This window comes from Ptychodera flava (assembly GCF_041260155.1).
Source record: "Ptychodera flava strain L36383 chromosome 3 unlocalized genomic scaffold, AS_Pfla_20210202 Scaffold_26__1_contigs__length_13983176_pilon, whole genome shotgun sequence".
NCBI lineage: Eukaryota > Metazoa > Hemichordata > Enteropneusta > Ptychoderidae > Ptychodera > Ptychodera flava.
The window spans coordinates 1,684,661-1,756,749 of NW_027248280.1; the positions used below are offsets into that span (position 1 = coordinate 1,684,661).

Below are 72,089 nucleotides of genomic sequence, written 5' to 3' on the forward strand. Positions count from 1 at the left end.
CCTAGCAATCATGTTTTATGAGCTCACAGTAGAGATGAAATGGTGACAGCGTTGAGCGTGGCATCAAGCTTCAGGTGAACACATTGATTCTAAAAGTGTTCTAAACAGTACATTTAGGACAGAGCTCATGTATCCATATCAGTGGTTTGATGGCTTTCTCTTATCATGCGTGTACCCTTATCATAGGTGTGTCAAAAGGGGGACTGCCATTTTCTTGTTGATATCTCATGCGGGCATGATTATTATGAGTTTTAATTCTAAACAAAATGATTAACTGGACACAAGTACAAGAAAAAACAAAGGTCGAAAGCATCACGTTGGTAGCGTATGTCAGGGGGGAACTAATATTCTTTACGTTTCATGAAAAATGTATTCAGTTTGGCTGTGTATAGACCCAGCCGCAGTCTTGTGAGTCATGACAATCCCCCATCTATAAATTTAGAGGTGACCCATGCCACCGATCTGGGCCAGGCTGATGCACAGAACACGTCATTCTATAAATATTCTGGACTTTGCTCTCACACTGATAACAAGTGATAAATCTGGGAATTGGCTCTTGCATGCACCTGTTGAACAATCAATTATTAAAGGAGCACTCACGGAACCGAGTTTTAATAATGTCATCTGGTAAATGATTCGCGGAAACTCTAATAGAAACCAAGAGCAGTGGGCCTATCCCCTCTGTTAATTATCCTTCAATCACATCTCAAGGCGCTGTGTTTGTGAAAATTATGATGATCACAACCGTTATTTTACCGGTCACAGTCGTCACTTGTCTCGCTTTGAAGACCTCGTGAACTTCCCTGACGCATTGAAATCATCAAAGTAAAGTATGACGCTAGCGGTAGGGACAGATATGCTGTGGAGCGAAGCAACCAAGGCAGGGTGTGTGATTGATTTACCCTTGCCAGTCTTTGCGTAGAAAGTTTGGAATAGTCTAAATACTTAACTCTTTTGTGCTATGTTTCGAAAGCAGCTAGCAATTTCTTCCATTGCCGCTCACAGTCCACTCGGATAAATTGTAAGTACTATTGTATAAGTTCACATACTGTCGGAATTGTGCAGTTTGAATAATGAAGCTGGAATATTTAAATTTAGAACTCACCACAAAGGCGGGACAATATCTATTGTCGTCTAATTTAGATTGTACCAGGAGTGGGGGTGCCATGCACTCTCACAGGTACAAAATTATGATAATCTATTTAATAGAAAATTCCTCGAAACGATGTGACCAACATCTTTTGTTCTAACATTACACCCTATGTCAGATCTTACACGATATTATCGATTTCATCTGATATTAACCGACAAAAATACATGTTGGGTATAACTCGACATCCCCTTCGAACATTAGATCCCGTCCGTAGACTAGAAGTTGAGAGACAAATATCAAAAAAGAGAGTTGATAGCAGATGCCTTATACACTGCTTTCTCTGATAGCGTCGAAAGATCTCGAATATCCAAGTCAGAGGCTAATATTAGAAGTGGATGTGGTGGTACATAATCCCTTCTAATATCAGTATCTGACCTTGAAATAAGACGATATTATCGATGTTGTCATAATATATAGGCTACAAAAATATAACCTACTAATATTAGACTTTTACCTTTAGACATGACGATATTGTCAATTTTATACGATATTATATTGCAAAACAGTATAAATGTCTTCTATCTGCCACCATATCGCATTGTATCATCGGAAACGTTCAGCTATTGAGCACAACCAGATGTACCCCTGCGACTGATCTGCTTTTCTGTGCCTTCTTTTCCAGAAAATATTTTCATATTGCACTATAGATTCGCAACTGAGAAGTAATTGTCTTATATGAAAAGGGAAACATTTTCAGTCATCCTTTATTGTCTGACAATGTACTTGCATTGGAACGCGCGCGTACCTGCCCTGCAGTGCAGTATCAAAGTTACAATGGCATAACCTTATGTTAATAGTCGCGCCAGCGGCTTACTGACTACGCATGCGCTTATTCATATATACTATGCGAGTAACCGAAGTGTACCCTTCTTTCGTGGGCGCCGCCATGTTTTTTTTTTGAGTACTCGTAAATAAACAAATACGAAACAAATTATTATTATATAACATGCCATTTATAAAATATACCTCTTTATTAGCCAGTAAATGTTATTATGCACCTTGTCGCTGATACAGAATATCGTTAATATAGATAAAGGGAGAAAACTGTCGTGCATATGAACGGTGGCATACGCAAAGAATGCTGGGATTAAATTTTAGAAAAGCGCCCCCCAGTGTCAATAATTAAATTCAAAAATTGCCAGTTTTTAGACGGAACGCTATAGTTTTCAACTGGCAAGTGGAAGTTGGGCAGTGCGGTTACCATTGCAATGATAATGATTGCATGATACGTCCCTTGTTTAACGCAATAGGCTGTTATCAATGTAAAACTTGTCAATTTTTGTCCAAAATTTTTACACGTTACAGAAAATCTATAGGCCTACTTGCACTGCTACAGGGTTTGACGTCGTGTACGTACGTGAACTGCTTTCATCAGAGGGAAACTGGGCATAGTTGTCATATATACGTTTATGAAGTAACAATTAATTACATTTTATCATGAATCAATACAAATAACATTGCCAATCTTAACCCCTGGCGCGACACCAAGGGCTGAGCCCTATATAATATTATGATATTAACCACTTGCAACCAAGAATACTTTCGTTCATGAAAACACTAGGTATCTTATAAGGAAACTGGAAATATTCGTATGAACTACTTTGCAAGAGAAACATCCATTTGGCAAGGATGATTCAAAGACGAAACTTATGACAAAGCTTACTAATTCTGTGTTTAAATATGTACATAAATCAGTCTAGCCATGGTTAACTGCATTTCTCCAGTGTAATGAAACAATCTATCAGCGAAAACTCTCTAAAATGGCTAACTTACTCACCCATCTTGCTTACGATTACATTTTGCAACAAACAGACTGGAGCAGTTCCCCAGTAAAAATCTAGAGTGAATGTTGAGCTTTTTGACACAGGTTGAGAATCCGGGCAATTAGAGACGAACACTTTGTTGCAATTGAGATCAATGGATTTATTTATAGAAGGGGAATTGAGTCCAAGTTACAACTTCATCTCTCCGATAAAAGCGTTCCCTTCATAGGATGAATTCCATTTTTCATTTATTACAGTTCAACTTTGCCTTCTTATGTTCCTACCTTTACTATAAAGGTAAATTAAATACTCATTGTATCATGACAACGTTTTCCCTTACAAATTTCTGTTCATACAAATGATATACAATCATTTGTTAATAGGACTGATTGTCAATATGTAAGCTCTGATTTTAAAATTGACGCCAAAAGTTGGTCCGGTAAGTTGGTCAAACCAAGCACCCATACTATTAACAACTCTCTCAAGAAAATCATCATCGTCGACAACAGATATATGAAAATCGGCTTTGCAACAGACAAGAAACTGAGAGCCAGCGACACTGTACGTTTAGTGCAGCAATACACAGAATGACAAACGAAATCTACGAGAACAGTACATTGACCGTGATACATTAAAGTACCTTGATCTAACAAGTAAGAAAAGAAAACCTTGAATCTTTTACTAAAAGTAAAACAATCTCCCACTTAAGACAACAATTATCGTACGCCCTGTTACGAAAAACTACCAAAGTCTAATAGATAATTTATCTACATTTTTTTCTTACAATCGTAGAGAAACGGGAAGCACACGTGAAACACTACAAACTTTATACAAAAAAGGCGTGTACAAAAGGATGTTATCTTAGTTACCCTAGAGGTGGGGATCACAATGAACAAAAACATTAACGACAACGAAGGTAAAAGCACAGGCAACATAAGTCTTCTGTCGCGATTATTTTTTTTCTATCGGTTGATCTTTTGGGGTTTTGTTATTGTTCAGTTAGTTGACAAGTTCATTTATTTCAGTTTTAATCTCATATGTCACGACTTGAGTTTGAATCGACCGCATTTATGATCAACGTGACTATTGCAAAACGTTAGTGATCATAACTTATGATCAGTTACGTCATCACGCTTAATTTTCTCAAGCGCAGGTGCTTCCTTTTTACTGCGGCATGTCTGAGTCTATATGTAAGTTAACCCTCTCTCCTTTTTATGGGATACAAATAGGGTGTGCATTCATACTTAGAAACTAAGGCAAAATACGGAATAGCAATCAGGGGTCTTTTTCTCGTACATCTTGTCGACTTCAAAACTACTGTAAACTGTGTTTCTTGCTAAATGCACAGCGATGACGACAAAATTAATGCTGTTTTCTCATGCTCACGATCGACTTTACGCTATAACTTAATCTGTACAGTCATGTTTCTTCATCAGCTCTTTCTCCTGTTTTTTGCTTTCTTCCTTCGACTGGGCAATGAGGATCTGCAACTCGTTTGCAAGACCGGGATGACTTTTAAGCAGTTGATTGACCTGGGAGAGGATGGCGGCTATGCTTTCTTCACGATCATTGGCTATCCCCTTCTTTTGTTCGACGATGTCGTCCTTCCAACTCAAATGCTGCATTGAAAGAGAAGTATACCTTGAGAAAGGCGACTTTTTCGATTATAGGTAGATCGAAAAAAAGATGCACTACGGAATGCCACTAAGGACAAGGCTGACAGTTTTGTTCACACACCTTACGAGAAGAGACTTACCATTATTTTCTCTTTCTCTATCTTTAAGCTTCGCATCAGTTCTTCCACATTTTCTTGATCCTGCATGGAAGAGATTGGGGCGCATGTATAAAATGAATACTGGCGAGGAAAAAATAACAACCCACCCTCCTCTGTCTGTCTGTCTGTCTGTCTGTCTGTCTGTCTGTCTGTCTGTCTGTCTGTCTGTCTCTGTCTGTCTGTTTGTCTGTCTGTGTCTGTCTGTCTCTCGCTCTTTGTAAAGAAAGTTGTTTTTTCTTTACCTTTACTTCTTCCTTTGAATTCGCTACATCCCTTTGTGAAATGTTTGATTTTGCACTTGCTTCAGTCGTGTCAGATTTCAATAAGGCATCAGTAAAAATCGTTATTTTCTGAAATAAGAAAATCAATTGTAACGATTTCATAATCGGTGTTATTTAACACAGTGTCAAATGGTATTGGAGAATCTATTGAACATCCCTAAAGAAGTGTTCGTCCACTTCGAATGAAATATGAGCTAAATTTATAGTTCTGTGCACCGGGCAGAATACGCTTATGAATTCGAAATGAGTTTGAAAAGTGCTTGCATTTTTGCAGAATGAAGAATGTCAATAACTCTGTCACATATGGTATCAATGCTCGTTAATCAGGTGAATTTTAATTGTGGATGGTTTACTTTTTCCCGACAAAATATTTAAGTGTCAGTATTGGTAAAATACTGGTGACAATGCTCAGCGAAAAAATACTTCACTATGCTCTTAAATTACCAAAGATTTCAACCCAGGCAATAATGTAACAGCACGTTTATAGTGACAGGCATATCTGTACACAGGGGATTTCGAATTATCCCTGGACTCTGCCTTTCAAGCGATAGAAATAATTTCAGGTTTGTATTTCTGAGGTTGGAAGTTCTAAAAAACACGTACGCAACACGTTAACCAATAATTTGAAAGCTACGATACTTACCTCCGCCAACTCTGTTTTGTAAACGTGCCATATTTGTGGACCTCGCGCACGCTTTTTGTATTCTGTTTCTACATCGTTGATCGCAGATTCAACGTCTATGGATTGTCCAGTATCATCTTCCTCGCAATAATCCATCAAAGGCTTGAGTTTCTCTTTAAAGAGATCATCGACAATCTTTTTGCAAAACACATCTGATTGCTTAACATTAGACGCTAGTGATGTCTTCAAGTGTCCACCGACACACGTAAGTCCGTCGTCACTGTAGACAGCAATCCTTTCCTGAAAAAAAGGTGGAAGGAAGTTTGATCAAAATGTAATGTGGAATTTCAGCTTATATAAAGCTACTAATGTACATTCACAGGTTTTGATTAACGTAGATTTAGGTTTAAGAACAGGTTTACAGGAAACGGTCTTTGTGAGGAATATGCGCCTTTCACTATTTGCTATCTTGGCTTTCAATTATTCATTAGCCAAATGTCGGCTAAGATAACCGAATGTGTAGTCTCCTTATTGACATCAGGGAATAGGATGCAACCATCAGTCGAAGTATTGATACAGTGAAATAATTAAGGGTTATCAATCATGAGTGTATTCGATTACAAATATAAAGGGAGATCTTCCAATAATGTAGGAGTCTACGCAATATTTTACATTGTCAATCAAAAGTGTTAACAATTTATTTCATATTATGGGTTTATGAAATAAAGCGGAGAAAAATATAACTTTTGTATTCTATTTCATTTTCCCTGAATGATACCATACCAACAATTTCTTCCTGTATATACTCAGGCTATCAGAATCCTTTATGTACTTAGACTTGACGTTGAAGTATTGCATTGCTCGGTCAAGACACGTCTTGTGTTTGTAGACGACTTCGTGGTTTGGGCAAGGAAGAACGGACTTGAGAAACTCGTCCATTTTACTGGTGTACTTATCAAACGCCTTCTCATGAACGTCGTTTAGAAGGGTTTCTACAACCCTAGAACCAATGGAGCGAATGTTGAGGACGCCACCAGACGACGAGAACTCTGACACATATTCCTTGAGTAGCTCGGCAAATTCTGTATGTGTGGAATGTAAACATTACACTCGTTCTCATCTATCAACGAACGCTCAACTTTATGTGAATATTGATATACGCAATGAATTCATCAGTGTTTCCTCTGAAACTTCATGACTTGATAAGAAAATTCCTCGGAAGATTTCGCCGCCTCAACGATGTAATTAATAATATTGCTACAGACTTCCAGACAAGTCGGCGCCAACAAATAACACATGCTGGGGCATACAACACGCGTGCGCCACATTTATTTTCGCTGAGAGCATGCACAGTTTTCCCTGGAACACTCCATGCTTTCCGCGGTGTTCGAGTTTTTCCAAACTTTTGTTGGTTTGTCCATGGTGCCGATGAGTTTTGTAAATGAAAATGTCATCAGAATTTGTGTTTAACGTTCGCTTCCAATACTATGGTGCACAAAAGATAACATCCGTGTACATGAAGAGAGGGTGAATTCATGAGAATGAAAGCTAGTATTAGTGATTCAGTGAAAGTTTAAAATGCCGAGGTGGAACTTTAAAGGCGAAGATTTACGTCTAGGATGGGACATCGCCATCAGTTTCGGGCAGAGAAACGTTCTTACACTTTTGTGAAATACGAAAGATTCACATTTCAAGAGAGAAAAAATGTACTCGAAATTTCCTTGAGAATCAACATCGCGCAGGTTCGTTTTGAGAGTCAACATCGCGCTAGTTCATTTCCTCACCCCGGCACAAATGTACGTGCGTGTAGTGACGATACTATGAATGATGACGGTCCCATTTTCAAATGTAACCACATTCTCTCGCAAAGAAACGACAAGCACCGGGAGTAATGTTTGCTATGGCATTAGCAGTCGCTAGTTCAGTGAACCTGTAGGCGAAATCTTGATGAGATCTCAGCTCGCTCTTTACATAGTTGAAACACGCTCGCAAACGTTGAAAACATTATATGGTGGCTGGTAAATCAGTCGAACCCCTCTCGCCTGCAATAGTCGTTGGAGATTTTGCTCAACATATCGGGCGTGGTGGAAACCGCAATTATCCATAATTACACAGTCACCTGCGGCCAAACAAGGTTTCCAAAATTATCCGTAACTCGAACAGCCTCATCGAAAAAGTTCAATAACTCCAACCCGTTTGATGGTCCAACGATCACATCGGAATGATCGACACCCGTAGCACTGACAAGGATGTTGATCGCGTACGTAGCGTTCGATGCATGGCATGGCGTTGTATTTGAACTGCCGGTGTTCTTATTTCTGCGTGTCCAAAACGACGATTGCCTGTAGTTCTGATCACCGAAGACTCGTCAAACCAATGAATTTGATTTATATTGTAATCAGAAACAGTTTCTATGAAATCCAGTGTATATTGTCCTATAGCTGGAGTCATCGATTCGGCAGCAAGACTTGATATTTTCTTTCGACTCATGTTCAGGTATTCGGTTATCGCTCGGTGAATTGTCGCCAGCGATGGTACGTTTTCGGCCGTACACCCGTTATCATCAAGAAGTTACCTTCTATTTTCGTGCAAGTAAATACTTGGTTGCCGCCTTTTATAGAACTCGATATGTTGGAGAATGTTGTCGACAACTCTAGTACGTTCTAACGCTGGTCTATCACTAAGGGAGCCTGTTCTCTCGTATTTGCAGCAGATACTGTGCGCTGTTGATTTAGACACTCCGGTCGTCGATGCAATTTCACCATAAGAAACGCCTTTCAAGTGAAGTTCTCAGATGCGTCTTCGCGTCAGAAATGGTGTCGGAAAACCACGTTGCATTTTGGAAGTGTGTACTATATACTGTGCACGGCAGTTGTACAATGTTGCAGCAACCCTCAACTTTGCCGCCCAAACTATTTTTGTATCCGCGATCTGTTATTCGCATTTTAGTTGTCGTATTAATGAAATGAAATTCGCGCACACATTTTACCGGAATAAAACTTCGCCCATTGTTTTTGAACAATTCATACGAATCGCTAATGTAAAGGTACGTATTCACGTAGCTAGGAATATGACGTTCACGTCAGTCGTTTGCGTACAGTGTATCTTATGTTTACATAAACTTGTAAACTTGTCGCGGCGGCGTCTGAAATCTTCCTAGGAAGTTCCTTATCAACTCATGAAGTTTCAAAGGAAACACACTGATGAATTCATGAGATGTATCAACATTCACATGAAGTTGCGCGTTCGATGATAGATGAGAACGAGTGTAATAACTGTATTTCGTTGTTTTCCCTTATCGAAGACACCGACACTTTGACCATGAACATCTTGTTTTCAGATCGCGGAAGCCATGTATAACTTGCAGATGTATCATATATTGATCTCAAAGCTGAAAACAAAGACTAATTATGACTGTGAAAGACGCCATTCTTTTATGACATGGAGTAAATCAGAAAACGGACCCACGATTTCTAAGTTGAAGCTCAAAATATGAACTAGTTAACTAAAAGGTTCTAATAGATAAATGCATTATTCCAACTCACGTTTACCATGGATGTTACCGACGTAAGGCCAGGCTTTCTTTGGTTTCATTAGAATTGCTAAACGGCCGAGCAAACCGTCGACTTCTGCTAGAAAGTCTTTGTCAAGTTTAGAACGAGTTTCTTCCTTATGCATGTTGGCTAAGACGTTTATATCGATTGATGGTGTGGAGAGTTTGAAGGCGTCAAACACGGGGAATGACTTCAGCAAAGCGTTGCGATAAGTGTTTCCCTCCTTCACTCTATCGTCACCGTCTCCAGTTTCTTCTTCTAGTTTTAACACCTAAAACAAAGTTAAAATGGCTCCTATTATCCAATTTACGCCGATCTCCCTTAAGAGAGAGGTTAGTAATGCTAGTTGTACATCTGACTATTCATAAAAGTAGATCAGTAAACTCTCGATCGGAATCGGACTCACATCGTAGGGCACCTATTCACTTTGTGAAGACATCACAGTCCTAATTGCTCGGTACAATCCATGATCCAAAGAAGAGTTCGAAAACCGAGCTAATTATAACAATTGTTCTAACTTTGATCCCTTCAATGGATGTAAAGTTCATACAGCACTCGTACATACATACTCGCTATCGCATTACGCACCCAAGCAATAAAAACTATTTGCTAAACTGAGTTTCAAATATACTCATGGGTGCTTGTGTCCATCTTCAGAACTAGTCATCCAGGTTAGAAACGTATTATTAAGGAAATGTTGGAGAGATAGACTCAGGAACACGACTCATACGAATATTAAGAGAACCAACGGTCATGACAAGCAGATTGATTATAATCAACAATGCGAGGCCGAAACAGAACAAATTTGGTGTTCATTCGGTCTAATTCACTGGCCCTTACATTAAAAGAAATGTTTAATTGGTACATAGAGGAGCAAGGCAAACAGCTTTATAGGCCATTTGTGTATATATATAATATATATATATATATATATATATATATATATATATATATTATATATATATATATATATATATATATATATACATATATATATAACGTGATCGCAAACTTGATTAGTGAACAGAAAGACAAAGGTCCTTTGTAAAGGGTCGTAGGTCGCAGTGCGCCGGAGCGCCCGCACACGACTGACTCTTTCAGTCTAGGCTGACGCATGATATAAGAATTCCTGGACCTGTTCTAGGTAATTATTGAAAGAAAGGAAAAACACGATTAGAATTAATTTGACATAATTTTATCTTTATATTTTTTAATTTCTCAAAAGTGTTACGTGCCTAAAGCTGAATCTTGCTATTACAGATTACTCATAAAAAACAAGTATGTAACTTAAAAAGAAAATGAAAAGCGGATGAGCTTATATTTGCAGATTAAATAGACATTACTTCACCATCCAATTACCCCCAAATTAGTTCCAATAGTATTGAAGTAATATTATTAATTGCCAAAGTTTTTTTCTCGAAGTCTGTCATAATGGAACTTTTCACATCAACAAAAAAGAAAAGGAGGTGGTCAAAATATAGTAGGTGACATTTCAACTAACTATACCAACACTTGTAGAGGGATTATGTGACGTAAATTAAGTGTACTTTGATGAGTACAATAATATACACAAGTGGTGCAAAGAAACCATTTGTCTCATGGTACTCACCTCTTCAAGAATATAGTCTTTGATGTCTACTTCAATTTCTTCGTCGCCTGGTGAGATAGAAAACGTCATTGAGACATCACAGAGAAGCCACATAACATTTGGAAAGAACTTGATAAAGTCCTTTACTTTAGATTTTGTTCCCTTCCCGACTTCGTCAACATTTATAACATTACCAAGTGTGCCAACCCATCTGGAAAATTGGAGTGAAGAAAAAGATTGGATTTGTTTTATAGTTGTAATGTCAACGAACTTTAGCACCAAATTAAAAATCTTTTGTGCTTTGAATTGTACGGGTAATAAATAACAGAGAAGCGCATAAATGCCAATTTAATATGTTTCCTGATTGACCTTCCCTGTTTTGAATTTCATTGAACGATAACGTCATTATCTTCAATTTACCTTAAGTTCTTTATATCATGCACAGTCATGGACCCTCTACTGTTGTAGACCAAGACAGACGCCAGCAACGAAACCAAAGAAAACATTTGCAAATCATCTTCACTGTACGCGTCATAGGCACCGAGACCCTCTGTGTCCATGACAAACACGGTAACTTCTACCCCTTTTCGAAGTTTCTTCTTGAACATGTCAGTACTCATCCATATACCTGACGTAAATGAATACTGATAAAGTCACATTCTGGAATAACACTATAGTTTTCTAAGTTATGTTGACAGTAGGATTGCTTATGACACGATTGGAACTAATTTGGGATAAATGGATGGTGATGTAATGCCGATTTCATCTACAAATGTAATCTCATCTGCTTTTCTTTTTACATCACACATTTGTTTTTATGAGTAATTTGTAGTATTGCAAAATTCAGCTATACGGCACCTTACACTTTTGAGAAATTTGAAAAATATGAAATCCAATTATCCTAAATTAGTTCCATCGTGTTTTATTATTGCTGTATAGAACGTTCTCTAATACATACTTTAAGTGCAAAATGTGCGAGCTGATTGTCATCGATTTCGTAAATTTTATTTAAATCTACGCTCTCTTCATTTCAGTCGATAATCTTTTCGTTTTCATTGAAAGGACACCGTTATAATTTAATTATCTGTTCGAAATGTGCATCTTTCTCTCAAGTCAGTGTAATCCTGATGAACTGCACGTCTCCAGCACAGCGAGACTTTGTATCAGCAAACAATCTCTAGAGGGGTTAAAGTACACACACATGGTCTGTGGTTTCATCTTGCCTGATGTTTTAAAAACACAATCGTGTGGTCTTGATTCAACCATCTGGCTGGCTATGTATGATTTTCCACACCTAGCTGGACCAGTCACCGCTATCGGACAGATTGGACCATCGATGGAACGTAGGATCTGCAGAGCGTCCTCACACACCACCAACTTTCCTCGAGCCTTGCGTTTTTTGACGAGTGTCCCGCTTCCTCTGTCCCACTCAAAGTTGTCCGGGAAGCAGAGAGGAATACTTGTGTGAACTTTATCTTAAAACAGAAAGTGAAAGAGAAAAGTTGGCTCGCTGTATCGCAGGTCTTTCTGTTAGCTTCTGGAGCTCTAAGGCCTAATTTGCGTTTATCATGAAACCACGATGGCTGAGGAATTATGAGAAAGGTTTTAATTTTTGCAATTATAAATTACGAAGAATGTTCCCTTTGAACGGACGTACTCACCCATAATGTTTAAAGCGTCGCCTTTTCTGTGTTTCTTATTTTCAATTCTGTAGCAAAATAGGAGGAAAAACTTACTTGAATGCTACACGTGTGATTTTAAGTGGTTGAGAAACGCCTTGACATTGTTTCCCTGAAACATAAGTACGTTCGAGAGGTTCTAGGTCGCAGAACATCCTAAGTGACATCAAAACATTTGTCAGGATTGGATACAGTGATGATATCGCCAATGATTATTGTACATTCATTGATGACGAGCAATTTGAGATTACTATACCTCTACTAAGGTTCGACACGCCTTGCTGGAGTATACTCTAACAGAATCATGGATACAACAACTATCAATCACTGTTGTGTGACACAGATAATCTGTGCAATTCATCGAAACTTTGAACCAAGTGACACACACTGTTTGAGTAGGTGACGGATTTAACCTTTTCATGTTAATTACTAGATATAGTACCCAGACAATGGTATTAATCAAAGGGCACGAAGATGGATTCTTGAGTGTAGCGAAGGATATTTTACACAAAGGAACGGAGTTGAAAACGACTAATTTACCCCGTGAATAAATATTTCACTACACGTATCTCCTATGTCAACAAAAGACCATCAAAGTATACTTCTATTGCTTGCATTATAAAAGATTATAGTTGTAGTGTGCTGGCTACGTTATTTGATGAAATGTATCAATAGTATATCATAGAACCGCCGATAACATTTACCTTGCCTTATTATTATCAGATATGGGGCGCTTTGAATGCGAATAAAGTTAGCTCAAAATATGTTTCAGTTGGAAAAGGGTTGAGTTTTATTATGAACATGCAAATTGGTGTATATCTAATAATGTTCAATGGTTTTGATACAATCTTCAGTCACCCATTTTAAAATTTAGAAGATAAAAGACCAGCAAACTCTATTCCTTGTCTCGATATGTATTGTTTTCAACTATTAGAAGGGAATTCGTAATTATCAGTGCCTGTAAATCAAATAATAAAAATGAGTATAGGAAAGCCGACTTACTCTGATATTACAGTTTGGATAATTTTGAATCTTCACAGTAACCACGCTTGCCACAGCACTGTCCTTCGTTCATCTCCCAACAAGCACAAATACCTTAACGGTAAGTGCTTTAATCTATTCTGACTATGGGGGAGTGGCTACAAAGATTTATGGCGTCAGTCCATACCAAAGTGTCTGCCGGGCAAAGTAGTTCAATATGTCTGTGCACATTGAAGAAAATGACCTCTGTATAGCTGTGCATATATAACAACACAAGATACCAGCATTATCCGCTCGTCGTTCAGAGATAGAAAACACTTCATCGCACCTGAAATCCAATTCCAATCCTGGAAAGGTTTAAGAGAGCAAGTTTCACTTTAGATCTGTTACATTTTATTGACATCTGTAACAAAGGTGTATCCTTAACTAGCACATATGTTACTTTCACAGTGACTCTAATTAAAGTCTATGTTACAGGTATGTATATATTCCAACAGACAAATGTACCGATTCGTCGAAAAATGAGTAACCTTGTTTTATACTGGCACGTGACGAGAACCACGGGTTAGTGGAAGGTCAGATGTTGTAGGGTCACATTTACTTGCATAGGCGGGTGGTACGATTTGAAAAGGTGTCAGCAGTATGTACTCGCAGAAGCGGGTGGTACACTTTGGGAAGAGAGCCAGGATTGCCTAGACTTTAAAGACTTGCGTTCGATTACTGTGTGTTCAATTTGTGGTTTATAGTACAATACATTAATGTATACTGCCTGGGTAAGTGTACACATCCATAGTCTGTAGTTGCATCTTGGTAGATGTTTAAAACAGGCAGTCACATGGCCTTGGTTCAACCATCTAACTGGCGACAAAGGATTTCCCCATATCTATAGCTAGCTGAACAAGTGAAGGCGATTCCACAGCTTGGTCTATCAATGAAAGGTAGGATTTGAAAAGCGTCCTCAAACACTTCCTACTTTCCCCGTTTCTTTCGTTTTTTGACGAGCGTAGAGCTTCCTCTGTCCCACTGAAAGTTGTCCGTATAAAAGAGACTGTCTCTCAAAAAAGTGCCAAAAGTGAACGAGAACAATTAGTTCACTTTATCACACTTCTTACTAATAGTTTCCGAAGCTGTTAATCGGTGTTCATCGTATGTTGATTTGTTGAACAACCTATTAAATCGCCACAACAATGGTGGCTAAGTAATTGTGATAAGTTTTGTTTTTTCCCGCTAATAGAAATTGCGAAGGAAGTACTTGTGAACGGACATACCCGCTTCTTATGCGCAAAGCGGCGTCTTTTCCATTTCTGTACCAAGAAAGGAGAATATAACAGTTACCTGATTGACAGAGTAACAGCAAATGTGATTGATTTTGTATTTTAGAAACGCCTTGATATTGTTTCTATTAATCTTATGTAGTTTTGAGAGGTTCTAGGTCAGTTTATATGTAAAGTGGCATCCATTCATTTGAGTGGGTAAAATTATATTCGCCAGTTATGGAATATTCATTGATGACGACCATTATATTTGTTATTTTAACTCTGGTTATCCTCAATTATACTGGCTACACAGTGATTAATTACTATTAATCATCGAAGCATTTCGTTAAACCTTAGAAAACAGTGATGGCACATAGGTGTTGAGTATATGACGGCTTTAACCTTTTGATATTAAGTTAAATATCAGATGTGCCGCTATTATCTATATATCTGTGAGCCAAAGACGATAGTATGTATAAAAAAGGCACAAATATTGATTCTTATGAGTGACGATTGATATTTTACAAAGCAAACGAGTAACCCATTGCGATAATACATTCTGTATCAAACATATCTCCTGCGTCAACAAAGGAACCTCAAAGCATATTTCCATCGATCTCTTTATCAAAGATTGTAGTAGTGTGTCAGGTACGTGGTTTTATGACATGTATTACATGAAATCGCCGATAAAGATGTAATAATTTATCTTTCGGATTATCAGTTATCAGATACGCGGCGTTTTCAATGCCAATAAAATATTGGGTTATTGGCTACAAAAATTTATGGCGGCAGTTCATACCACAGTGTCTGCAGGAAAAAGTTCAAGATATCTGTGAACATCGGAAAGATGACTTGAGAGTACCTTTGCACTCAGTTAACACAAAAATAACAGCAATATCCTCCTGTCGTTCTAAGATAGAAAACATTTTATCATACCTGGAATCAAATTCTAATCCTGTAAAGGTTTAAGAAACAAAGTTTCACTTTAGATCTGTTCCAGTTTAATGATATCCGTACCAGATTGTTATCTGTAACTAACAATCTATCACTCGCCCTGTCAAGTAGTTAGCGTTTATTTCAACGATAAATATATCCCTTCAGTCAAATTGGTAGAAAAAATCGTGGCCTCAGTGTGTACATGTGACACAAGCCATCATTATCCAAAGTTTAATGGAAGTCAATGGAAGGTCAGATGTTGTAGGAATATATTTATCCGCATCAGAGGTTTGACCGATTTGAAAAGAGGGTCAGTACTGTCTAAACTGCGAATGAATGTGGTTGATTAAAGACTGGCGTTCGATTTCTGTGTGTTTAGTTTATGGTTTATGGTACTTAACATTATGGGTAAGTGTATACAGCCATAGCCTGTAGTTGCATCTCGGTAGATATTTGAAACACGCAGTCAAATGGCCTTTGTTCAACCATCTAACTGCCGACGTATGATTTCCCACATCTAGCTCGAAAAGTCAAGGCTATTCGATAGCTTGGTCTATCAATGTAACGTAGGATTTGTAGAGCGTCCTCAAACACTTCCTACTTTCCTCGTTTCTTTTGTTTTTTTACGAGCGTTCCTTTCTCTGTCCCACTGAAAATTGTCCATATAATAGAGAAACATACATGTATGAACTTTATCTCGTAAACAAAAGTGAACGAGAACAAATAGTTCACTTTATCACACTTGTTTCTAATAGGTTCTGAAGGTCTTAATCGGTGTTCATCGTATGTTGATTTGTTGAGCAATCTATTAAATCACTACAACAACGATGGCTAAGTAATTGTGATAAAAGTTTTGTTTTTTTCCTTCTAATAGAAATTGCGAAGTCAGTAGTTGTTAACGGACATACCCGCTCATAAGGCTCAAAGCGGCGTCTTTCCCATTTCTGTAGCAAGAAAGAAGAATATAACAGTCACCTGATTGACAATGTAACAGCAAATGTGATTGATTTTGTGGTTGAGAAACACTTTGACATTGTTTCTATTAAACATCTGTACTTTTGAAACGTCCTAGGTCACTGTGCATGTTCAGAGACATCAATTCACATGTTTGAGTGGGTAAAATTATATTCGCCAGTGATTATGGAATATATATTGATGACGACCAATAATTTGTTATTGTAACTCTGGTAATGCTCCATTCTACTGGTCACACCGAGATTAATCACTATTATATGGCATAGATCATAGATGCATTTCGTTGAAACCTGGAACCAAGTGGCACACAGGTGTTAAGTATATGACGGGTTTAACCTCAGATATTAATTTAAACACCAGATGTGCCCCCATTATCTATATCCCTGTGATCCAAAGACGATCGTATAAATAAAAAAGGCACAAATATTGATTCTTATGAGTGGCGATGGATATTTTACAAAGCAAACGAGTAACCCATGGCGGTAACACATTCTGTACCAAATATATCTCCTGCGCAAAAGACCCTAAAAGCATATTTCCATCGATCGCTTTATCAAAGATTGTAGTAGTGTGTCGGGTACGTGATTTGATGACATGTATTACATGAAATCACCGATAAAGATGTAATAATTTATCTTGCGGATTATCCAGTTATCAGATACGCGGCGTTTTCAATGCCAAAAATGTATTGGGGTATTGGCTACAAAAAATTATGGCGGCAGTCCATACCTGCACAGTGTCTGCAGGAAAAAGTTCAACATATCTGTGAACATCGGAAAGATGACTTAAGAGTACCTTTGCACAGCAATATCCTCCTGTCGTTCTAATATAGAAAACATTTTATCATACCTGGAATCCAATTCTAATCCTGTAAATGTTTAAGAAACCAAGTTTCACTTTAGATCTGTTCCTGTTGACCAGTCTAATGACATCTGTACCAAAGGTTTATGTGTAAACAGCAATCTATCACTCAAAATGTCAAGTAGTTAGAGTTTATGTCAAAGATAAACATGTCCCGTCAGTCAAATTGGTAGAAAAAGTCGTGGCCTCAGTGTGTAGTGGTATGTGACACAAGCCATCATGATCCAAAGTTCAATGGAAGGTCAATGGAAGGTCAGATGTTGTAGGACCATATTTATACGCATAAGAGGTTTGCACGATTTGAAAAGAGGGTCAGTACTGTCTAAACTTTGAATGAGGTTGTTTAAAGACTGGCGTTCGATCCCTGTGTATTCAATTTTTGGTTTAAAATACATTAAAGTGCACCTTTTCATGGAAGGTAAGTACGTCATGGTCCTCTGAGTAATTCTTTTAATCTCGACCTTAAGAAAATTAGCCATGTTTATCGGTGCATTGCTGTTTTAGATCACTGATGACATTCGTTTTGTTTTCTTGCAAATTAAATATTTTTTGTTCTGAGGGTTTTGTGCTCATCATGGTATGGGAAAAAGATTATTTCATATAACAGAGACAAGTCCATTTTCAACAATTTGCTCATCAAACCTTTTAAACTTAATTGGTAGAGGACTTTCTGGAATACTTAGGTCGATATGAGAATCTATATGTACGACTTAAAAACTATCTACTGTTGATTGACCAATCAGAGTGCTCAATTCAGGGTGTTTTATTTACTCGTAAAGCCTTGGTCACCAAATTCCAGAAACGAATGACAGCGCCGTAGTAAAGTACTGTCCAATCAAAAGTGAACATGTCATATTCTGTAGACATCTGGTACGTTTTAATATTCAAATTTGGTAACACAGCGGAAACCAGCTGCAACACAAAATCTACTGTGCCCTAGGGCATTTATAGGATGTTCCATTACATTGGTAGGCTATTTCACAAATAAAAGTTTTAATTCATATCCTAAACATGTTACATTGACAAAGGGGACGGTTGACGTAAACACATTGAAAACGAAAATATATCAGTTAGGGGCGATAGTTTTTAAGTCGGATAAAACCCTTGTACTCGGGCTCTCTTGGTATATAAAGTCCAACCCTACGATAAAATGTCTCGGCCTGCGGCCTCGGCATTTTATCGTTGGGTTAGACTTTATATACCAGAAGAGCCCTCGTACTCGGGCTTTATCCTATACCAGGTGAACGATCTTCGAGTAATACATTTGGGACACTCATTGCCATATATTTACTGTAACTTTAATGCACTCCACGAACCATGTTGAAATACACAACTTTAACATAATTTTATTGAACTACATATTATATCGTTAAATTCATTTGCATAAATTTATTGTGTTTTTGAAATTTAACTCTCCATACAAATATTTTCTCAGAATTCACTTCTTTATGTAGTGGCTGCCCTGTACCTGATCGATTGATGCTTTGCCTTACCTTGTGGAATTTTTAGATGTATCATGATAAATCTTTCTTTCGACAAGAACTGTGAAACACTTCGGTAATTGACCTCAGTATGTAGTCTAGTTGGTGTATCATATCACTGCTTCCCAGCAGGCCTGTGTCTTCATTTGTTTGTACATTTCTCTCATTTGACGGTAGGGGCAGTGTGTTCGCAACGTCGGAAAACGTTATCATGGTAAACGAAGCACCGTCCGTTTTAAATTAGGGCACTACATGTATTAATATTTTACTTACCGATAATTTATGCGGCACTGGGTGACCTAGTTAAACTGTAACCACGCAGACTTTATGACCTTGCTCTATTGTACGAGATGATTAGTTGATCTAAAGTGAAAATGTCAGTTTACAAAAACCTCGAGACCCGGAATAAGTTGATAGCACTAAAATCCGAAAGCAGTGGCCTCCAATTTATTACTGTATGTTTTTCCAATTATTTGTAGCAATGTTAAAACGCATTCCAGGTGCTTCTGTCAAAGAATCAATGCCACGCCTACTGACACATCCAACACTGTTAGGCCCATGTGGACACATAAATCTTCTGCTTGAGTCGTCGGTTTGGAAGTGCGGCGCCGTTGGCAGGAGAAGGTGTATGGTCTGCGATCTACGCTGAAAATTACGTGAGTACACAACTTCAGGCTCGCTTTTTCTTTCTAAACACAAGTTTCATCTTGTACAGCTGATAAAATGTGTGGAATGATATATCTGCAAACACAAAGCTGGCGCAAAGTGGCACTCGTTAATGCATCGACTGTATTCGTAGTTCCAGCCTTCCAGTAATTGCTGCTCGAGAACGAATGCAACACGCATAAAATATACGACTGTCTTTAAACGACACATTCGGTTTTGACTATTCTTGGGAACATTTAGCTTTAAATGTATGGTGTAGTATTATATTCTGATCGAAGTAATTGTACCATACAGAAATCGACAAAGATATTGATGACCAAGGGCAAGATGTGTCATTCATAGAATTTTACATGACGTTTGTACAGTTAAAGGGACAAAGTAGCTCTTTGGTGACCTCTTAGTGACGTCAAGAAAACGTGGAATACTTAAGTAAAGGAAAAAATGCTGACTGTACATAACTGCAATGGTGTCAAAAATAATCTCTTTGTTGAATACAAATAAATGATTTCGTTTTTTACCTTTACGCAAGTTGGGTTATTCCTCTTGAGACGCTCTTTCCCATGACAAGTAACCATTGCCACAAGCAAGAAAAAACTGATATACATATCCATACATTTAATAGAAGTACAGCGATGTTTGATGTGTTGTGGTAGAAGTGTACAATGTCCTGCAGCGGACTCATTTCCAACATTTATGACAACTTGTCTTTCTAGGAATGCTACAAGTCACCGACGCATCGTAGACCATAGAAAAGTTTGACTTTTGAACAACTGTTGTTCAATCACTCGGTATCGAAGTTCCAATAATGAGCAAAAAGAGTGAGTATTTTCATGTATGATTTAATAAATACACAGATACGAGAGGGCGCCTTTCGGTTAGAGTGTAATTCAGTAAATTCTCAATGGATTCAAAATCACAGTGTACGGCACCCAGACCTTGCGAAGACATCAAAGTCAAAACAGCTGGGTTAAATTCCTACCCTTAAGGTAGTATGCACCTCGAAAATGAAAGACTTTTGCTCAAACATTCCCCAAGGAATCTTTCAACCATTCTCTTTCAAAATCACGAATAAAATCGACGGTCATTTTGATACCATAGAAATACATTACCAAAGATTTACGGATATTTGAAATTTTGATTGGCCGTCATCCCGGTACAAATTCTATGGAGCAAAATAAAATTTTGGATTCCTGAAAACGTTGGAAAGTGATTTTTTTTCAAACAAGAAGAGCTGTAAAATGATCCCCCACTACTATAGGTAGATCAGCAAGAGAAGTGTAATTATTTGAGAGTCTGAATATTTGTCCCATAGGCGCATTTTGCCTTGAAAAGACTGATTCAATAAGCGATCTACAGACGTTATAATTAATCTGGCTGTGACCCCCAGCACGCTGTACAGTTCATGAAACACTTACGCGCTGACACGCACTATCATGCATCGCTCAAATCGTTTATCAAAGCAATGGGTCATCGCTTTACTGGGCTAAAGATAGCCTCTCCACCAGCAGAGCTATCAACCCAGGTTAGAAAATCCAGTAAATTCTTGACGGGATTCGAACTCACAATGTATGGCACCTTGTCGCCGAGAGAAGACAACACAGTCAAAACCGCTCAGCTAACCTTAAGCGGTTGTGCCTGGGCAAGCAGCCAGGTACTTCAATGTAACGCCACCTCTGACATTCAAGATAGAACCGACAATTCAGAATATGTTATGTAAACATTAACAGCATATTAAACTAGTGACATTAATCTGCCTTATGTCATCAAGACATACCAATCATGTTGTCTGTTGGCACCTAAACAGTGTTTGGAACTCGTCTGAGATTCCGAGAAACATAATATTCTGTTACGGATTTACTACACCGACTATAGCTGCTAAAAACAGTTCACGAGATGCTTCCGCATATAATGCACTCATCATTCTTAAATTGACTCGTTTAAGAACAAATAGCCATGCATTCAAAATACAGTGATTAAAAATTTATTCAACTTGGTTGACACCAAGGCATTGTTCGGTAGACCGTTGTCGGTCGAGATAAATACACACCTTGTCTATTAATGCACTCAGCCTTTTGTGAATCAGTGTATCGTTCTCTTCTCTGCGTCACCAATGTTGTCTGTGACAGTATTATGGTGGCATCTGCACATCAGTAATGACCGTAGAAGGGGCCGGAGGAAAGAGTAAATTCGTCAGCGGTGGACGTTTGTCTCCTGGTTTGCAAGCGCGTGATTTTGGATCAAAAGTACTATATACTAGTAGAGTCCAGTACTTTGGACAAAACCACACATTTTATCAAATCTTTTTGACCATTCAAAAGTCTACATGAGGTGAAATATGGAAAGGAGAGAGTCAAAACCGAGATGCATATGTTTATTAGATTCCTGTAGCAGTTTCTTGTTTTGAGCTTGTATCTGGCTTTGCATCACTTAGTATAGACTGTATGTCAGGCCTGTTGCATTGCATGGCCACGTTTGAGAATTGCCGAGTAGGCAAGTGAGTAAACTGACATTATCGTGTCCAATATATTACTCGATTGTGACCAGTTTGTTTCATATATGCACTCGCTATCGCTCGTGGATATATCGTGAACTGGTCAAAATCTCGTGGCATACCCTCGCTTGGTGTGCTTTATTGCTAAATATAGTACATAATTCTTACAACAATTGAGATTTTCTTTGACCTACTTTTATGTATCACAACAGCTAAGAGCACAAGATGTTTCGTTGAAATTCAATATTGACCACAATGGGAAAAGATGAGAAGATCAGGGATGCCCTCGGATGACCCCTACCTTCCTGTGTCTCTAGCTGTCCCTAGCAGCCAAGGAATCCAATTGAGGCCTTTGGCTAATGCTGTTTTCATCCTTAATTTCATTATTTTTGTATTATTCTACACATAACATTGCATGTTGACATGTTACTTTGCCAGCCTTATTGTACATTTATTACAAAATCAAAATAAACTGAAAACAAATTATGTTCTCCAGAACTTTTGGGTCATTTCAGCTAAAATTTTGCTCATAATGTCCTCAGTCTGAGAACTGAAAAAAGTGCTGAAGGTGTTTCAATTGGGTGTGCGGTTCTTTGGCCGTATTTGCATTTACAACAAAATCATACTTAATCATGAAATTAAATTAGACCTTTGACCTAATTTCACATATCTCGACAACCACTTGGGCCAGAGGTTTGGTTTTGGTTGGATATCAGCTAGCATGAGACTACAGTTTTACACCATGTTTTTGAATGCCTTCGATGACATTGCTTTGATTCAAGTTTGTGCGCGATGTGTGATAGTGAGTATTTGAGTACGAATGCTGAATGAATTCTATAGCGTTTGGAGGGGTCGCATTCAGAAGAAATATAACAACTTAGCTTGATTATTGAAGCATTCTTTTTTAAAGGAGGGGATTAGGCTGAGCGGTTTTGACTGCAAAGTCTTCGCTAGTCGACTGGTTGCTGGACATTGTGAGTTCGAATCCGATCGAAAATTTACTGCATTTACATATCTCAGTATCCGCAACGGCTGGAAGTATAGTTCTGGTAAGAAATTGACCGGTATGAAACAATAATATTTCCACAATGTTGAAGATGACCTTGATGACCTTTGACCTTATTTCATCTACCTGGCTAGATGTTAGTTGGTTTTGAATATTGATCAGAATGGAACAATATGTGTACAATTTTTTGCTATAACCTTTTCCGACCTTTGACCTACATTGGCAAATGTCAGCATTAACAGCAAGTACAGATTTGGTGTTAAGTGATATGAGGTGAATTTTCTCTTTTATTAATGAGTAACCGCATCGATTATGTGCACAACTAATTAAAGGTTATTTGCCACGGAAAAGTATATAGCCTGAATTGGTTCCACAATTTGATTAACATTAACCTACTGATGGGTAATTCAGCAACTGGTACCCTCACACTTTCAATATTTGCTTTGCCATTTTAAACAAAAACACATTCCGTCAATAATCACGCTGCAAAAACCAATTTAAAGTCTTTTAATATTTGGTTTTAAATTTTTTATCTTTCACCACTCATTTCAGACGAGAAGCCTCAATGTATTCCACTGTGTTACCCTGACAACTACAAGTGGGACAAAGTCAAGGGTAAGCTAGTTGAGAAGAAAAAGAGTCGAGGGCTGCTTGTGGTGTGCGAGGACGCCCTGGAAATAATACGGTCCATCGACGGTCCAATATGTCCGGTTGCTATCACTGGTCCTGCTAGATGTGGCAAATCATACATAGCTAGTCAGCTGATTGAACCAAGAACAGACAAATGCGTATTTGAAACGTCAGCAAAAATGAAGCCTCAAACGATGGGTTTGTATTAATATCTGCTATGTACGTACGCTAATATTTAACAACATTACATCAACAAGGCGGATAATAATGTAACAGACTTTTCTAAATGAGCTTGCCATCTCAATTAAGAATCCAACCACTTACAATTGTAGTCATTGCCGATCCTATCCATGGCAACCAGTCACCCCTACAGATGCCTTATCTTTGTCAAATGTAGAAATAAACTATTATTCATGCTGACAGTTCATAAATCAAAACCCGAACTGTACACGATGTTTCAAGCTAAGCTTGCGTCATGCATAGTCGTGTGACAACAATCAAAATGAAATCAATTCATGAGATCATGAAATATTGATATTTGCTAGCACAGAAACGTTAGGTCAATCATCTTACCGGCATGATTTTTTTCAGCGAATTATGCAAAACCATTTAGTCAATATTCTACTCTATATGACTGCTGATATCATGTACAAAAGTTATATGATAGGTATCATTTAATACTTTTATCTAAAAGGGATATGGATGAGTACAGATGTGTTCAAAAAGACGCTGTCAAACGGAACAGAAGTTACTGTCATTATCCTGGACACAGAGGGACTTGATGCATACAGCGCTCATAAAGAAGACGATATGCTTATGTTTGCTTTGATGGCCTTGATGTCGTCTGTATTGGTCTATAATAACAAAGGATCCGTCAATGCAGAGGACATTAATAAGCTCAGGTGAAGTAATGATTGGGAGAGAAGAATGAGATAGAAAAACAAGATTTTAAGACGACTAGTATACAAAACGGCCTACCAATGTCAGTGTTTGTCAACAATGAGTATAGAGACATAGTGACACAGAATCCTCTTTATTTCTTGTGGTCAGTCTTTGGTGAAAATCTGCAGGTGTCTTTGTTTTTTTTGAAAATGCACTTGACATTTCGGTATGGCGAACGCTATCAACAATTCAGTGTTCTCTCGTTTTAGTTTTTATTTTTGTCCTATTTGTTTTTTAGCTGGATAAGTAAACTCAACAAGGTGTTTAGGTGGAGAGGCGATGGTCAAAAGGCAACAACCCTACTGGAAAATGAATTTATAAAGTTCTTTCCAAATTTCATGTGGCTCCTACGTGACGTTACCATGTCATTCATGCTGACCAGAGACGATGAAGATGTGGAAGTCGACTTCAAAAATTATCTATTGGAAGAGGTACGTCTCATGCTAATATTTTGTCACTAGAACCTAACAATTTGTCGTGATATTTAATGTAATGTTTCAGCTTTCTTACAGCAGTCACATTTCTACCATAGACTTAACATGCTACCAAACCATTTCTGCATTGACTAATATACGCTAAATATCTGCGTATTTGTTCTCGTATTCATTGACCGAGTAGAACAAAATGTAATTTTCGTCCCCTTTTTTCCATTGTGTCTGTATAGCCTTTGATGAAGGTCGTCCGTTTACGTCCGAAACGTTAGGAAGAATAAACATCTATTGTATAGTAGCAGATGGGTCTTGTCAACTATTTTTCACACCTCATGTATCCATTATCTAGAAGTACCCGCTGCAAAAAAATTTCACATATGGACTGTGGTTGAACTGACCCACTTGATATTCACCACTGCTAAATAAGTTGTTGTATGATAAGCAAGTAGTGTCCCTGACGTTTTCTTGCATTGTCCTTGAAAATTGCGAAAGATGAGAAGGAGAGTCTCACTGACAAAGGGAAAAGCAAAAGGAGTTAAAACCCAACAGTTTAGCCTGAGTTTTGAAATACACCAGCAGCTCCTAACCTACTCTTTCAGGTATTGAAATTAGAGAAGGAAAGTATTATGACTGAGGCAAAGGTAAAGGAAGCCAATGCCACTAGGAGGGCATTGTTAAAGTCATTCCCAGTGTTTGATGCGTTGACGCTCCCCATGCCATCACTAGATCAGTCTGTGTTGAAAGATATGGACAAAGGAAAGAATCGCGGACGTTTAAACCAGGCTTTCCTGAAAGAAGTCGACGTTTTCATATCACATTGTGGCACACTAATGAAACCAAAGAAGGCCTGGCCGTATGTTGGTAACATCAATGGACATCGTAAGAAATATTTTGTATCTTATTGTTATAGCCAAAGTGATGACATTAAGGGTCTATCGTGACCGTGTTATATAGTTGAACCAAGAACTATCCTGTATAATTCTGAATAAATAATTCTTCAAACAGTTATTCAAAATTACAAATCTGGCCACTATATACAAAATTAAGACATTTCGTCGATATCAAACTCGATTGTAGGAAGCGAACTATGCTAATAATCGACACGAAGTCAAAGAAAATATACAGCTACTTTTGTTTGCAAGCTTAATTGGATGTGTACAGGTCTTTAATATAAATTATAAATTTTAGCTATGCTTCTTCACTAAATAACGTGTATTTTGGATTTATTGCTGAAATATGAATCACTTGCCATATTTTCAAATTTATAAATGACCCAATGCAACATAGATGCAAAATCAATTACGTCGTGTTGAATTCACAATTATTACATAGAAAGGATTTTTCTCATACCGAGGCAAATACATTATTGTTGGGATGTAAATCATGCTCAGCGATGTTTGCTTCACGTTCAGTGCATTTTTGCCTTCTTTTTTACTATTGTCCATAATTCGTTTCATTAGAGTTTACCAAAATGCTTCAACAGTACGTGTCCGGGTTTTCGAAGACAAAGTCAATCAGCGTGGATGCCGTTGTCACAAGTGTGATAGATGCCTTGCTACAGGAGGTGGTTGGTCTGGTGTTTGCTGACTACTGCATTGCTATGGACGAATATGCTAAAACAGCTCTCCCTTGTCAGAACTACGAGATCATCAATAAGCACAACAATTGTTTGTTCAAGTCAATGAGGAAATTTAAAGAAAAGTCAAAATACGTCAATGACGTCGGCTGTCTGGAAAAATATAGGAATATATTGAAGGTAGGCGATAAACTGTATATTTACCACATCACCATCATCATTATCATCATCATCATTATTATTATTATTATTATTATCATCATGATCATCATCATCATTAATCCCCGCAGGGTAAACCCACACAAATATATTGCCTCGGTCATATCCGTCCACTATTCTTTTCGGAGATGCTCGAACCAACTGGTTTGAACTTTTAAACAAGGCCAGGTGTCACATATGCATAATCAATTTGTGACGCGATCAGATCTGATATAAAAGACACTATTTTGTTTTTGCTATTTTATTTTTGCTATTTTGTTTCATATGATGCCTAGATTCATAGACATGCCTCTACCGATTTGCTTAAAGGGACAAACTCCGCCATTTTTCATGAATTTTGTTTGATACGAGATACTACTTATATTGCTTGACATGTTGAAAGATACTGAATGAATGGGTGACCATGCGTATATTCGACCCCAGTTTTAGACACGATACATGAAACCATCGCGAAAATGAATTAATGGTCATGACCATTAATTCATTTTCGCGATGGTTTCATTTAATTTGAGAACTTAGCAATATGCGACGTATTGTCAGCGCGCTGTAAAAATTTGGCAAATCCGGAGATGTTTACAGAAAAAAAGTATCTCAACTTGGCCCACAAGTGCTCCCAATTTTATTTTGTGATTCATTATGATTTACGTTTCAACTGTAAAGTTACGATACTTTGAGTTGTTAATCTTATTATTTATGTTCACGGGCATGTAAACAAACCGTTACTGTGCATTTGTGGTCAGTCACGTGGCTCACCTCCACCAATCAAAATGCGACGGGCAGGGCATGGTAATATAATAATGATTATATCAGGTATGCGATTACACGAGGTAGATTAGTATCTTGAAGAACCATTGATTATAATTCTTTGACAAGTAAATTTAAATGTTCTGACGTTTCAATTTACCATGCTTATTGATTCATCTCTAGGAACGGATGGTCCAATACAGCGACGACGGTGCTATGGTTATCGGCGGCTATTTACATACCATATTGAAAAAGAATGAAAAAGAGTCCTACACGTTTTGTAAACAGCTTGTTGACGAGCTTCTGGTGGAGAACGTGAAACCAGGAAAGAGCTACCGTCGACAATCATCATATGGATCGAGTGTGGACTTCATAAACGAACAGTACAAGGAAAGGGCACGTGGTCCTCAAATATGGCATGTGTATAAAACTGTACTAGCTGCGGTGAGTTACAATTTACCCTTTGTATTGCAGCTGAGTGGCTTCCAATCTGTGCTGTATCAAATGCAATGAATGTCTTCAATAGGGATGCAGCTTCTGAAAAGTCTGGTTTTGGTTTTCATACAGGAATAATCCAGTTCAAGATTCGTAATATTGACAAATAATGCAAAATTGCAGACAATTTTATACGGTTTTGAAACATTTACCAAATCCACTCAAAACGTGATTTAGTGGTCAAAATTGGCGAAATAACATTGTTCAAATGACAACATCTTTGCATATAGAGGAAGTGCTGAATGCAAAAACAATTACATAACACGTGTGCATCTACATTTCAGAACGTTTTGATGTACTGGCGAGAATGGTGTTACGATAATTTGATGCAGAACGATGATAGATAGTCTTACTCAATAGAATGCCATCTTGATGCGACGATTAAAATGCTCTCTCGACCAATTTCTTTTAGAAAATAGAAGAGATGTCTCGAGGCATATCCACGATAAAAGAAGACGGGGGTGTGAAATCTAAAACCAAGTTCGATCCTAACAAGAATCTAATTGAAAATGTAGCAGAAGAAGAAGAACGGGTAAGAAGCAAATACGGTTGTTTGGACCCTTGTATGGTTTGATTATTGAAAGAAACCAAAAATTGTAAGCAGATGTTTACAAATTAGCTTTACAGGTTGTTATATTGAATTACGGGAAAGTCTCTAATATCCCTTGGCCATATTTTGACAGGAAAGAGAGAAACTTAAAGAGCAGATGCTTGCTTTGAAAAAGGAAGAGGAGAAAACGATCGTAAGTATCACACCACATTAGACGTTACTGGTTTAACATATTCAAGTATATTGAAACAAGTATATTGAAATTACTTTCTTACTAACCTATATAGAGTTATTGTATACAGAACGGAAATTTATAGTCTATATGCGATAACGTATTGACAGGTTCTTCTTGTGACATACATGTTATTGAAGCCACACATGGATCAATGTATTGGGTCTTAATCCTTGCTTAGAAGAATTATCTTAGCGCATTTCTAATCGTTTACCCTACGAAATTGAAGTAAAGTTATCTAGACAATTTTGTTAGAAATATCCTGAATAGTTCCATATGCATTAAATAATTTTCATCGCAGTAAAATATTTACAACCGCTTGTACTTCATACTTCAATAAATCAGCGAGCCATGGTAGATGAAGACATTGTTGACGAGCAGAAGCAATCAGAGGCAGATTTTCAAGAAAGGAGTGCAGCTACAAAGGTTCAAGTAGAAACCCTCAAACGAACCCACAAGGACTTGGCAAAAGAACTGCAGCTCACAGTGGATAAGATGGGGCAGGAGAACAAGAAACGCGAAGAAGAATTGATAAGAAAAAGGGAAAATATGATGCGACAATCTTAATTTTTTTTTCACTGAACGAAAAGCCTTTTGTTAATAGTCATCCCTCGTGTAAGATATCTAATGGCACTTTCGATTCAACGCTTAAGTTTGTTTACAATGTCAAACCAAATTCCAGTGCTGCACACTCTATATATTTGAGCTTTAATATATTAGCGTTTTAATCCATTTTAGCTTTCAAAGAATAGAAAGACTTCTGATTAATTCGACATGTCATTCAACTTAGTTATTCAAACTTCAATTTGAAATTCCAACGTTTAACTCTATGACTTTAATGTGCTGGGGTAAAAGGACTCAGATTGGACACGCCCTTTTCAATCTATTTTGATCCTGGTCTTTCATCATCAACAAATGAAATATTTAGACTGTCGATTGTTATTTGTCAACAACTATTCATATACTATTTCTGAATTGATAACACTTTCTAAAAGTAGACACTTCTACTTACCTTTGTGGCTGCTGTTTTGTAATGAATGATTAGATAAGTCAAATTACAAAAGATGAGTGCAGGATTAAGCATCAGAAATCATATGTTCTCCAATATGGACATAGGGCTGGATTTGTTATTCCAATGCACTCCTAGACAGGTAGAAACTTACACAAGTACAAATACGCTGGAAATGTAACAGAAGAGAGTATTACCACCATCTGTGTCCTTTTAATTGTCTTGTTGCGTCCCACAATCAGAAATTACAAGCAGAATTTGACCTGAATGACAAAAATGCGTTTCACAAACAATGTCATTCAAATATATCCATTTCCAATTAAATGTTATAGTTTTAAAAGTATTATTTTTTTCTTTTAAAAGTTCATTGTCTAGGTGTCAAATGATATGGGACAGTTTTAAAAGACACATCGTAATAAAATATATGACAATCGTCACATGCAAATGAACAATAAAGTATGTATGTATGTATGTATGTATGTATGTATGTATGTATGTATGTATGTATGTATGTATGTATGTATGTATGTATGTATGTATGTATGTATGTATGTATGTATGTATGTATGTATGTATGTATGTATGTATGTATGTGTGTTTGTGTGTGTGTTTGTGTGTGTGTGTGTGCGTGCGCGTGTGTGTATGTACGTACGTACGTACGTATGTATGTTTGTGAACATTTATGTTTGTGAACATTTATGTTTACAGAGAAAATAATTTGCAAACAATGGAGGAAAAGGGTAAAAAAAAACAGAGAGTAAAATATTCTAATTTGGCAAAACTTGATTAGTAAATCCCTGAGACCACGAGTTTGAATATGTTTTGACCAAAATGAGCAAATGAACCAAAAATTCCAAAATATGTTTTATGTAAATCCCTTCACCAACGGAACGAAACTGAATCCCATCATCCTTGGCCACATGACGACTGATGGAAAAAAACGACGTACTAAATCTTTCAGTGAAAAATATTTTTGAAGAACGTTGAGGAAAAACGAGAAAACAATTCTTAAAATTTTAACCTATGCAAATGTATTTTTCATTTTAAACTTAGCGGAAGGTTATTCTTAAAAAGCTACATATCAAATTTAAACCTTTCAGACAAGCGGTATAATGATGTAATGCTTCGACAAGAAATTCTAAATTCAGTGGCTTAATTAGCAATGCAAATTTCACAGCCATTATAGCAACTAAATATGTTTTTTCTCGGCAACTTAAAACTAAAGCTTAATTGTCATAGAATGTGCACTAATTTACATTTAAGGACATATATTGAGATAACTATTCAAAATATTGAAAAAAAACTCCTAAATCTCCCTATTTGCAAGTTTTATAGTAATTTTCATAAGAAAAACTTGTTCAGGGGATGTCAAAGTAAAAATATATCAGAGAGCTCTATCAAAAAAGGAATAATTCGACCAAAATGTGTGAAATTTGCCCAAAATATTCATATGTAAACCTCTTCAACCATTTAAAGTGCGGTCACACTGAGTGACTGAACGACCAAAATAAAAGCCACATTATCATCAATCTATGCTAATTTAAAAAGTCATGCTACTTATCGGATGTGTCGCGTTTGGTCCCAGAATCAAGTACTTTTGTCATTCTGAAGGCATTCACTGCTTATCAGAAAACGCAGATGTTTCAAAAACGTGTTTACTGAAGGACCATTCGACCCCCTTTTAAATGTCACGAAACTGCCAATCATGATAATTCAAATTTAGCACACGGCCCAGGCGATATTTACCTCAGCTGGCCGCAGTAAATACATCTAACGGACGTACAAGTGTAATATTCTTATGTAAATATTGCCAACACAGAAAGCTAACAAACGTACATGCACCAATTGAATGAACGATAAACGATTTCCTCTTTTTGGAGAATAAGGTTATCCTGAAGAGGACTATTTGGCATGTGGTTCTGATAAGAACCATTCATTGTTGTTCTAACGCCACCTGTGTCGGACATATGCGCCGCCCTAGGGATTAGTTTTCTGGTCGTAGCCGACGAGGTTCCCGACCAACATGCCCTTCTTTTCGTACGCCATTTCAGACGTTACATGCCGACGTCAATTGGTCAGTGATCGTATCATCGATTGAGTCTTCGGTATCTTAGGGGATGTGTCTATCTATATTTTTTTAAGTGCTACATTTCTTTTTACCAAAAGCAAGTGCTGCATATATGTCTGTTTTCGTTTATTCAGACTACGGGCCTCGCTACATTAGTCACTTTGTTTGTTTGCGTTGATCAGTCAATCTAACTTTCCTTTATCGAAAGGCTAGCCAGTCGCTCCGAATTTTCGCCACTGGATAAGCGTGGGAGGCCAAAACAGCAAAAAAAGAGTGGCGTCTTCAAGGGTATAGACTATTCTTGGCCACGAGGTATGGAGGTACTCGCTTTTGTTTTTCCTGACAGAGAGGTTAAAAAAACAAATTGCAATTGCAATATTCAAAATTTCAATATACATGAATGAAAAGCTGTTAGTTCTGTTTTTTACAACACAATAGCTGTGTTGTTTGCTCTACTGTATCAGACGCAGTCAAAGGTCACATTACTAACGTACATTCCGCCTCAATGACGTCACCCTGCATTCAAGCTACTCGCTGTCGCATCGCTGTAGCCGGCGTCGGTTGACCTGGCACAGTATGCTAATTTGAGCCAGGTTGTAGGACGCTGCCAGCACTGTCTATGTTGCTAAATAGAGGGTGGAAATTGTCTATATTTCATTCACCAATTTTAGTACCTTAATAAGGTATAGATAGGACAGTCATCATCCTGAAGTATATAACAAATCTGTTTTTCCCCTTGGCATTCACATTGGCTGTAGAGTCAAGAATAGTCTATATCCTTGAAAGACGGTACACTTTTTGTGCTGTTTTGGCCTTCTACGCTTATCCGGTGGCGATAATTCGGAGCGATTGGCTAGCCTTTCGATATTATCATAAAGTTGGAATGCATTTACTACGATTCTCCCGGCTAAGGATTAATCTTGTTCAGCGCTGGAGACCTGTGGAGGCGAGTCTCTTGTTCGCAATCTCCATTATATTGCGATAGACAGATGTAATTGAATGTTTCAAAGCCCTCCTTAGTGTGTAGCAGATAGTGTTTACCCTGCGATTAACTATCGTTTACCCATCGTTTAATAATGTGCGTCATCATTGACAAAATCCCCATTTAGCTCCCACGATTATGTATACTCCCGTTTAAATGAGTAGGTTCTCTATTAGCTCTATCTCTTAGCGAATTGACTACCAGTGCACAACTTTCAAAGGACAACAAACGACTAAAATCAAATCAAGCACTCAGTATATCAATAGCTACTAACGCGAGAGCTAGGGATTTAAGACTGCCCCTTTTATGATTTCTGAGCAGCACCCCAAGAGAAGAGTACAAAATTGAAGGAGAATGTCGAATGCTGGACACCAGAACGCCGGACAGCAACCAACCAAAATAAATTATAGTTCTGACTTATAGTTTGCTGACCATCGAGCTAAACAGCAGTGCGTCAAGTTTTAAACCAATGTTCATGTCATGTTAATAGCTATTAAGATAAACAGGCTGTCTGTCCAGAATTGTATTCAGCTTGCGCTTCTATTTATCTTACACGTGTTGCGCCTGATTGTCGCAACAGTCTATAGCTCCTCATCATTCTCAATTGAAATCAATAAGCTTGACCAATGATTTGACTGTTCTCTTTACACACCATTAGCCATCTTTCATCTGCTTTCGTCGCGATCGGTTGAACGTTGACAGCTACCTCATTTTAATGATTTCAGTACACCCGTAGAAAACTTCACTGCTTCGTTGAACCTCGATTGTCCATTGTGGTCCTCATATTACTACTTGTAACTAATTTGGGACAATTAGATCTTCATATTATTCAAATTTCTCAAAAGTGCGAGGTGCAATACAGCTGAATGTTGTAATATAGCAAATTACTCATATAAGCAAGTGTGTAACTTACATAGAATATCAGATGAGTAACATTTGCAGATGAGCTCTCATTTGCTGGTTAAAGCGACCTTACTTCACCATCCAATTATCCCATATTAGTTCCAATCGTGTTTTATATAATTTGTATAAAATAAATTATGTACAATGTTTGGAAATCTACACATGACTTCAATATGTTTTAATGAAAATACACCAGAGAGATTAAAATATTAATCAGTTTATTTATATCAGACACACCACAGATTAAGATATTTATCAGCCTTTTTAAGATGATAAGCCTCATTCCCATTTTATCTGGTAAACACAAAATTCAGTTTTGGACACAAATTGCTGAGATAATTGTTATTAATGCTACATGGTAATGAAAGCGCTTTGAATGTTACGCATTAATTGAATGATGAGACGCTACTAATGGAAAATAAATTTGACATTGCTTGTAGACCAGAGATGCAACAGTGATAACTTTTTATAAAGCCTGTCTCTGTGATTGAAACGATATGTACATTATGACAGGACCTGCTATTTTGTAGTTTAAAAGCGTCGATACTGTGTAAGATTCGAAATCATTCAATTTGAAACATTGATCTATAATTCAATCATGGTATAATAATGATAATTCATGTTATTCGTGTATTGATGTTTTTTGTCAACTTTGGCCAATTCAAATCAAAAGGAAATCATCTCTGCGCTCCGAGGCTGACTAAAAACAAACAAGCAACACAGAACAATTTAAAAATTTGAAAAAGCTACATTTAACGGAACTTTCTTAACATGAACATTTGTTTTTGGTAAAAATCTTGATATGGTGTGCATGGACATTAAAAGTTGTATATTTCAGAATCCAAGGAATAAATGATCAAGACATTTTCAATAAAACATTTACTGACACATTACAAGGTTATCGTAACACGCACAGACAGATAAATTATTAAATGTGTATTGATGTGACAGTTTACAGATACAGTAATCTCACTGTACTGTGACAGTGTAATTATAAAATACAGAAAATCACAACGTCACAAGCTAAAACATAAATAGTCGAATCAAATCGAACATCTTCATTTGTCAACGGAATTTACAATAGAATTGAACTACATTACACCCGTGGCCACTTTAGTGTTAATCTAGGCTATTTGATAAAGACAGAAATTTGCTTGTATAAAGACAAAACAGGTCCTGCCAAGGGTTGCAAATGAGAGCCAACGATTGCCCCCCCCCCTGTTAAAAATTGAGACACAAGATACCACCTGCATTCATGAAAGCCTCTACTCGATAATTAGTTTATTGAGGCAACACACTTTTATGAGCTCACTGATATAGCATCAAGTAAAATTGTATGTCCCTTGCAGACAGTGTGTCTGGGGAAATTGAAAAAAACAAGACTTAAACATGGACCAGTGCATGGTAATGTTACATTGTATGGCAATCTTGAATACAGGGTGCCAATCGTAAACTCTCATTTACAGCCCGAGACAGAGTTAGTTTTGCCTTTGTACAAGCAGAATTTCTGTCTGTATCAAATAGCCTCGATCAACACTAAAGTGGCCACGGGTGTATTACTCGACACCGAATCTCAGTATCAAAATAAAAGACTTGCGTAAAATATATACAGTGTTCAAAGAAACTAATTTCGATTCACTATGTTGAATATAAATCTATAATTACATTGCAAGCCCACTGCTAACGCAAGCGAAATATATTCAATTTACTGATAGGTTGAATTAAAGTGTATGCTGTTCTTTTTTCACTGTAAAGGGGATATGATTTTACACTGAAAAGTGTAAAAATTAACTCGTTTTTGTTCGAGTATGGTTACAAAATAAGTTCCTCTCGATGACCATCGAAGAATTATATATTGGCGTGTATCTGAACAGTTGCATAGCTCGCCTTGGAGAACGGATAATATGAAATATGTATCTACATAGTATACCGTACTTCGATAGTAGTTTCTCGTGCATCCATCCGTGTATTTAGGTCGTCTTTTCTTTCTTTCCTTTCAACTCTTCCTTCATTGCCTTACTTTCTTTTTCCATGTGATCTCTGACGAGTTGCAATTCTTTCGCCAATTCGGCGTGTGTTTGCAGCAGCTGACTGATTTGAGTCAGTATGGCAGTGCTGTTTTCTTCAAGATCGGCGGCTATCTGGTCCTGTTGCTTGGTAATGTCCTCCTTCATAGTAAGGCGCTGTGGATGTGGAGAAGATACATTTGGGTGTATTTCTTTCGTTGACGGAAGGTACACATTACTAAATATTAATATAAAGTCAAGCAAAATATATTGTCGTGTAAGATAGTAAATACTGTGAGCTTCAATAAGGAATGGGGCTTCAGAAATTCTCTGAAAAATATGCAACAATGAATGAATACACTGTGAAATATTTACTTTCACCTCTACGGATAAACCCAGTTATATTAAGGAGCAAATGTTAAAAGCTTGAGGTGTGACTTTGCTGCTACGTCAGTTATCACATTCGATGGATTGGCACTCTTGCTGGAAGCAATGGACATGGCTGTACATGTGAACTGAATCATGAAAATAAAGTCAGAGACAGGGTCAGGGCAGAAAATGTTTAAAAAGTTATATTTACGAGAGTTTTCTTTTCCTCTTCCTTCAGATTTGACATCTGCTCTTCCTCTTTCTCCTTTTCCTGTTGCCGAATAAGGAATATAACACGTGTCAATTTAACTACTTAATTACAACAAGATGCTTCGGAACTTAGTATACAAGCTGGTTTTTCTGTCTATGTTTTATCTAGCCAAAGGGTCCTGATGGACGGAGTGGCGATAAAATTTGCAGAAAAGTTACCTTTAGCGTAACCATTATGTAAAAATTCCCTGCTGACATATATGCGTAATATATAACAGGAAAGTTAAAGTTGTATCTTTAAAATACATAAGAATATTTGAGTAAAATTGTTAGTCCAATTACATAACGCCCATAACTTGCTCCTTTCTGTAGTAGTAAAGGTCCTGATATTTCCACCAACAAACAAATTCTTTATCACTTTACGTCAGCAGAAAGATATTTAAGATGAATTCAAATTTCTTTCGCTTTCCTGTTTCTGTATATAATATAGCAACATTTCACTTAAAAGCGTAGTTTTTGGTTTATGTATTATTTTCTATAAAAAACTCATCGATAAGTTTGAATGTCAATGTCTCCCTCCCTGTTTGATCGAAGGAAACTAATACGACATGAGAACGTTACCTTCCCCTCTTCCTCCTCAGCCTCCTTCACATACGGTGCATCTTCTTCATTTCCATCAGCGGTTCGCGCAGCCGCAGAAAAGATAGTTATTTTCTGAAATATGAAATTTTGTATTCATATTAGCGCTTGCTCTTGGTAAAAAACATATTATCAAGCACTGACCTTTGGTTATCATTACGTGATTTTGAGCTTAAACAGCGCAGGAAAACAGTATCTGCATTTCGCACATATCAACACTCGATGTCTCTTTTCATCGCGATGATTCAATGACAAAAGTTCTGTAACGGATTTGCTAGTAAATATACGATAACTGTGAATGAGTGAAGAATCAGCTAAATATTAGTTACCGTCATTCTGAAAGCAAACAGTACTTTGTATATAAGTAATTGTGCCATGTTGTTGACGGTATAATGGTTTAGAGTGAACTCAATACTGGTGACTTACATCTGCTAACTCTTTTTTGTACACTTGCCAGATATGTGGACCACGTGCTCGTCCTTTGTATTCTTTTTCGATTTCGCTAATTTCCCTGTCAACGTCTATGGAACGTCTAACATCTTCGTTTTCACACTTGCTTATTAAAGGTTTGAGTTTGTCTTCAAACAACTGGTCGACAATTTTTTTGCAATACTTATCTGACTCCTTGACGTTCGACGATAGTAAATTTTTCAGGTGTCCGCCTACCAAGCCACCTGCTGCGTACACAGCGATCCTTTCCTTTGCGGAGAGACAAAACAAGTCAGTTGACGTGAAAGGACACAATTCTTAGCAAAGTCAAACAGTATTATGAAGGCCAGTATACGCCTCTTGGCATATCTATTACATAATACAAAATCACAATAGAAATGATGATCGATGATGCTTGATTTCCCGAGCAGTACACGTTCTAGCCAATGAAATGCGAGGCATCAATAGCGATGTACAGATGTATCCTTATTGCACCCTTATGAGTGATTAAACATCATACTGTCAGTTAAAGAAAACAATGAAAATCAGCAGGAAAGATTCAAGCTAATGTTTTTTTATCGGTGCTTGGGGCTAAATATGTCTAACTGGTTCATTTTAAGACGAATAAAGGTGTCTGAAAAATGTGAATAAAATTATCAGATAAAATCAGATAAATTCCGATGGACATTTTCTGCAAGTGTAGCAGTCTAGTTTTCTTTGAACATGCATACAGCCGAATCACAGAATTACTAACATCTTACCAACAGTTTCTTCCTGTGCATATCCAGAAGAGCGGAATCATTTATGTACTTGGATTTGACATTGAAGTACTTGATCACTTTTGTGAGACAATCGTTGTGTTTGTAGATGATCTCGTGGTTTGGGCAAGGGATAACTGACTTGCTGAAATCGTCCATGCTGCTGCGGTACCTATGGAACGCCTTCTCTTGAACGTCGTTGAGAAGGGTTTCAACCACCTTAGAACCGACCGAGTAAATGTTGAGGACACCACCAGACGACGAGAACTCTGACACGTATTCTTTGAGCAATTCTGCAAATTCTGTAAGCGTCATTTAGAAAATATACAATAAGACCAATTACTGTATATAATCAAATTATCATGATAACAAGCATATTTCGCCTACGCTTTGATCAAATCATTAATGTTTTGTGTATCAAGATAAGGCAAGTTTCTTTCATTCAATATCTCTGACAAGTATAGAAATCCCACGTGAACATACATGTAAATCTGTGCATTCGACAGATTTTATTCGTACGAAGTTTAGAAATCATAGGCTCATATCATCTAATGTTGGCAACGTATTAACGTACACCTCACCAGTACCAGACTGACTTACGTTGTCCATGGATGTTCCCGACGTAAGGCCACGCCTTCTTGGGCTTCATCAGAAGCACCAGACGATCGAGGAAAGTATCAACCTCCCCAGGAAAGTTTGACTCAGGCTTTTGCGATTTTCCCCTTTGTCCATATTAGCCAAAACATCACCATCGATGGATGGCGTAGAAAGTTTGACAGCATCAAACACAGGGAAAGATCTAAGCAAAGCCTTTCGATGACTATTGTACTCCCTAATTCTGTCAATGCTATCTCCAGTTTCTTCCTCCATCTTTAATACCTGAAACGAAAATAAAATAAAAAGTAAAATACTGCAGCCCTCTATGAAAATGGTTTTCAAATCTCTAGCATAACACATAACATTTCTAACGGAATGAAGGAAACGATTACATCAGTCACCAATTATTGCGTCACAAACGAGTCATTACTCATTGTATTAGACGTGAAGAAGATATAGACTATGCGGTTGATATCACGCGACATTGCAAAAGAATTCATCACTCAAGCAAATCACATCACAAATAACATCCAGGATTTTAATTTTAATACACAATATAAGGCCTACTTCATCGCTAAATAAGGACATGTTTCATAAAGTGTACTTTTTTCTAAATTTCTAATTCCGTTTGTATTTATCTGCAACAAGTATTGTCTTCTGTTGGGTTTGTTCAATGTTATTATCCTATTATCCTCAATTTAATTATCCTTACGTGATCGTAATGAATCTCGATATGTGAGAAGAGCCGTAACTCAAAAGTCACTAACGATTAAATCATCATCATCATCACCACCGTTGACAACTCTGTCATTTAACGTCTGCGAAATAATCATCGACAGTCGCTATGTTATGGCATTTCACTTCGAAGTACAATGCTATCAGAGTCGTATTTTACTTGATTGATAGAGTGCAGTCAGGAGAACATCTCACAGGTGCCATACCCTCGAATGCATTTTCAGTTGTCGTTCAGAAAAATTAAGAATGAGTTATCATAATCTTAATATCCATCAATTATTCAGTTTTTGCAAAACAACGTTGGGGAATGCGTCTGTTTGTTAGTTATTATGCCATACATACAACTTTTGTATGGCAGAGAAATCCGATGTAGGGAAACAGTCACCAGATAAATCTGTCACATACCTCTTCAAAGATGTACTCTTTTACATCTACTTCGATCTCTTTGTCGCCTCTTGTGACAGAAAATGTCATCGACACATCACGAAGAAGCCACATAAAATTTGGAAAGAACCTAATAAAGTCTTTGGCTTGTGACTTTGTGGTCTTCCCATCTGTGCCTCCGTGTATTACGTTGCCTAGTGTTCCAACCCAGCTACGGGTAGAAAAAATGTCGTCCGATTATCATGATTAATGGTACTATGCGTTGAGGAAGAGAAGATAATTTAATTTTTGGAAAATGATTTTTGTCGCTTAAGTTTTAAATTATTTCTTTAAGTTACGAGATGATTAGAGGCAGCAATTTGGGATGCGTGTATGCACGCATGTTTTGCTTTCTATTTCATAGTTTCAAATCGCCTTCGACGGAACAAATGTCAAAAATATATTTCATTATGTAACCAAAGACTATTGAGACTACTTACGCTCATCCAATGGTGTCATTTATTACTCAAAAGCTCCTGAAGCCGTACTTACTGTCTTGCGATCGTACGTTTACGACATTTGCAAAGGGTTTAATTTATCTTCAATAACAGACATCATCAAACCCTTCATTCTAAACGTTTAACATTTAATCCCAGTTTCGTGGAGTTCTTGCTCTCAGTATTAGCGAAAAGGCACCCTTATTTTGATGAAAACATTAAAATATGTTTGCTATTGATATTTCTGCTGAGTAGGCAAACATTCTATCATGTTTCCTTGGAATCATAATTGATTGAAACCATGGTATCCTGGTTGACGAGGTCATGTCATTATTAATCAGTAAGTCATTGCATCCCATCTATCATAGTTATACACAATGTGTTACTGTCCCCTCCTCTGAATAGTTTTGATAGTTGTTTTGAGTATAGATGTGCAATGACGTGACATGTGCATTTGTTGATATTGATTTCAAATAGAAATTTATGTTATGAAGGACATGTCATTATGAATAGACGAGTGCGGTATCGCGGAGCTCATGTACTCTGCAGGGTTATAATTTGAATATGAAACCAGAATAAGATATCAGTAAACATAGAGCCTCTAAATAATTTACATGTTCTACCGTCCACTCACCTTAATTTCTTGATATCTTCTCCAGTCATGGATCCTCTGCTGTTGTAAACAAGAACAGATGACAGCAGTGACATCAATGAAAATAGCTGCAAATCATCCTGGCTGTATGCATCGTAGGCACCCAGTCCCTCTGTGTCCATGATAACCACAGTCACTTCGACTCCTTTCCTCAGTGTCTTCTTGAACACGTCAGTGTTCATCCATATGCCTGACGTAAAGGAAATAAAGGTGAAAAACAAGACCAAGCATAGTGATCCTATCTTCTCAGTGATCTTTACTGATTTTTATGCAAATTGTCCGGCATTTAGTAAGAGTATTTCAAGTATGGCCGGTAGAGGTTGTCCAGTGCAATACATTAAACAATAGTTTGGTTTTACTATTCCATAGATCAAATGTTTCAAAGATTTAAAACCATGGCAAGTTTCTTCTCCTGTCTGACCATTTGTTTCATCCCCGGATATAATCCAAACACGATCTTGCATTGATGTGTTGATTATTTAGATCTCGTGCATACGGATTACAAAATCATCGGCGGTATTTCTCATGACTTTGCTTTATGAAGGATGTGCACAGAAGAACAATTGACGTTAAAATATCCAAAGGCAAAGCTTTAAGATAGTGTCTTGTTGTGTCGATGATAGAAATTGATCACTGAATGGCTGTGAAAGGTACTCAGAAACCCCTATTACTGTTGCCGATTTGGCAATCACGGGTTCCACTTACCTGTGTCAAATATCCTTAAAGGCCAGGGACTTCTTCCCAGGATCAAGTTTGTTTTAGTCTATAAGAGGATTATGGAGTGTCATAACCTATTGTTTTCCATTGAAATTGTAATCTAATAAGTAGCTTTCCCTGCGAGACAACCTGACGCCGATACAGGCCTTTAACCTTAAAATGTCACTTTGATTAATCCAGAAGTCTCTGCCACCATTCACAGAGTGCATGTCGACATGCAAATAACGATAGTAAAATACAAACCCATGGTCTGTGGTTGCATCTTGCTAGATGTTTGAAACACGCAGTCAAATGGTCTCGGTTCAATCAGCTGACTTGCTATGTATGATTTTCCACACCTAGCAGGACCAGTCACCGCTATCGGACAGATTGGACCATCGATGGAACGTAGGATTTCCAGAGCGTCATTACACACTACCAACTTTCCACGTTTCCTTCTTTTTTTGACGAGTATTCCCTTCTCCGTGTCCCATTCAAAGTTGTCTGGGTAACACAGGGGGACACTTGTGTGTGTTTTACCTAGAATGTACGAAAAATCACACCCAAATGATGAGTACGAATCCCTGTCTTTAAATGAACATTTGCAATGTCTTTGTAATGTCTTTTAGGAGTTTATTTTTTTATGTAAAATATATGTAACTATGCTCAGTGAAATTAGGCACATTTGAAATGCCCCGATATAATAGCTATCATTACGAGTTAAGGCACAATATCACAATGGGATATTCCTGGTCTCAAAGTGGTTATTCTTTTATTGCTTTTCCATATAATATTATTTTATGTAAAATGTTATGTAAATATTATTACAAGTTTAAAAAAAATCTTACAAATATTACTTTTTTGAGGTAAATTATAGTACTTACTCATTTTTTCTAAGACTCAAGCCTTTCCAAATTCTGAAATGAATCAAGATATCGATTTAAATACTCACCTTTGGAATCATAATATCAGTAGATTATTATTATGGAATAAGCATGTCATCTAAAGCAGACTCAGAGGTCTGAAAGACGTGAAGGTAGTAAAAGTGACTATATATGACTATAAGATAAAATGAGCAAACGTATACGAAGAGCACGAGTCAGTAGCAAAGGTGCAATAAGTTGAACAATGGACCCATTTGTTGGAAACCCCTCCATAGAGGCCGGTGTTTGATATTTTACTGCTGTATTGTTGCATTACACGTGTTTTACAACAGGTTCATTAATAGTAGTACGCTTTACAGAACAATCATATATATGTCATATCATTATATGTAGCAGGTTTCATCAACTTTTGCAGTACACTCAGAGTAAAATCACTAATTACAACACTTAATTTAATATGCATATGAGCTGTCTATTAATCTAGCACTGCTCAATGCTATAAGGGACAATTAGATATTTATCGATAAATATCAATAGCAGGTTTCACCAAATTGGGTGCCGTAATTTCAGAGTTATATACCTAATTACAAAGTTCATTAAATATGCAAAGGAACCCTTAATTAACTTCACACTACTAAATGCTTTACACCACAGTTAGATATCTGTCAGATCAGTATCTGCAGATTTCATCAAATTTGGTGCATTTATTTCGGAGTTATATGACTAATCACAAAAGTCATAAAATATGCAAATGAGCTATTTATTAACTTGACACTGCCCATGCTTCTAAGTACAATTAGATATATATCAGATCAATATTTGTTGCATGTATCATCAAATTTGGTGCAGGAATTTCAGAGTTATTTCACTAATTACAAAAGTTCATTAAATATGCAAATGAGCATATAATTGAGAAGACACTGACAGTATCATCAAAATGTTCTGACATTGTCATCTGTGAAAAAGTTTCATGAATTTTGTGCAGTATTTCTTGATTTATGTCGACACTGTCATTACTGTCTCCATAGGGAAATATGAAAATAAAATGATATTGCACAATTTCATTAACATGCAAGCCACACCAAGGAAAATCTGATCAGTTTTTGCATGTAGCATATGGTACCTGTCTACAAAATCTGATTTGAATCTGTTTTGCGTTTTTGAGTTATCGTGTAAACAGAGACACAGGCAGATAGACACACACACACGGACAGACAGACAGACATCGCTATGACATTAGCTCATGTGTGTGAACACGTGAGCTAACAAGATCTGAACTGATTGTGCTCACGTTTTTACAACAGATTCATTAATAGTAGTACGCTCTACAGAACAATCAGATAATTATATGTTATATCATTATATGTAGCAGGTTACATAAACTTTCGCACAGTACTCTTAGAGTCAAATCGTTAATTACAAAGCTTTATTTATTATGCAAATGGACTCTTTGTTAACTTGACACTGCTCAATGCTTCATGGAACATTAGATAGCTGTCAGATCAAGATATGCAGCAATTTTCATCAAATTTAATGCGGTAATTTTGGAGTAATATCACTAATTACAAAGTTCATTAAATATGCAAATGACCCTTAATTGACTTGACACTATCAGTGTTTCATATCACAATTAGATATTTATCAGATCAATATGAACAGCAGGTTTCACCAAATTTGGCGCCGTAATTTTGGAGTAATATTACTAATTATAAAGATCATTAAATATGCAAATGAACCCTTAATAAACTTCACAGTACTTTTCACCTGTTAGATATTTGTGGAATCAGTGTCTGCAGCATATTTCATCAAATTTGGTGCATTTGTTTAAGAGTCTTATAACTAATTACAAAAATCCATAATATATGCAAATGAGATGTTCATTAAATTGACACTGCTCAATGCCATGACAGAACCGCATAGGCTTGGGGGCACTCTGTGGCGTTCCGAAGGTATTTTCTCGGGATACAGTGTATTTGCCGCCAGTACTTTTCCGAGCGAAGCAAGCCACCCTAACCAAAATCTAATCAGTTCTTGACAGAAGCATCTGGTAGCTGTTTACCAATCTGACGTGAATCTGTTCAGGCGTTTTTGAGTTTTCTTGTAAACAGACCAACAGACAATCACACACACACACACACACACACACACGGACAAACAGAGAGACAGACAGACATCGCTATGGTATTACACACGTGAGCTAACGAGACCTAAATTATCTGAGTTGTTAATTCAATATTTGTTCCTCTTTTCAACAGATGACTAAATGCAAAAGCAAGCGAGTGTTTCAGCCAAAACCACGGGCAACGTTGACGGCACTTCAGTTTTCATGTCTTAACATTTTATTATGCACATATGTTGTTCAACGTTTCTGTAGATTACAGGCTCTACTTATGGTCCTTGAACTCGTGACAAGGCAACGTTTGGGATGCAGACACTTCGAATGATCTGTTAATTATTTACTGTGCCACACTATCTAATAGTGCTACAAACATTTCGAACAATGACGAAAATAATACCTCTAAACTAATGGTTCTTTGAAGATAACATATTGACCTCATTGATCAAACAGATTCTAACATTAGTGTTGAGTACAAAACAAATATTCTTTGTATTGAAGAGAGGGTATTCAGACACACCATAGGAAAAAATTGCGAGATTTGAGTGAGAAAGTGACGCTTTCTCGCAATTGGTGAGAATCTCTTGTTATTCTCCCCGTTGTCGGTGAGATTTGTTAATTCCACCGGTTGAGCTGCGAAAAATGCACTCCTTGGTGAGAAATAAATTATGATAACAGATTCTCACCGGTGAGACTGGAAATTCTCACCAAGCACGGTGAGAATGGTAATTTCACGGTGGGAATGTATCATACTCATCATTTCCTTGTGAGAATCAAGCAGACTCGCTGTTCACTGGTGATAATTAACGCGACTCGCCGTTAATCGGTGAGAATCAACCAGACTCACCAGTTACTGGTGAGAATCAAGCAGACTCGACGTTCATAGGTGAAATTAATCAGACTCGCTGTTTCCTGTTCAACAGTGAACAGCGATCTGGCTGATTCTCACCAGTAAACAGCGAGTCTGGTTGATTGTCACCAGTGAATGGTGAGTCTGGTTGATTCTATCAGTGAATGGTGAGTCTGGTTGATTCTCACCGTACCGTGCGTGGTGAGAATTTCCAGTCTCACCGGTGATAATCTGTTATCATACTTTATTCTCACCAAGGAGTGCATTTCTCGCAGCTCACCGGTGAGAAAAAAACAGATTCTCACCAATTGATACAAAGCGTCACATTCTCGCTCAAGTCTCGCAATTTTTTCCTATAGTGACAGTCGAAGACTAATTTGCAAAAGTGGGGCTCACCCTTTACAAAACTCAGGAATTTTCATAAATTACTTCAATTAAATGGGCAATGATGTATTTATCCCTATATCAACTCACCAAGATATGCATTATGCTATTCCTACGAGGCAAAAGAAGGCCAAACCCTTCGTCTACACTTACTCAAGCGCTTTTAACATGAAGGCACACAAGGGGTAGTGGCTCCCAGATTTACAATTTTAGCATAGACATGGAATTTGGGCAGCTAGAAATTACCCTGGTTTTCTATGACAAAGGAAACATCTTCACTAGTTTGGCTGTAAATTGTGACAACTGCGTTTATACTGCTGCTACTATACACATATTATTGACAGGACGTCACATAAGCTGTTGTTTCTCTGATCACACCGGTAACAACGACTTTTTTTCGATTTTAAATGTCTGTTAGAATGTGACCGAGGACTGATGACAGACAGCCCATGTTTCTCATACATGACAGCTGTGAATTTATAGCGACTGCTGTTATGTCGAAAAAAACGTTGAAAAAATATGTTATTTACCACAGAGAACGCATCTTTTCACAAAGCGTGGTTCCAGAATGTCCATTTGACCTCTGTTCTAAATGTTAATGTATGCTGCCGATCATGATTACTAAATTCAAATTTCGGCCTAGGCGATCTCGATCCCTGCGGAGCACAACTAACAAAGCGTACTGACTTATCAATAAAATGACCGTTATGTACCTAAACATACGCATACACAACAACATACAAAAAGATAAGAGACATGTAATGAACACGCAAGAAACGGTATTCTCTTTTTGGAGTGATTGGTGGTCCTGAAAAGAAGCGCTTTGTTTGTGGTCCTGTAAAACATGAACATAGAGAGTCTTCATATGTCGCTTGAAAGACATTCAAAATTTCATTTCTTCCTTCAGACATCGAAACTGAATCTTTTCTCTCACATTTTGAGGAATTACCTTTGGCATTGTGACAAGTTTGGTCATTGTTTATATCAGTTGATTCAATTCAGTTGAGCTGAGTGGACTTGAAATTTCAGTCACATCGCTACGTCAACATTGCGTTGTTTGATCGATCATCCACACTCATCGACGACGGCCGCGGCCCTGCACAGCTGTCCTGGGGGACTCATCAGTCTCATTAACTTTTTTACCGATGTATTTCAAAATACTTGGTTGACCATTTACTACAGATTACTAGTAGTTTCCTTTGTTGAAAGTTTCTGGCTTACATATCGTGAAAAGCAGCGTATACTGTAGTCAAAAATATGGAAGACCGGTCACGACATGCGACATGCGAGTTTTTAAAACTGCGATCTGCGGTTTGGGTTAGGGTTAGGGGTTAGGCTTAGGGTTAGGGTAGGGGTTAGGGTTAGGGTTTGGGGTTAGGTTTTCTCCCGTAAAAAGCCTTACTTCGCTCTCAACCCTGGAGGTTAGGCCAAGGGACAGAAAAATTGTATAAACGGCATAACTTAGGGTTAGTTAGTGTTAGGGGTTAGGGTTAGGGTTAGGGTAGGGTTAGGGTTAGGGTTAGGTCGCAGATCACAGTTAAAGACGCAGGTCGTATGTCGCAGGTCGTGACCGGTCTTCCATACATGTCGGAGTCCTAACGTGGCCGCTATTTCTCCCAGGGTGTATCCATTGTAGAACTATGCAGAAATAAGCTCGTCTCTACCTCTGTAATCCATCGTTAGGAGGAGAACGAAATGACATGTATGCAAACGCCATATTAGTTTTGCAACTCGCACGTCGCAGTTTAAGAACTCGCATGTCGCAGTTTAAGAACTCCCAGGTCGCAGTTTAAAAAAACTCGCATGTCGCATGTCGTGACCGGTCTTCCATACAAATATGCATTCTTATCTACGGAACTACGGACAACTTTTCCACCACGTCTCAGTCACATGTCATTTGCATATGACGAACGGTTGTCGATGTTTTCCGAGGTTACCTATACGATGTAACCAGATATGCAACCTGGGCTCACTATCCTTCGGATCATGCCTTTGCACACCAAGCTCTAACTGGGGATTGCAACGTTTTAGATCAGTCTTACTCAAAATTTCTTCACCCTTTTCTCTGACTAGTTTCGAAATGCATAAACTTACACTGAAAATACGAATGGGTGAAGATTTGTTTTTCAAATTCACAAGGTTTTTTTGCATGTCTTCTTGTTATTTTTTTCCATGCGTCTTATAGCCGGTTGCAAGCTGCGTGTAACCCGGCGTTTTTTACCGGTGACCGGCTATTATCTACATCACAGCTACAAACAGTAGAAGGTTCTAACTTACGATTGCTTACGATCACAATCTGCTGCCGTCCTTAGAGACTATAATTTATTTGCTAGACTTTCCCTTTATTGTTTATGTCTAGTGTGCGCGCTTGTACCGAACACGAGACACTCAGGGCTAGATTTGAACTCAATACAGTGCCCGAGGAAATTCTCTCCTGAACTAAGTCAAGACTTCATTTTGTATCTTCCTTCCGAAGCTCGTAATATGTCCATTTCGACGACTGGCTTCCATCACAGCGCCTTCACATTCAAATCACCCGCTGCTGTTGTGAGAAAGTAGCCGTTCCATGTTGAAAGCCGGGGTTGAAAACCGGGTCCCGTTGGAAATCGCAACAGAATATGCACACATCTACTTAGACGCAAAAAAAGTTAGCAGAAATTCAGAGATGTATTGAAAGCCATGCATCGTTGCTGTTTTATTGAGTAAATTGTATGAGGGAAATTCGTCTCCGAACTCGGCGATACGTGCGCGGCCATTCTGTTTCCAAACTTCCTATATTTCTATTGCATACCACAGCGGTCATCCTTGTCTATCCAGCCACAAACGACTGTGATTTGAATTCAGTAAATTTTCGATGGGATTCGAACTCACAACGTACGGCATCCAGTCACCCAGCGAAGACATCACAGTCGAGGAAGGTCTGTCGGCCAGACCACAGCCCCTCGGCCACTCCACAAACCCTAGTTATAAGCTAGGCTCGAATCGTGTGAACCCTGCACACTTCCGTAATATTCAGGCAAAGGTGATAATCGGTAGGCCCTGGTGTAACAGATAGTTTATGTTTCTCTGATAAGCCAACGACTAAGGGGTGGACCATTTGATATCCGGGGGGGGGCTTGGAAGATTTGGGGAAAAAAAAGATGCCAGGTGGAGTTGCTCGAAAAAAAAATCTGGCTTTAAGTGGCTGATGGAAAAACAATCATGAACCATTGCGACTCGGGAAAAAAAAATCTTGGCAATTGTTCGATGCACACTGCAGCATCAATAAAATCAAGCAGTAGCTCTGGAGTTTTATAAAGCATAAACCATTTCAAGCTTGAGGAACAATAACTGAATCATGAACAATTGTACAGTATACATGACCTTCTGATTAGAGGAAGTATGCTAAAATTGAAATTGCTCACCAGTGTTTTCCAGAAATGTGTAAATCTGAATGTATGGATTTTGTCAAAATACCACAAGAAGAGAGACAGCCTGCCATGAACTGGGTCAAGTGGACTCAGTCAGTCAAGTGGACTGTTCAACTTGCTAATATCACTCAAACCAGGACACTTGTCAGACAATGACATATTTTTCAAGCACAAGTAAATGCCAGGTCCGCAGTGTTCTCCTGAATAAGGTAAAGGGGCCCGCTTGTATATTCGATTTATTTTTTTGAAAAATAAAACAATAAAATGTACGGGGAAAAAAGTTGACATGTATTTACAAGCAAAATGCAAGCTTGAGCGTCGATCCTGCAGGCTGCAAACGTAATGCTCATCGATCTTGCAAATCTCGCGAGTTTGTGATGTCATCCGAGATCATAAGCCCATGTGCAACTCATTCATTGATGGCAGCTATATTTGCATGGCACAGGCCGTAACGTTAGCCACGGTCAGTCCCTCCATAGGGGCCGTGCATTAGGTAACCGACTTAGCTGTATAAACATGCCTAGGAACTTGAGGGTAACCAAGGACAGCAGAGTACTCTGAAGTTTTTATAGGAGGTTAGAATTTCGCTTGTGTATTCCTTCCCAAAGCAAAACGACCTATTGTTAGACTCGGTTGGACGTGTACGTGTATCAGGCTGAGAACACATAAGCGTAAGTGTTATGGTGATAATTTTGACATCGATGAATAAATGTATGTCTGTCGCTATGTTTTCGTTTTCAAAAATATAATCTTCATTGAAATCAGTGAACTGGAATAAAAGTAATGGAACACTGTCTCAGATTTCTTTTCCTTTGAGCTTTTTTATATGAAAAAACCTGAAAAAATACTCCCCAAGTGCCACCAAATAACACTATTTTAATCTCTGTTTTTCAACAGCTCCAATGGCGTCTTTGCCATCTTTTAACAAAATCCTGGGGAGAACACTTTGCCATAAATGTACATGATTTTACAAATATATGTAGGATACCATCATCTCTTCTGATGACACCAGTGATGTTCTCAGAAAAGTTTTCACTGTAAGTTTGTTAATGCTTAATGTAGAACTCAGTAATCAGGTTGTTTGATTTGTATTTTCAGTGTGTTACCCATGGTATAAATAAGATCTATAAACTGATATTTTTGTAAAGTGAATCAAAAATGTACATGTATTTACATATCTTTATTTAGTTTCTTGAATATAGTCTGTGTGCGATACAACAGCATCTTGTTACTGGGTGTGAAAAAGCAAGCCAACAAATATTGCACCAAATATCTCGAAGAAGGAAAGTGAAAAAAAAAGTTGCCAGCATATGCCCTGTAGAAAAAAAAAAAATTCATGATGAAGCAGATGGGAAAAAAATAATGGCTCTCCACCAATCTTCCAAGCCCCCCCCCCCAGGATATCAAATGGTCCACCCCTAAGCAAGTGTTTAACCTTCCCGCCCAGTGTTTGCCAAACAACCAACGTCACTACGACGTTGTGCGCCCACGGCGCTGGACTTTGCCCTTTAATTATTTGTCATTGTACCCTCTTCATAACAGCGCATGTGCGACTGTACCATTATTCAGAGGTTAAGTGGTCTGCGAGTCAAATTAGATTGCGTGACCAAGTTTGAAATACATGTGGCAGTACGTGTGATTTGAACAACTGTTTTAGTTTGATAATTGTTCGTATGACGCTTCTTGTAATGACTGTATACAACACTTGGAAAAAGAATTCAAGGAACGACTCGCCCCTACAAATATAATGTGTCCAGCCACAGAGCAGCCTATGGCAACCGCCATACTATCGCATGCAACAAAGCGAGGCCAACTGTACCATCGAACGACGGGACGAAAAAAACAGGGGATAAGGTAGGAAACTGATACGACTTGAATTAACCATGGAGAATGTATTATCGCCAAGGATTTCGCTAAACGGCGGATGATTAGTGTTTCTCGTGACCGTTGGGGAAATATGAGCCATTTTACAAGCTCTCAGAAATAGCCATATGTCAGGGTAGTAGTAATGACAGTTGGTATTGAGAGATATATGTCAGACCGTTTTGTAAGAGGTTACGTAGGTTAATACTTCTTAGTTTAGATTGAGTACATGTTACCGGTCATGGAACGTCTTTGTACACCTTTGACATGAACAACAACGTTAAAATGTCGCACGCTGTCAAAGTACTTGATGTATATAGAACAGGTCACAAGTTGGCAAGGGTAATTTACACAATGTACCAGTCGATCTATTTTTAAGTGCACACCACCCACTTGAAACGGATCTAAAGGTCTGAATATTTCTGTGAAGTGAAAAACACTCAAATAGGAATAGAAGTTAACTTGTCAAAGACAACTGTTACTATAATGACATACCATACCAAATGGGATTATTGGTGACAAGAGCGTGAAGTACGAGAAAATGCCTGTTGAAGTAAAACCGCGTTAGCGTTTCCTGTTTTTACATTTTACGATGTTTTATGGTTATTTCAACCATATACGGTTGAGGTGACGAAAGAACACACTCGGTAAGTTATAATGAAAATAGTCTCTCTAGAAAACAGAAATTCCAGAAGAGGAGAACTATTACACAATATCAATAATAAAACTGATATCAAATCTAATGACACGTATTACAAACACAGTAGCAATTATTCCATGCAGGAAAATAGGCATGAAAGAATGCTTACTCGACGAGCCATGGGTCATGGTCTGTATCCGCATTGTATTCAGCCACAGAGGTTATTTGTTTGCAAGGCCTTTGTTTGAAAGAATAGCTTCAATCCCTACTTCGTGATATGCTTAGGTCACGTGCCCAGCGCCGAAATGTCGCGGGGTTAATGGCGTAGTAATAGGTAGAGACCAATGTGTCTCAACGAGATAGGGAGTTACGAGTATTACTGAGCTGCTCACGCTGGTACTATTAAAGAAGAGAAATCAAGATACTTTTTATAGATCGACATATTTAATGCCAATTTCACTTTTTCTGTACACAAGTGTAACTACCCTAGGGGTTACTTTGAAAATAAATAGCAATTTTTTGGCATGTTTTGTGACTCTTCCTTACTGCAATAATTGATTCCAGGAAAATGCTAAAACGCAGGATATTATGCATATTCGCCGTTCAACAAGGACATTACAATTACCAGTTGTTTCATTGGTTCCATAAATTATATCACGCTTATGTCTGCCATTTGGCAAATTTAGCCCCTCTAACATAATCATTATGACACCTTCGCTATATCAACAGATTTAGGGAACAAGGCAAAGTTCATGTTAAGTTGATATCGAACAGAAATGGCCATTAGAAACAGAGGTCCTGGTGCTGCAAATGAGCAAGAAGAGGAATCAGGTTACTCGTCATCGTCGACCATGGTGAAGTCAATTGGGTCTGACGATCCTAAAGGTGGGAAAAATATGAATTTATGTGTTAATGCAATATTTAATATATATACATAACTTTGGCAGTCGTATATTTTGATAATAAATGAGTGGAGAATGTGTGCCAAAGAAGAGAAAAGTACTATTTTTTCAATGGATTTAGGCTAATGTAGAAGAAAATGGGTTGGAATGTTAAAGGGACGGTGTTGTCGAGGCGCTGCTCAAAGGTTGCCAGAGACCCCTACGACCGATGTGAACTCTTTATGTAGGGTACGTTGGCGACAGATGGAAAATAAAACATGTTTGTTAACAATCAATATCGTAAAATTTAAATGTTGCAGCTCTGCTGACGTTATGGATCTAGATATCATGAATGAATTTAATTGTTTGTGAAAAAAGCCGCACACGCACAGTTCCGACGACATCCTCTCTTTAAACATGTTAAAATGGCTGCTATTGAGCTTATAAACACTCCCCTTGCCCCAAATCAGCTTTATATTTATGACGACGTGGAGTTTGGACGTGACTTTCGTCAATCGCATTACATGCACAGCCATTTTGACGTAGTGAATGTTGACTGGTTAAATATGATTTTTAAGGTTTGAACAGGAAAACGTGAAAAAGATACATTCAGCAAAAGAGCTTAAATGATTCTACGTATACAGCCCTTGTCCTTAAAATTTTTAAAGGCTGTTCCTAATGTTTGACTTTTATCCTGTTATGGCGACGGCATGTGTTTTGGCCGGTTTACAGAGTACGTACATACGATTTACACTTAATCATCGATTTCGATATAGTAAGGTTATTACACCGCAAATGATGCATTGGAACGCTAGGGCAACGCATCGTCCTAATTATCATCGTCAGCTGAAATCTCTTAGTATTTTTTATTGAGAATGCAAACATTAAAACAAGGAAAACGTCAATTACAAGGATGCTAAAAAGGTAATTGAATATAGGTGGAAATATAGATACGGTATGTTTTTTTTTCCATTTTTCTGACATGAAAGGAATACTGAAATCGATGAGGTGCACTGTAGCATTCTGGTCACTTGATTTATTAATCTCATATCTGACTTTTGTTCAGATGTCAAGAGGCGTGATTCGGTTTCTGTACCTGATAACATCGTTCACGCTATGCAGAGTCTCAAAAAGAAGGACATACGGCCGTTTGCACGGGCGCTCGACATTGATGACCCCGATATAGAAAACATCTTTGACGATCATAGACACGACGGGAATGAGGAAATAAAATACCAAATTGCACTCGCTTGTATCCGAAGATATGGCTGTGAAGTAGTGAAGTTTGCCGATGCACTTAGGAAAGTTGGTCACGGGTCAGCCGCACGAGAGCTGGTCCCGGGTAAGTTATACATGACTAAGTTGTGACTCCCTCAAGTTGAAGAAACATTTTGTAGTGGAAACATTTTTTGGTTTACTTGAACAAAGACCTATACTCATCTATCAGCAAAAATAATTTCCGAATATATAGCAACGCATCTATGTTATTTCCGAAAACTACGAAATACATGTTTTATGATAGGCCGATATCTCCTCCGATTAATGTTTCTGAGTAGGTTATTGTTGATGCTGCTTGTGCCTAAAAGCTCGTGGCCCTATACGGTATTTGGTAAAGGCTACAGCTAATTAAATCAGCCCTTTCGGCGCACCTCCTGAAACACTATCCGATCTCTTAATACCTAAATTTAATTACTTTGTTATTTTCAGGTCTAGCGAAATGTGTCTGACTCGTTTTACCGAGAAATAGTAAAAAGGACTGTTAGAATGAATAGTCTATTTAAACTATATGTGCGTTCTCTCAGGCAAGATGTTTACACCGTTCAAAAACAGTTTTGTTCTTTTTCTCATGTATTTGAAGAAGTCCAAGCGTTACAGGAGACAGGATATGATGGTGTACGGGAAGAACAAGAAGGAGAACATCACCATTGCAAAGAAGAAATCTATCAAAGGAAATATGAAGAAAAGGGATCAAGGTACTCCTCTTCATCCAGATTAATGATAAAAGACAAGGAAAAACAACCAGGATACATGATTGGCAATAAAATTATGATAACAGCATTAACGATTATCCTTCCATGCTTCGTAGTTTTCAGCAGGGCGCCTTGGCTGAGGCATTCTAGTCATCGGTACTCGGTTTTTGTGGGTATTGCTTGTGCATCCATAGCAGCACAAATGTTTCGACCGAAGATTTCCCGTTGGTTTCAGGTAAGAAAATATTCACTATTAGGTATTATTATCTCTCTCTTTAGTGATATATATATATATATATATATATATATATATATATATATATTATACACTTACACACACACAGGGGAATACAGAGCTTAATGTACACTTAGCTTAAAAGCAATCTAACGTGTAATGTGATCGAATGCAGTTCAAAGCTTGGCATAACTCGGAGTTTCTCAGATTTCAACGCTCGCCATACGACATTAAGCATTAAACTGACTTTAACTTTTTGTTACTGTCTTGTGTGTTCGAACCTCTAGTCCTTTGTTTTGGCTGGTGGATCCATGACAAGCGAGCGGTACATATTAACAAACATCATGTATGCTATCGATGCAGACTTAAATGATATTAATGGGTGCCCGTGTTTTATTATTATTATTATTATTATTATTATTATTATTATAGCTGCGCCACACATAGATATACGTAAACCTGCAAGATTCTTCACTGGTTCAGGGCATGATAAAACCCTACGTAGAATCTATGAAAACTACAGAAAAAATGAGAACAAAAATGACGTCCTCGTTGAAGTAAGTAATACATTCAGAACTTGAACTCTTTACACTTTCAAACTCTAGGAGCTTGTTGTCGCGCGACCAATTCGACCTAATGCTGTGGGAAAACATTATTTTATTGAAGTTTGACATGTGAATTTAATCGTCTCCTGCACGTAGATGTAAGTTTTAGCATCATAAAAACGAACATAATTATGGTTAAGTTACTATTGAGAGCAATTTTTCTTATCGCGAAATGACAAAGGAAATATTCCACATATTATAACCGCTAAACGTGGACAAAACGCTATTTTTCTTTCTTTGCTCATGATTAGCAGTTTTTATATCACTTTGTAATATGTGCGTCGTAAAGGATTAACCTGGGTGTCCAGCATATTAAACTGTAAACTTTCCTTTGTCTGGTATCATCAATTTGTAATCATAAAGAAAACAAATGATCACAACGGAAGGAGAGCATGTAAAGATATGTGTATCATGTATGCAGCTTAAAAACGCGGATAGTCATCAACAAATGCGGGCATTTATTGTACCCTAAATATTACAATATGCGAATGAGGGAAATTTGTATTTGTATACCTAAAGTAGACTGGCAGGTAACGTGATTAATCAAAAATCCAAAGGATATATGCACGAGTTCTTTCTGAGTTGGCCATGATCAAAATGCCGAGGTTGAAAAGCGTAAGGACAACAGGAAGTGAAGGTCTACTTTGAATAAAAATGAAAGAAGAAAGAAGAATTTCGATGAAATAAACTAGGATGCGCATCGGGCTTTGATCCTAAAGTGCTTAACACAATTGAATCTTAGAATTAGACACTACGTGACTACAGTCAGATACAATGTCAGAGTATGACTTTGACAACTCTTGAAAATTCTCTTCAGCCGCAAACTTAATGTCGACGTTAGCGATTGATCAACACAATAAGGATCATGGCTGCTGTACAAGTGTGCTTCGAAAGGCTTACGAAACACAACTTCAAGAACTAGTTGATCAATCGCAATTTCAAAGTAAATAGTTGAAGTCTGTACTGAAACAACGCACTTCTGTGAAAAAAGTGTGGGAAGGAAGGAGACGCTTTCTATCGGTGTGTGAATCATATAATCACCGATAAAACTGTACAGGCACAACCAATCTCTAAACAGGATTGGTGCAAATCATGTACCCATCTGCGGACTCCGGACAATAAGTTTACTCGACAAGTTGATAATTATCTTATCGACGATAAACCCCAAATAACTGTCCAACATCCTTATTTACTTATGTCTGCAGAGTAGTCACACGTTTTCATATGATATTATATTACACAAAACTAATGAGTCTATAGTTAATAGTCGCGCCAGCGGCTTACTGACTACGCATGCGCTTATTCATAATATACTATGCGAGTTACCGGAAGTGTACCCTTCTTTTCATGATGGGCGCCGCCATGTTTTTTTTTTTGAGTACTCGTAAATAAACAAATACGAAACAAATTACTATGATATAACATGCCTTTTATAAATTATACCTCTTTTATTAGCCAGTAAATGTGATTATACACTTTGTCGCTGATACAAAGTATCGTTGATATAGATAAACGGAGAAAACTGTCGTGCATATGAACGGGGGCATACGCAAAGAATGCTGGGATTGAATTATAGAAGAGCGCCCCCTGTGTCAATAATTAGATCAAAAATTGCAAGTTTTTAGACGGAACGCTATAGTTTTTAGCTTGCAAGTGGAAGGTGGGCAGTGCAGTTACCATTGCAATGATAATTATTGCATAATACGTCCCTTTTTTAACGCCATAGGCTGTTATCATTGTAAAAATTGCCAATTTTTGTCCAGAATTTTTACACGCTACAGAAAATCTATACCTGCCCTGCTGCAGGGTTTGACGTCGTGTAAGTACGTGAACTGCTTTCATTAGAGGGAAACTGGGCATAGTTGTCATATAAACGTTTATGAAGTAACAATTACAGTTTATCATGAATCAATACAAATAGCATTGCCAATCTTAACCCCTGGCGCGACCCACAAGGGCTCAGCCCTATATAATATTATTTAAAATTACTATTAGTTTAGTTTTAATAGTCTCTTTAGGTCTCTGTGGCTGATTCACGGTGAGCAACGTCTTGTTAGTGGCAAAAATAAACATATTAGGGACTAGTCAGTTTCTTTGGCCTGGGGGTGGATTCGTGAGGGTAACTCTTTTTTACTTTGGCTTTAGTGATTCACGATGCTTTTGAAATAAATAAATAAATAAATGAATAAATATATATATATATATATATATATATATATAATATATATATATATATATTATATATATATATATATATATATATATATATATATATATATGGCAGTTTTTTGTCTATGGTAGTAAATCGGAAGATGTTCCTGGCCAAGACGTTTCGCCCAGTCTTTGCTGGGCTGCTTCAGTAGGCCCTGTCCATTTCATTCCTCTGCTGTCCTGTCATGTGATGTCACATGATCCAAATGGTCTATTGTCTTCGATTGATACCATTATTTCCATGGGTGTTTAGTTTTTTTATCCAGAATGTTTCACGTGTTAGTCTACATGACTTATTGTTCCATGTTTTTTCAAGTCCAATTATTTTGAAGTCGGCTATTTGGTGAATTGGTGAATTGAAATGAACTGGTACCGGATCTTGTTTGTTTTTTGCGTGTATTGTAGATAGGTGATTTTGCATGCGAGTGTATATTGTGTCACCAGTTTCGCCCACGTACACTATGTGTCTGCATTGTTCACAATATATTCCATATATCACGCTTATTGATTTGCAATAGACATCAAATCAGGTCCAATAATCGTTATCATTCAAGGTAAACTATGAAATTTACCAGGTCCAAGGAACATATAGATGATGACAAAGGCAATGGGGCCATCTTGAACCACGAAATAGTGGTGGTACCAGGTGTCCGGAATGGGTAAGCGTACCCTGCCAGCTAGCCGCACCCGTCAAGATTGACCAAAAGCGACAAATTCATTGTTATTTGGTGAATTCATCAAATTACTTTTGTGAGTCAAAATTTGGTATGCTGTCACTCATCATTTGAGAAACAGACAGGTCATATTTGGATACAACATCTCCGTATCTACCGTAGAACTTCTTAAATGATTTCACTAATCTACTTTCTGAGAATCCTTGCCTCACTAACTTTTGAGCTAATAGGCTGTGTCTAACTCGAAAGTCTTCATATGAATGGCATGCTCTACTGTATCTGAGGAGTTGTGAAATATACACACCATAAGCTGGAGATGATGGTATATTGCTCGACAAAAAGGGAAAGTTTATGATTTCAAAATTGAAATCGTCTCTTTTGTCATACAGCTTAGTATATAGTGTATTATGTCTAATTTCAAACAATACATCTAGGTATGATGCCGAGTCCACACTTTCAGTTGTTCCTTTTATTTCTAAATCATCTGGGTAGATATGGTGTAGATAATTGGATATACCAGGATTGTTTAAACTGATGAGATCATCAATATATCTGTGGGTGTTGTTAAATCGCTTGGCAATCCTTTTACACCCAGATTTCTGAAGTGATTGCATGAACTCTGCTTCATACGAATATAAAAATAAGTCTGCAAGAAGTGGGGCGCAGTTTGTGCCCATGGGAATGCATATGGTTTGCCTGAATGTCATGCCAGCAAACTTGATAAATATGTTGTCAATTAGGAAACATAGCATTTGAATCACCTCAACATCACTGTATTTGAGCTTGGCATCACTGTTGTTGGTGAAATAGCCTAAGTTGCGCTTGATGGCAATGTATTCATACCTACGACTACCATTCTACCATTCTTGATGTGTCCCGTAAATTTGAAGCTGGTGTCATTTGGTCCTCGGAAAGTAGATGTTGTTTTCATGTGTTTGCAGATAGCGCATCTTGTAGCTTGCCATTGGTATGATCCTGCCTTTTGTTTGTTGAATAGTCTGGAGTGTTTCTTGTGGATCAGTATCGATTCGAGGTTTTGTCCCTTTTTCCATGCAATCATTGGTGGTTGCGGGAACGCTGATTTGCATCTTTCGGATTTGTGAAGTATGTTCAGATGTATTCTCAAGATTTGCGATACATTTTGAAGTGCATTGGTGTATGTTAGCGGGAATATATATATATATATATATTATATATATATATATATATATATATATATATATATATATATATATATATATATATATATATATATATATATATATATATATATATAATATATATGTAATCATGTACCCATCTGCGGACTCGGGACAATAAGTTTACTCGACAAGTGATAATTATCTTATCGCGACGATAAACCCCAATAAAATAAATGATCACCGCGGAAGGAGAGCATGTAAAGATATGTGTATTATGTAGTCCTTTGTTTTGGCTGGTGGCTCCATGACAAGCGAGCGGTACATATGCTTTTGAACCCCAATATATATACGCTAGCACTAAACCCCAAAATGCCGATAAACCCAAATCTATATATATATATATATATATATATATATATATATATATATTATATATATATATATATATATATATATATATTATATATATATATATATATATATATATGTATATATATATATATATATATAGAAATAAGATATCTGTATGTTCAAAATTGTTCGGCGCGCCCTTCGGGCGTATTACTTTAAAACAGCATACATATTTTCCAGCATGCCCTTGTGCCGCATGACTTTCATATATCATACATATATATCAGAGATATCTGGATATTTAATATTTTCGGCGCGCCCTTCGTGCGCGGTACTTTTATATATCAGAGATATATGTCAGAAACATCTTGATATTTGTAAATTGAAAGTCTGTTTTGGAAAATGTACTAATCATTGTGTTCTCGATAGTTGTCTGTTTTCTCTATGATGATTAATTATGAGAAAGCAACACGATGCAATGATATTCACAATCACATTTTTCTTACAACAGTTCTGGACTCTGCTTGTGCATAGAAATTGTGGAGTACATTCACGGCTCATTCAAAATACTGTATTGAAACTTTAGATATGACAATTTTAAGTTCATATCTTACAACTGCAAAACAAATATATATATATATATATATATATATATATATATATATATATATATATATATATATATATATATATATATATATATATATATAGTTTTACCTTTGTCGCTCACGGGGGGTCACCCTGTTTCCAAAGCCGGAACTTGGGTAACCCTATTTTCAAGTAGGGGGTCAGTCACTTTTTGACGTCGGCAAAAAATAATCCACCCCCTGGCCGAAGAAACTCACAGTCCCTTAATAGTAATGAGTTAGGTTTGATGTATAACATTCGATGGTACTTTGCTTTTGCAGGTACAATTCTTATGTTGAGAAGTACAAAAAACATTCAGTGAAAATAAGTTATTTTACTTTGTCTGACGAGTAAGTATAATAAGGCTCTTGGCCATGCCGCCGCGGGACTTCAACCTTGTAGGTCGCTTCCTATGCCACAGCATGGCATTGTTTATGTTGATTCTTTTGTAACGGTTGAGTGGTTTGATTAGACAAAAGACGTGTTGATCAACAACAACCGCATGTGTATACTGGTTCAATAGCATAATCTTGTGGGTACCTAGTAGTTAAATATATGTAGACATAAAAAACCTTCATGAAGAACAGTAACTTGCGGACATTGAAAACCACCCCATTCTTCCAATGCAAAATTGTCATATAATGACATTTATTTGTTAGAAGAGATGGCAGTTGGCACTAGATCAACTACGATAATATGACAAGATATTAATTTCACTATGAAATGGTTTGCAGATAATGTAATATTGATATTTGTTGTTTCATTAATTTGCTTTACAGGTTCTATACGGCATCGGTGGCTGTGGAAAGACGGAAATTGCCAGTTCATATGTCTGGAATAATTGGAGACGCTATGATCATGTGTTTGTCTTAAATGGGAAATCGAACAGTTTTCTTGACTATGGGTTCAAGAAAATGTTGGAGGTATCTTTTTTTACATATCCAAAGTTTGTGTTATTGGCAATAAAATAAATAACTAAATAAATAATTTTATTAATAAAACTAATATTTTCTTAGTTCACATGTCCACTCTGTTGTGCCTACTATGATTCAGACATAAGATTTTATCATCGGGTACGTTATCAGCCTGTTTTATAAGGAAAATGTATCAAAAATCGTAAATGTTGCAAAAACCATGCCATAGATCGTTCATTCGTATATTATTTAGCCTTGTCATAAAACCACAAAGAAATTCCAAAGCAAGAAAGCCGGTAAAACTTTGTCGCTCACATCCATTAGACGCCTACCCACGTCGAAACTGGTTTATTGAATGAAATACACTTTCATTGATATTAGTAGTCCAGATTCTTGGTCGATATTAGTGAATGGATCATCACTTGGGCATTGTGAAATACCATAACATACTTTAAGAAAATAGACCCTGACACTATGTCATTAGCAAAATCAATGCCACATTTGTTTGGCTATTTCAATTATAATGCGTTTTCTCTGTTTCTCCATTTTTAAATGTTAGAATATGAAAATGGATTTATCTGATGCAGAAAAGGTCCACATAGTATTCGACTAGCTGCCCTTCACAAGTTGTCACAGCTAACAGGATGGCTACTTTTAATTGATGACGTAGATGACCCTCGATTTATTAAACAAGCTCTCCCTAAGTCAGCAAATCTGAAAGGCGGACATATTCTAATGACTTCAAGAGTTGGAACTGAATGGGACGACTGGTTTCAAACAATCACGACATTAGTGCAGCCTCTAACGCCAGAAGATTCTGCTCTGTACCTTATTCGACATACCAAGTCGCCTTCAACTCTACAAGAGGCAAACTATACTCTGGAAAAACTCAAGTCAAGTAACCGTGAAGAATATGATGCTCTCATGTGGCTTGGTGGTGAGGAGGGATTGCATGGACTACCCCTGGCACTGAAGCAGGCGAGAAATTACATTTCGAAAAATAATGTAACTTTCAAAAAGTATAAACAGATGTACGAAAAGTGTAAGCTGGGTATGCTCGAACGCGATCACGACAGAGGATTACTTGAGGGTTGGATGAAATTACATGACATTGACATGGAACTGGAGTCAACCTTACAAACCTGTATTCAGAAACATGCTCATGAAATAAAAACTTTCAGCGAAGAAACGTTGCAAGATGACGAATTCAAGATGACGAAAGATCAAGCTGCAGCAGTAAAACGAGCAATTGATGAAACGAGTTCACAAGACTTTGTTGAAATCGCAGATCTGAGTCGCATGAATGTAGTAACGACCTGGAAGATTAATTATGAGGAAACAGTAAAAGGCAAACACACAAAGGAATTTCTTCAGCTTTGTTCTTGTCTTACAACACGCATACAGACGGCTCTACTGGTAGATGGTGCAAGGTATCTCAATCCCGGCGCTTTAAGAGATTTCATCATTCCACGCCAGGGTATAGGTCGATACGGAACCAAACAGATGATAGAGAAGAATACCCGTCTGCTTTTTCAGTACATTAAGCACTTTTCCTTTGCCACTTATGTTACAAAATCCGAGGAGTGTAGCCACGCTCGCAGCCTTGTACGCATGGGGGAGTATACGGTCCACCATCTCCTGCAGCTTGCTGTGTTTACCCGTTTCATCAGCAAAGAGGAGAAGGTACAATGCCTTAACAACGCGATGAGTATCCTCGAAAACCTTTTTCCGAAACTAAGGGAAATTCAAGATGGTTCAACAGGCGTCTTGCACGACAGACATTCCATCATTGCTCTACATGCCCAGGCACTGGCAGAAAAAATCATTCTGATGGAAAACGAAGAATTAACCGACCTCAACGAAATAAACGCCTTTTTTTCAGCTGTTAGTAATTACCTGTTTAGACTTGGGCGACCACGTGATGCGAAATTAATCTGTAAAGCGATGGTACAGTTCAGAGAAGGACGCAAACCCGTTGACAAACTGAAACTAGCTGAAGGTTCGTTTCAAAATTACCAATTGTTCAAAAGATCCATGTAGAACTACAATTATATCTGTAAATTGTCACGTCATAAGTAATTGGTGTGAAATGCATACAACTGGTTTAATTGTGGTGTATATTATTTTTAATTAGACAGAATTTTCATTCTTGATGTTTGATATTTCAGAAGATTCATAGCCAGAAGTAACAAGTATTGTTCATTTATTTCTCTAGTGCTGAGCTATCTTGGAGAATGTTACTTTGAAATGGGAAAGCTTAAAAAAGCGGAAGAAACGATTCCAGAAGAGTTTGACGTTGTTTAAGAAAGTGAAAAAAGACGAAAACGACATGGATGTTCTTTCAGGTAGGAAACATTTGCTCTACCAAAGCTGTTTCAATTTTACGCGCTAATGCAAATTCTGCGCAAGTCGATATGCAAGAAAATATGCTATTAAAATCAGCTCATGAGAGGAGAGGGCGTATTATAAAACTTAATTTTCATACTCATGTATTTGCAAAAATAGGGGAGATTCGTGTACATTAGACCAAACTGAAGTTCTATGTTAGAGTCCATATATTCTAGTGCACACATGGGATTGATCTGAAAACCACACCTACTGGAAGGCTAGACAAGAGTGTCATGCATAATACGAATAAGATACTATCACATGATAGGAAGGGCAAGATCGCGATATGTTATCTGGCCAAGGAATTGTGACATGAGAGTAATAGAGTAATCGCTCACGAAGAGAGCCGCCTAAGGCGGCTGCAGGCAGCTCACTGATACATTTACATGTACGTCACTGCAGTACGCCAAGGGTGTTTTTATGGACTGCTTGGTCGCCAGTATTGCAATCCCACGATGCCAGTGTTTGCATCGTCGCCACGTTACGGCCCAGCTTTAATAGATTTGACTCTGATAAATTTTGCAAGCAATAAACTTATAAAGTAACTAAGATTTAAAATTGAACATATCTTAAAGCGCATAAATAAGTTTTCGTTTGGAATGAAAAAAATAATACAACTTGAATAGCATCCGCCGCTCGCTCGCTGGAATCCATTTATCAGGACATATGATCAGGGTCCTCGCCATAACTGTATCTCGCTTAGTATTCAGGCTCAGCGAGCTGCCGCATGCGTAGCTAGCGAGGCCGCGAGTCAATCAACATCTCTGACGAAGATGAGTATCTTATAAATGTCTTTGTCAAAAGCCAAGCTACGTCCAACAGTGAACTGCCACCTTTTTTGAAATTAAATAGCTGCGCCAGCTTATTGGATTACCCTACTGTGACATAAATGGTGATGCCCGAGCCGACGGCAAGGGTAAAAATTAACATTACTGCCATAAGCACCTGCTCAAGAGCAGAAAGTAATAATTTACGTGATATTATTAACGTTATGTGTTCGAATCCGATCGAAAATCTACCGAATTGATCTAAAGACTGACAAAAATTAAGTATTTTAAATAATGTACGACTTTTATCTTTCAGCTCAACAGCGACTTGCGAGAGTATTACAAAATAATAAAGATCATATGGATCGCGAGGAAAAAAGAAATGAGGTCGAAACTTTACTCAAGAATACGCTGAAGAAGAAACGAGAAGTATTGCATTGAATAACGATCAGGACAATTTGAAATTGCTAACGGTAAATGTTTTGAGAATAATGTTCCTTGGGTGAAGGTCCTGAAACCTTACATGTAGTTACAGACTGAATTAGTGAGTTTTGGTTTTCGATCATTAGCTCAGAAAAGCATTTAGTTAGTTGTAATAAAACACAGCGATATAAAAATTTACCAGCTACGAATTAACTTAAGATTAATTTATGTATCAAATGCTATATACTGGTTTATATTCAAATTAGATCACTAAAATTATATAATACATAAAGGTGTCTTTATAGAACGATAATTAATAGAATAAGACGTTTAGGTCATGAAAGTTGATGTCAGAATCTATACTAAGTATAAATTCTGACATCAACTTTCATGACCTAAACGTCTTATTCTAGTCTCTTATACTCGTTTATGACCGAAGGCAGTGCACTTTTCTCAAGAGAGCACATAGCTTGTATTCAAATACTTATGTTGGTCAATGAAAAACGTACCCGAGATTGTTGTGAATGAGTAATTGTGTCGTGCATAATCTGTCATGGTAATTTTATTAATTAAATACAATACTTTTAAAGGGATGTCTCAATTGATTTTTTTAGACAATTCAGAGTACATGATACCGGGTAATGCTCAGTAAAAGAGATAACCACAGTTTGCGATTACTAAACACAGCTTCAGCAACACTTTTTGAATGGGGTAATCTATTCTGTATCAGCATTTCATCAGCTAGGTCGGTTTTATCAAGACACCGAAGAGTATGATGAAGCACACGAATACCTGAAAAAGTCTTTGAAGATGAGACAAGGATATTGGAAAAGAAAATTCGGAACGTCCGAGGTTGAGAATGTTGCATGCAGTATGACAAATCTAGCGAGGAACTATATTCTGTCGTCGTCAAACGAGGTCAAAGAGACAGAAATGTTACTGAATAAAGCTATGGATATAAAAAGAAACCTGATGGCAGAAACGAATGAATATTATCAGTTGGGTAAGAGTAATTTTAAGATGACATCAAGCAACACAACAACGAAATTAAATCTGTCTAAAAATCATGTAGTTCTTAAAACTATCCTGCACCAATGCATTCATTTTCGCATTTAGGGAAACTATACCCCGATCATAACTTGCCCCATTGTTATCTGTACAAAGTAACCCTCGATTACTCTATTAAAGCATTAAACTGGCGACAAAATAATGGAGCCCGCATTACTTTGATGATATACGACTCATTTTAGATCATGCTTCACGATGATGCAACTAAACTCCTTACAAAGCTATTGAAAAATTACTCCTCACAGGTGTGTATTATCTAGCCGTCTTCTACCGTCAACAAAAGAGCCACCGTGAGTCAGAGTTCGCCGCAGAAATCATCCTAGAGGAATACAAACGTCTTTACAAAGAGAAGGTTGAGTTGATGATATGCATAGAGGTAAGACTTCTGAGAAAAATAAAATAATAAGTAAATTGCAGGCGGCGTTTAAACACATATGAATGTTTCTGCTGCAGACATACGAAGTTATTTATAGTGAAAGAAGATAACTTTAATGTTCTTGAACATCATTTTAAAACTATAGTACCATGTTCATTGGATGTGTCATGTACATTTCTATATTATTTTTTTATTTAGATTCATTAATTTTAACTCGGCTTATTTCTTCCAATAGCATTCCCGCCTGAAAAAATGATCATTTGAGGCGCTGGATTGAAGTTAATGATGTTGCAGTAGATACAAGATTGATATAAAACAGAATCATCATGATCTATGGACGTCAAGTATGCATTTTCAAGTTATTGAACTACAAGCTCTGTAGTTTCATGTGTGATTAAATGAACACTGCTTGCTACGTTTTGATGCGTTCGGAATCACATTTTCAAATAATAACACCGGTAACGATAATGATACACAATATTTCTGTTAACGTTTTCTCGTTGTATACTCAAGTGTTTGAGATGAACATATCTGTCTACGCATTTGCTGTCATTGTATACTGTAGTAAGCTGATATAGTTTAAGTTATAGGTAGTAAACTATCGGTTTTATTAACTTTTGCAAGAGTACTACGTCGAATTGAGTGTACTTGAACGAATCGGTCAGCTAGCTACTATGTTCGTTAAATTAGAGAAGACACTTATCTTGACTGTAAAACAGCTCTCGTTTGTTGAATAAATATAAGCATTATCATTTGATTTTGTGCACTAGAAGTATTATAATAATTTACTTAATGCCACGATACGCACAATTAAAAAAAATGCGTGCAAAACGTGTCTCATTGACCAGATCTGAAGATACCAGTGTCCTAACCAAGAAAGTTATTGAGGATATTTAACATACAGTGTCTTGCAAGCTACTACATTTATATTTGCATCTGCTTAATTTGCCATGCCACAATTATTTGTTAATCAGTCGTTCATTACGCTTTCAATGCCGAGAATTTTCGTGTAATTAAAGTAGTACTCCATATTTGTCATTTATCAACCTGGACCGGTTTTTCGTCGTTATATTTCGTTTACATTTTGTGTAAGTGTAATGATCATACTTGAACTTGTGATGTGTAATCTCAGTTACAATTTCAATCGGTATGAAGTTTATGAAAATATGTTCATTTAATGGTAACTTACATCACTAGTCTTTGTTTGTATTTTTATCTTCATCATTATTGGTCCTTCAGTTAACGCATAGCGTTATAAGTACGTGACCTCGTACTAGAGTGCTTTTGTTTGCATTTTAGGAACTTATCAGTGTAGAATTTAAATATTCAGAAGCATATATTTTCCCATTTGTCTATTTGTGAACATTTTCCTTTTGAACATAATGAGCATAGAATGAATATTTCGACATTAGAATCTGCTGTACCTGTTAACTGTGCCACGTTAAACGATAAAACAATGTTACTGTTTAATCAATTCGTTTCACATAGCCACAACTAATTGTGTCTTGTTAAGTACAATAACTGTCATTTTCTGACGTGAATAATACAGTTTTGACTCGCAACCAAACACCCGATGTGCCTAGAATTTACCTCGGGGCAAAGGGGAAACAAAACCGATCCATTAAATCGTAGGCAACGCACCGGGCTTGAATCAGCCGTTTACACTGTCACTGCAGCGAAGAAAATGGCGCACATGACTTTCGATAGTCTCATCTCGAAGACGGAAACCATGCTTTCATGGCTTCCATTTGCAGTCAGAAAGGAGAATATGTTTGAGGTCAACGTCAATAGATATACATCTTATGTACATTTGGTTGATTAGTAGTGTACGTAGCGTACGCTTGCATCTAACCAGTAATTCAAATATCAACATTTCCATATCATTTTAGATTTAAATATTTTTATTCAGAGAATATTTTTCTTGCTGTCCATCGCTGATTGACATTTCTTTCGGTCAGTGAAACATTCAATTGATATTAAACCTTACCCGGACATTTACTGGTCGGTTTGTTTTCAAGCATGTTTTCACAATACAAATGAGTATGAAATTCGAACACACGGGGACACGGCGGAAACCCCCGATACAGTGACAGCTCTTGTCAGGACGCACGGCAAAGGGATAGACAAACTCTTTTCCCAATTCAATACATTGTTGCATTTTGATCTGCAAATGTATATCTGTAAGGTTAGATCACATATTTTTTGTTCTTATTGAATTCAGTTGCCTTCGTTTGTGCTACTGTATTTAGTTTTTTATGTATTAAAGACCGACGTGTGGCTCTTTATGTCTATGCTTTTTTATCTCTCCCGTGTAGATTTTAGATAATTGAATGAATGAACGAATTATCTTGTCTATTTCGTTTTTGAATTGCTTAGATATAGATTACAGCATGACGTCATCAATGCGAATACGGAAGTAACACAACACAAAATGGAGGTACTCACTTCCCGTTCGAAAATGACCACAACACCAAACATATAAATGTATTTTGCTGTGAGAGGGCCAGTAATTAGTTAAAACGAATTTCCAGTTGATATACGGTATTTCAAACGCCATTATCTTATTTTTTACTTAGAGGCATTATTGATGCCGACCACAATAGCATGGAAGGTACTGCCTTGCAAATTGTAATGGCTCAGGGTCATAGACATCACTGTTTTCATCATTTATCAAAGAATATATTGTATTAGTGAAGGGATGACAGGGGTACGATTATAAATTTCAACGACAAGGCACGAGGTCATGTCGTTATTTAGGGGGAGCTCTATAAATTAGAAGTGTACATACAATTTGACGTAGGAATTTTTGTCGGCAAATATATGAGAAAAAAGCTACTGTGTTGGTTATGCATACTCCTTAAAAATAAAAAAGGCGTGAATTTCGATTTCCTTGGCGGTTTCTAGGGCCTATGCAAATGGTAGACATGTAGTCACATAATGCGTATGGTAAACTTCTCTTTTCTATCCGACCAGCATTCCACCAGATAGGTCGACGACATGATGTCACACGTTCTTGCCTTCAAAGAAAATTTGCCCTTCAGGCAGTTTATTTTTCTATTTCACGCAAATCACGAATAAACACACCAAAATCGAGATTACCAGTCCCTTCGAAGTAAGGAATTTTCACAGTATAGTCACAAGTTCAAGAGTGTCTGAAAGACATCCATAAGACAGTTATTGTTTGCAAGTTTCTACCTTATTTAATACTATTATTAAATCTTCCAGACAGTGTTTCAGTGTAACATAGTTCATGTGCTCAGATGATTTATCCACAAGATACATATTCATTTACGTAATGTTATATCGTTTTCCTAACACTCATTTTCCATAATTCCTTTCCCGGTCAAAAAAGCAAAGACCGTAAATATGATTTCAAGACAATTTTATATAGTTTTACTATTATTGACGTCAATATTATGGTAATTAATGATTTTCTTTCAAATCAATATTGGTATGTTAGCCAGTATTAGATGTAAGGACTGGACATAGTCACAGACTATTGCAATCCCTGGTAGCTATGTGTGGGTGGATATTGTGCTGTATAACATCAAACACGATTGAAACTAATTTGGGACAATTGGATAATGAAGTAAAGTCGGTTTAATCTGCAGAAGTAAGCTCATCATGCTTTTATTTTTAAGTTACACACTTTTTTAAGAGTAATTTATAATATTGCAACATTTAACTATACGCCTAACAATTTTGAGAAATTTGAAAAATATAAAGATCCAATTATCCCAAATTAGTTCAAATCTTGTTAACAGCATCATTAGACACATCTTCAAATATTGACAGTGCGGAAAAATTTACCTGTGTCACCTTAATTGCGTGAAGTAACACTTTTCATCCGATTTAAACGCCAGTATAGATCGCAAATGAGAACACATATTAAACAGCCCGTGAAACTGAAAATAGAAGTCCTGGCAGTTGTCCAATGTGTCCCTTGAAACTGTCCAAAATGAACAAATAGGGGCGCGGCATCCTGAAAAGACACTGCAACTAAGACGTCTGCAAACTGCTAAAATTTGTGGATCAAGCGTGCATGTATGCCCAATTTATCGCACGTACCATCCTTATCATTCTCGGTGGCAGATGTATGTTATTATTTAAATCTCCTGAGTATTAAAACGTTTTCATTGGTCGTATTCTTAAGTTGTGAGTGTGCAGAGTCAAATGAGTGACCTTCAACCTCTATCATCATGAGCATACACAGCTACCAAGGTATCTCATGTAATATGCAAAAGACACCAAACAACAGAAAGCGATCTACTCTTGCGCATAAGCGGTAAACATTGCATATTGCAAAGCCGATGTCTGCAATTTCTGAGCATACATCACTATTGGCTTGTCAATTTCTGATCTTAGCTTGACACACGAGGCTTGCTAAGAGACAGTGTGCACACAAGGTAAGTAAATAGTGCGTTTAAAGTTTAAGCCATATACAGCCGACAATACAACAATGTAACAATATGGTGCACGTAAAGACGGAAACAAAATGGAGGCTTGTTAAAATTTGACATGTAGCTTTGTGGGTAAATTGTTATTTCCTCATTACATTACGCCCATCGTAAGGGCACAAACCGTTGTTATCCCCATATGTCGACGACGAAAACTTTCTGTCCTCCACGAGTTTCAAAATGAGTATGTTTTACAGACCTATAATATCCACAAAATTTTTAGAGTTGGTGAATTTTGACAGATTTGATCAAGGCACTTTGTGTTTGTAGAGCATTGTAAGGAAGGTAAAAACAAACACCATGCATTTGAATAACAAGCAGGGGAGCTTGACCCTATATTCCACTGAACTTTACAGTGTTGCTGATCATCAGTTGCACCGTAGTAGAATTTCTTCAACTGCTATGAATAAAGTAAGGTTAAACATTTGCTAAGTATCGTATCAGAAAATCCCAAAGAGATGCCAAAAATAGTGAAATGGTTTCAGCACTTATACCTCTTGTCTCAGTCTCAAGTTTATCGTGAAGATGTGATGTCTGTTTCTAAAGGCTAGGAAACCATTTTACACTTGTAACAAGATGTACAGTCCACAATGACGCTAATATTGAAAAAGTCGTGTTCAGCTCTTTACATCAAAACAACGCGCTGCATGGCTCTGTATTCTGCTTAAAAAGGGGAAGCTGATTCTGGTAATAATTATTTTGAAACGACGAAGGTAAAGAGTAAACGTTGACAGGAATTACTTGGAGGGTCTATTGAAAGCAGAGGAATGACGTCGACAAGTCAGCTAGTCAGCGAAACCTGTCGGCAATACCTTGACATGTTGTGACATGTCACGTTGATGTGAAACCCTGATCAGCAATTGTTGAGGGAGGCCGATAGTTAAAATGCCGGTCACCCAGGGTCAGTACACTGCCCTCTGACCCCGAGATAAAAATATATTCTAAACAATAGTTCCACTGATACGACGTTACGCATCAACAGTTGGAGATTTGCCAAACATACCGATATTGTGTGGCTATGAGACGCTATGATGTAAACTCGTTGTAATTAATC

The 72,089-nt window shown here is 37.4% G+C and overlaps 6 protein-coding genes across 6 annotated transcripts; 3 read left to right on the forward strand and 3 right to left on the reverse strand.

Annotated features, from left to right (window-relative positions):
- Positions 1-4,322: 4,322 nt before the first annotated feature.
- Positions 4,323-12,400, reverse strand: LOC139125715 (guanylate-binding protein 2-like). The gene is made up of 9 exons (XM_070691815.1): positions 12,397-12,400; positions 11,959-12,210; positions 11,156-11,363; positions 10,757-10,946; positions 9,139-9,418; positions 6,377-6,675; positions 5,615-5,893; positions 4,673-4,732; positions 4,323-4,535 (listed from the first exon to the last, which is right to left on the reverse strand). Exons 1-9 carry the CDS (start codon positions 12,398-12,400, stop codon positions 4,323-4,325), a joined length of 1,785 nt encoding a protein of 594 aa, XP_070547916.1.
- A 7,072-nt stretch (positions 12,401-19,472) lies between these two features.
- On the forward strand, positions 19,473-30,342 carry LOC139125839 (guanylate-binding protein 2-like). The gene is made up of 11 exons (XM_070691938.1): positions 19,473-19,560; positions 20,284-20,388; positions 23,620-23,895; positions 24,392-24,599; positions 24,878-25,070; positions 25,670-25,949; positions 26,531-26,826; positions 27,793-28,053; positions 28,517-28,636; positions 28,788-28,847; positions 29,232-30,342. Exons 2-11 carry the CDS (start codon positions 20,376-20,378, stop codon positions 29,451-29,453), a joined length of 1,929 nt encoding a protein of 642 aa, XP_070548039.1. The 5' UTR covers positions 19,473-19,560; positions 20,284-20,375; the 3' UTR covers positions 29,454-30,342.
- A 5,380-nt stretch (positions 30,343-35,722) lies between these two features.
- On the reverse strand, positions 35,723-42,339 carry LOC139125990 (uncharacterized protein PF3D7_1120000-like). Its single transcript, XM_070692060.1, has 9 exons — positions 42,064-42,339; positions 41,086-41,293; positions 39,997-40,186; positions 38,860-39,138; positions 38,263-38,561; positions 37,499-37,771; positions 37,055-37,147; positions 36,435-36,494; positions 35,723-36,031 (listed from the first exon to the last, which is right to left on the reverse strand). Exons 4-9 carry the CDS (start codon positions 38,906-38,908, stop codon positions 35,819-35,821), a joined length of 987 nt encoding a protein of 328 aa, XP_070548161.1. The 5' UTR covers positions 38,909-39,138; positions 39,997-40,186; positions 41,086-41,293; positions 42,064-42,339; the 3' UTR covers positions 35,723-35,818.
- Positions 38,908-42,687, reverse strand: LOC139125716 (guanylate-binding protein 2-like). The gene is made up of 5 exons (XM_070691816.1): positions 42,684-42,687; positions 42,064-42,339; positions 41,086-41,293; positions 39,997-40,186; positions 38,908-39,138 (listed from the first exon to the last, which is right to left on the reverse strand). Exons 1-5 carry the CDS (start codon positions 42,685-42,687, stop codon positions 38,908-38,910), a joined length of 909 nt encoding a protein of 302 aa, XP_070547917.1.
- Positions 42,688-51,242: 8,555 nt separating this feature from the next.
- On the forward strand, positions 51,243-62,169 carry LOC139125717 (uncharacterized). Its single transcript, XM_070691817.1, has 6 exons — positions 51,243-51,297; positions 52,676-52,831; positions 53,894-54,169; positions 54,686-55,032; positions 61,422-61,565; positions 62,116-62,169. Exons 2-6 carry the CDS (start codon positions 52,723-52,725, stop codon positions 62,167-62,169), a joined length of 930 nt encoding a protein of 309 aa, XP_070547918.1. The 5' UTR covers positions 51,243-51,297; positions 52,676-52,722.
- LOC139126148 (uncharacterized) lies at positions 55,469-65,177 on the forward strand. Its single transcript, XM_070692197.1, has 5 exons — positions 55,469-55,589; positions 61,422-61,565; positions 62,116-63,555; positions 63,772-63,901; positions 65,028-65,177. The coding sequence occupies exons 3-4, from the start codon at positions 62,292-62,294 to the stop codon at positions 63,858-63,860; spliced, it is 1,353 nt and encodes a 450-aa protein (XP_070548298.1). The 5' UTR covers positions 55,469-55,589; positions 61,422-61,565; positions 62,116-62,291; the 3' UTR covers positions 63,861-63,901; positions 65,028-65,177.
- The last annotated feature ends 6,912 nt before the right edge of the window (positions 65,178-72,089 follow it).

Excerpts from the sequence above, each read along its gene's own strand:
- LOC139126148 (XM_070692197.1), top strand. The coding sequence starts at position 62,292 with ATGACTTCAAGAGTTGGAACTGAATGGGACGACTGGTTTCAAACAATC. Across the intron at positions 63,556-63,771 it reads CAAACTGAAACTAGCTGAAG|TGCTGAGCTATCTTGGAGAA; the intron begins GTTCGTTTCAAA and ends TTATTTCTCTAG.
- LOC139125716 (XM_070691816.1), bottom strand. Across the intron at positions 40,187-41,085 it reads GAAGATATCAAGAAATTAAG|CTGGGTTGGAACACTAGGCA; the intron begins GTGAGTGGACGG and ends TTCTACCCGTAG. Across the intron at positions 39,139-39,996 it reads AAGAGTACATCTTTGAAGAG|GTATTAAAGATGGAGGAAGA; the intron begins GTATGTGACAGA and ends TTTTCGTTTCAG.
- LOC139125990 (XM_070692060.1), bottom strand. The coding sequence starts at position 38,908 with ATGAAGCCCAAGAAGGCGTGGCCTTACGTCGGGAACATCCATGGACAA. Across the intron at positions 36,495-37,054 it reads CTGAGGAGGAAGAGGGGAAG|GAAAAGGAGAAAGAGGAAGA; the intron begins GTAACGTTCTCA and ends ATTCGGCAACAG. Across the intron at positions 36,032-36,434 it reads AAGAGGAAAAGAAAACTCTC|CGCCTTACTATGAAGGAGGA; the intron begins GTAAATATAACT and ends CCACATCCACAG.
- LOC139125715 (XM_070691815.1), bottom strand. Across the intron at positions 10,947-11,155 it reads CATGATATAAAGAACTTAAG|ATGGGTTGGCACACTTGGTA; the intron begins GTAAATTGAAGA and ends CCAATTTTCCAG. Across the intron at positions 4,536-4,672 it reads TAGAGAAAGAGAAAATAATG|CATTTGAGTTGGAAGGACGA; the intron begins GTAAGTCTCTTC and ends CTTTCAATGCAG.
- LOC139125717 (XM_070691817.1), top strand. The coding sequence starts at position 52,723 with ATGGCCATTAGAAACAGAGGTCCTGGTGCTGCAAATGAGCAAGAAGAG. Across the intron at positions 55,033-61,421 it reads AGATTTCCCGTTGGTTTCAG|GTTCTATACGGCATCGGTGG; the intron begins GTAAGAAAATAT and ends TTTGCTTTACAG. Across the intron at positions 61,566-62,115 it reads GGTTCAAGAAAATGTTGGAG|AATATGAAAATGGATTTATC; the intron begins GTATCTTTTTTT and ends TTTAAATGTTAG.
- LOC139125839 (XM_070691938.1), top strand. Across the intron at positions 25,950-26,530 it reads TGGTAACATCAATGGACATC|AGTTTACCAAAATGCTTCAA; the intron begins GTAAGAAATATT and ends TCGTTTCATTAG. Across the intron at positions 26,827-27,792 it reads AATATAGGAATATATTGAAG|GAACGGATGGTCCAATACAG; the intron begins GTAGGCGATAAA and ends ATTCATCTCTAG.